The sequence below is a fragment of the Ixodes scapularis genome, unplaced genomic scaffold (genome assembly GCF_016920785.2).
Source record: "Ixodes scapularis isolate PalLabHiFi unplaced genomic scaffold, ASM1692078v2 PGA_scaffold0__279_contigs__length_252992795, whole genome shotgun sequence".
NCBI classification, from domain to species: domain Eukaryota; kingdom Metazoa; phylum Arthropoda; class Arachnida; order Ixodida; family Ixodidae; genus Ixodes; species Ixodes scapularis.
This window is the reverse complement of record NW_024609835.1, coordinates 3,653,421-3,725,509: the sequence shown is the minus strand read 5'-3', so window position 1 is coordinate 3,725,509 and position 72,089 is coordinate 3,653,421. Positions and strand designations below refer to the sequence as shown.

Sequence of the window (72,089 nt, the reverse complement as noted above, 5' to 3'; positions counted from 1 at the left end):
AAATTACCCGCTCAGAGCTAGTATATTTCATTAGTTTCCAGTCTAAAATATAACAAACTTTATGTCCTCCCAAGAAACAATGTACTTGTACCATTTTGTTGCAGCGCACACACACGATAGACTATATCAAACTTGAAACTTGAGCGTACGTCATGTGAAACTGCCCCAGGTGCTTTGCCAATTCATTTTGTGTTTTTACTGTTCCAAGGGCTGCACTCAATGCGCTGCACGTGGACATGCCTGGGCACCTCACCCAACCCCCGCTAACGTAAAATGGATTGTGATGCCTTCAGACATGCTAGATCTTGCATACCAACTGAGGGGTCAACCGAATCAGCTCAAGCCATGTGCCGATCGTTTTATTTTTCTTTCTCGTGGTAATGTCGGGTTGGCGGTCAAAACAAGGCCTCGGAAATTACCCGCTCAGAGCTAGTATATTTCATTAGTTTCCAGTCTAAAATATAACAAACTTTATGTCCTCCCAAGAAACAATGTACTTGTACCATTTTGTTGCAGCGCACACACACGATAGACTATATCAAACTTGAAACTTGAGCGTACGTCATGTGAAACTGCCCCAGGTGCTTTGCCAATTCATTTTGTGTTTTTACTGTTCCAAGGGCTGCACTCAATGCGCTGCACGTGGACACGCCTGGGAACCTCACCCAACCCCCGCTAACGTAAAATGGATTTTGATGCCTTCAGACATGCTAGATCTTGCATACCAACTGAGGGGTCAACCGAATCAGCTCAAGCCATGTGCCGATCGTTTTATTTTTCTTTCTCGTGGTACTGTCGGGTTGGCGGTCAAAACAAGGCCTCGGAAATTACCCGCTCAGAGCTAGTATATTTCATTAGTTTCCAGTCTAAAATATAACAAACTTTATGTCCTCCCAAGAAACAATGTACTTGTACCATTTTGTTGCAGCGCACACACACACGATAGACTATATCAAACTTGAAACTTGAGCGTACGTCATGTGAAACTGCCCCAGGTGCTTTGCCAATTCATTTTGTGTTTTTACTGTTCCAAGGGCTGCACTCAATGCGCTGCACGTGGACACGCCTGGGAACCTCACCCAACCCCCGCTAACGTAAAATGGATTGTGATGCCTTCAGACATGCTAGATCTTGCATACCAACTGAGGGGTCAACCGAATCAGCTCAAGCATGAGTTGATCGTTTTATTTTTCTTTCTCGTGGCAATGTCGGGTTGGCGGTCAAAAGAAGGCCTCGGAAATTACCCGCTCAGAGCTAGTATATTTCATTAGTTTCCAGTCTAAAATATAACAAACTTTATGTCCTCCCAAGAAACAATGTACTTGTACCATTTTGTTGCAGCGCACACACACACGATAGACTATATCAAACTTGAAACTTGAGCGTACGTCATGTGAAACTGCCCCAGGTGCTTTGCCAATTCATTTTGTGTTTTTACTGTTCCAAGGGCTGCACTCAATTCGCTGCACGTGGACATGCCTGGGCACCTCACCCAACCCCCGCTAACGTAAAATGGATTTTGATGCCTTCAGACATGCTAGATCTTGCATACCAACAGAGGGGTAAACCGAATCAGCTCAAGCCATGTGCCGATCGTTTTATTTTTCTTTCTCGTGGTACTGTCGGGTTGGCGGTCAAAACAAGGCCTCGGAAATTACCCGCTCAGAGCTAGTATATTTCATTAGTTTCCAGTCTAAAATATAACAAACTTTATGTCCTCCCAAGAAACAATGTACTTGTACCATTTTGTTGCAGCGCACACACACGATAGACTATATCAAACTTGAAACTTGAGCGTACGTCATGTGAAACTGCCCCAGGTGCTTTGCCAATTCATTTTGTGTTTTTACTGTTCCAAGGGCTGCACTCAATGCGCTGCACGTGGACATGCCTGGGCACCTCACCCAACCCCCGCTAACGTAAAATGGATTTTGATGCCTTCAGACATGCTAGATCTTGCATACCAACTGAGGGGTCAACCGAATCAGCTCAAGCCATGTGCCGATCGTTTTATTTTTCTTTCTCGTGGTAATGTCGGGTTGGCGGTCAAAACAAGGCCTCGGAAATTACCCGCTCAGAGCTAGTATATTTCATTAGTTTCCAGTCTAAAATATAACAAACTTTATGTCCTCCCAAGAAACAATGTACTTGTACCATTTTGTTGCAGCGCAGACACACGATAGACTATATCAAACTTGAAACTTGAGCGTACGTCATGTAAAACTGCCCCAGGTGCTTTGCCAATTCATTTTGTGTTTTTACTGTTCCAAGGGCTGCACTCAATGCGCTGCACGTGGACACGCCTGGGCACCTCACCCAACCCCCGCTAACGTAAAATGGATTTTGATGCCTTCAGACATGCTAGATCTTGCATACCAACTGAGGGGTCAACCGAATCAGCTCAAGCCATGTGCCGATCGTTTTATTTTTCTTTCTCGTGGTAATGTCGGGTTGGCGGTCAAAACAAGGCCTCGGAAATTACCCGCTCAGAGCTAGTATATTTCATTAGTTTCCAGTCTAAAATATAACAAACTTTATGTCCTCCCAAGAAACAATGTACTTGTACCATTTTGTTGCAGCGCACACACACGATAGACTATATCAAACTTGAAACTTGAGCGTACGTCATGTGAAACTGCCCCAGGTGCTTTGCCAATTCATTTTGTGTTTTTACTGTTCCAAGGGCTGCACTCAATGCGCTGCACGTGGACACGCCTGGGCACCTCACCCAACCCCCGCTAACGTAAAATGGATTTTGATGCCTTCAGACATGCTAGATCTTGCATACCAACTGAGGGGTACCGAATCAGCTCAACCATGAGTTGATCGTTTTATTTTTCTTTCTCGTGGCAATGTCGGGTTGGCGGTCAAAACAAGGCCTCGGAAATTACCCGCTCAGAGCTAGTATATTTCATTAGTTTCCAGTCTAAAATATAACAAACTTTATGTCCTCCCAAGAAACAATGTACTTGTACCATTTTGTTGCAGCGCACACTCACACGATAGACTATATCAAACTTGAAACTTGAGCGTACGTCATGTGAAACTGCCCCAGGTGCTTTGCCAATTCATTTTGTGTTTTTACTGTTCCAAGGGCTGCACTCAATGCGCTGCACGTGGACATGCTTGGGCACCTCACCCAACCCCCGCTAACGTAAAATGGATTTTGATGCCTTCAGACATGCTAGATCTTGCATACCAACTGAGGGGTCATCCGAATCAGCTCAAGCCATGTGCCGATCGTTTTATTTTTCTTTCTCGTGGTAATGTCGGGTTGGCGGTCAAAACAAGGCCTCGGAAATTACCCGCTCAGAGCTACTATATTTCATTACTTTCCAGTCTAAAATATAACAAACTTTATGTCCTCCCAAGAAACAATGTACTTGTACCATTTTGTTGCACCGCTCACGCACACGATAGACTATATCAAACTTGAAACTTGAGCGTACGTCATGTGAAACTGCCCCAGGTGCTTTGCCAATTCATTTTGTGTTTTTACTATTCCAAAGGCTGCACTCAATGCGCTGCACGTGGACACGCCTGGGAACCTCGCCCAACCCCCGCTAACGTAAAATGTATTTTGATGCCTTCAGACATGCTAGATCTTGCATACCAACTGAGGGGTCAACCGAATCAGCTCAAGCATGAGTTGATCGTTTTATTTTTCTTTCTCGTGGCAATGTCGGGTTGGCGGTCAAAACAAGGCCTCGGAAATTACCCGCTCAGAGCTAGTATATTTCATTAGTTTCCAGTCTAAAATATAACAAACTTTATGTCCTCCCAAGAAACAATGTACTTGTACCATTTTGTTGCAGCGCTCACACACACGATATACTATATCAAACTTGAAACTTGAGCGTACGTCATATGAAACTGCCCCAGGTGCTTTGCCAATTCATTTTGTGTTTTTACTATTCCAAAGGCTGCACTCAATGCGCTGCACGTGGACACGCCTGGGAACCTCACCCAACCCCCGCTAACGTAAAATGGATTTTGATGCCTTCAGACATGCTAGATCTTGCATACCAACTGAGGGGTCAACCGAATCAGCTCAAGCATGAGTTGATCGTTTTATTTTTCTTTCTCGTGGCAATGTCGGGTTGGCGGTCAAAAGAAGGCCTCGGAAATTACCCGCTCAGAGCTAGTATATTTCATTAGTTTCCAGTCTAAAATATAACAAACTTTATGTCCTCCCAAGAAACAATGTACTTGTACCATTTTGTTGCAGCGCACACACACACGATAGACTATATCAAACTTGAAACTTGAGCGTACGTCATGTGAAACTGCCCCAGGTGCTTTGCCAATTCATTTTGTGTTTTTACTGTTCCAAGGGCTGCACTCAATTCGCTGCACGTGGACACGCCTGGGAACCTCACCCAACCCCCGCTAACGTAAAATGGATTTTGATGCCTTCAGACATGCTAGATCTTGCATACCAACTGAGGGGTCAACCGAATCAGCTCAAGCCATGTGCCGATCGTTTTATTTTTCTTTCTCGTGGTACTGTCGGGTTGGCGGTCAAAACAAGGCCTCGGAAATTACCCGCTCAGAGCTAGTATATTTCATTAGTTTCCAGTCTAAAATATAACAAACTTTATGTCCTCCCAAGAAACAATGTACTTGTACCATTTTGTTGCAGCGCACACACACACGATAGACTATATCAAACTTGAAACTTGAGCGTACGTCATGTGAAACTGCCCCAGGTGCTTTGCCAATTCATTTTGTGTTTTTACTATTCCAAAGGCTGCACTCAATGCGCTGCACGTGGACACGCCTGGGAACCTCACCCAACCCCCGCTAACGTAAAATGGATTTTGATGCCTTCAGACATGCTAGATCTTGCATACCAACTGAGGGGTCAACCGAATCAGCTCAAGCCATGTGCCGATCGTTTTATTTTTCTTTCTCGTGGTACTGTCGGGTTGGCGGTCAAAACAAGGCCTCGGAAATTACCCGCTCAGAGCTAGTATATTTCATTAGTTTCCAGTCTAAAATATAACAAACTTTATGTCCTCCCAAGAAACAATGTACTTGTACCATTTTGTTGCAGCGCACACACACGATAGACTATATCAAACTTGAAACTTGAGCGTACGTCATGTGAAACTGCCCCAGGTGCTTTGCCAATTCATTTTGTGTTTTTACTGTTCCAAGGGCTGCACTCAATGCGCTGCACGTGGACATGCCTGGGCACCTCACCCAACCCCCGCTAACGTAAAATGGATTTTGATGCCTTCAGACATGCTAGATCTTGCATACCAACTGAGGGGTCAACCGAATCAGCTCAAGCCATGTGCCGATCGTTTTATTTTTCTTTCTCGTGGTAATGTCGGGTTGGCGGTCAAAACAAGGCCTCGGAAATTACCCGCTCAGAGCTAGTATATTTCATTAGTTTCCAGTCTAAAATATAACAAACTTTATGTCCTCCCAAGAAACAATGTACTTGTACCATTTTGTTGCAGCGCACACACACGATAGACTATATCAAACTTGAAACTTGAGCGTACGTCATGTGAAACTGCCCCAGGTGCTTTGCCAATTCATTTTGTGTTTTTACTGTTCCAAGGGCTGCACTCAATGCGCTGCACGTGGACACGCCTGGGCACCTCACCCAACCCCCGCTAACGTAAAATGGATTTTGATGCCTTCAGACATGCTAGATCTTGCATACCAACTGAGGGGTCAACAGAATCTGCTCAAGCATGAGTCGATCGTTTTATTTTTCTTTCTCGTGGCAATGTCGGGTTGGCGGTCAAAACAAGGCCTCGGAAATTACCCGCTCAGAGCTAGTATATTTCATTAGTTTCCAGTCTAAAATATAACAAACTTTATGTCCTCCCAAGAAACAATGTACTTGTACCATTTTGTTGCAGCGCACACACACACGATAGACTATATCACACTTGAAACTTGAGCGTACGTCATGTGAAACTGCCCCAGGTGCTTTGCCAATTCATTTTGTGTTTTTACTGTTCCAAAGGCTGCACTCAATGCGCTGCACGTGGACATGCCTGGGCACCTCACCCAACCCCCGCTAACGTAAAATGGATTTTGATGCCTTCAGACATGCTAGATCTTGCATACCAACTGAGGGGTCAACAGAATCTGCTCAAGCATGAGTCGATCGTTTTATTTTTCTTTCTCGTGGCAATGTCGGGTTGGCGGTCAAAACAAGGCCTCGGAAATTACCCGCTCAGAGCTAGTATATTTCATTAGTTTCCAGTCTAAAATATAACAAACTTTATGTCCTCCCAAGAAACAATGTACTTGTACCATTTTGTTGCAGCGCACACACACACGATAGACTATATCAAACTTGAAACTTGAGCGTACGTCATGTGAAACTGCCCCAGGTGCTTTGCCAATTCATTTTGTGTTTTTACTATTCCAAAGGCTGCACTCAATGCGCTGCACGTGGACACGCCTGGGAACCTCGCCCAACCCCCGCTAACGTAAAATGTATTTTGATGCCTTCAGACATGCTAGATCTTGCATACCAACTGAGGGGTCAACCGAATCAGCTCAAGCCATGTGCCGATCGTTTTATTTTTCTTTCTCGTGGTAATGTCGGGTTGGCGGTCAAAACAAGGCCTCGGAAATTACCCACTCAGAGCTAGTATATTTCATTAGTTTCCAGTCTAAAATATAACAAAGTTTATGTCCTCCAAGAAACAATGTACTTGTACCATTTTGTTGCAGCGCACACACACACGATAGACTATATCAAACTTGAAACTTGAGCGTACGTCATGTGAAACTGCCCCAGGTGCTTTGCCAATTCATTTTGTGTTTTTACTGTTCCAAAGGCTGCACTCAATGCGCTGCACGTGGACATGCCTGGGCACCTCACCCAACCCCCGCTAACGTAAAATGGATTTTGATGCCTTCAGACATGCTAGATCTTGCATACCAACTGAGGGGTCAACAGAATCTGCTCAAGCATGAGTTGATCGTTTTATTTTTCTTTCTCGTGGCAATGTCGGGTTGGCGGTCAAAACAAGGCCTCGGAAATTACCCGCTCAGAGCTAGTATATTTCATTAGTTTCCAGTCTAAAATATAACAAACTTTATGTCCTCCCAAGAAACAATGTACTTGTACCATTTTGTTGCAGCGCACACACACACGATGGACTATATCAAACTTGAAACTTGAGCGTACGTCTTGTGAAACTGACCCAGGTGCTTTGCCAATTCATTTTGTGTTTTTACTGTTCCAAGGGCTGCACTCAATGCGCTGCACGTAGACATGCCTGGGCACCTCACCCAACCCCCTCTGACGTAAAATGGATTTTGATGCCTTCAGACATGCTAGATCTTGCATACCAACTGAGGGGTCAACAGAATCTGCTCAAGCATGAGTTGATCGTTTTATTTTTCTTTCTCGTGGCAATGTCGGGTTGGCGGTCAAAACAAGGCCTCGGAAATTACCCGCTCAGAGCTAGTATATTTCATTAGTTTCCAGTCTAAAATATAACAAACTTTATGTCCTCCCAAGAAACAATGTACTTGTACCATTTTGTTGCAGCGCACACACACACGATGGACTATATCAAACTTGAAACTTGAGCGTACGTCTTGTGAAACTGACCCAGGTGCTTTGCCAATTCATTTTGTGTTTTTACTGTTCCAAGGGCTGCACTCAATGCGCTGCACGTAGACATGCCTGGGCACCTCACCCAACCCCCTCTAACGTAAAATGGATTTTGATGCCTTCAGACATGCTAGATCTTGCATACCAACTGAGGGGTCAACAGAATCTGCTCAAGCATGAGTTGATCGTTTTATTTTTCTTTCTCGTGGCAATGTCGGGTTGGCGGTCAAAACAAGGCCTCGGAAATTACCCGCTCAGAGCTAGTATATTTCATTAGTTTCCAGTCTAAAATATAACAAACTTTATGTCCTCCCAAGAAACAATGTACTTGTACCATTTTGTTGCAGCGCACACACACACGATGGACCATATCAAACTTGAAACTTGAGCGTACGTCTTGTGAAACTGACCCAGGTGCTTTGCCAATTCATTTTGTGTTTTTACTGTTCCAAGGGCTGCACTCAATGCGCTGCACGTAGACATGCCTGGGCACCTCACCCAACCCCCTCTAACGTAAAATGGATTTTGATGCCTTCAGACATGCTAGATCTTGCATACCAACTGAGGGGTCAACAGAATCTGCTCAAGCATGAGTTGATCGTTTTATTTTTCTTTCTCGTGGCAATGTCGGGTTGGCGGTCAAAACAAGGCCTCGGAAATTACCCGCTCAGAGCTAGTATATTTCATTAGTTTCCAGTCTAAAATATAACAAACTTTATGTCCTCCCAAGAAACAATGTACTTGTACCATTTTGTTGCAGCGCACACACACACGATGGACTATATCAAACTTGAAACTTGAGCGTACGTCTTGTGAAACTGACCCAGGTGCTTTGCCAATTCATTTTGTGTTTTTACTGTTCCAAGGGCTGCACTCAATGCGCTGCACGTGGACATGCCTGGGCACCTCACCCAACCCCCGCTAACGTAAAATGAATTTTGATGCCTTCAGACATGCTAGATCTTGCATACCAACTGAGGGGTCAACAGAATCTGCTCAAGCATGAGTTGATCGTTTTATTTTTCTTTCTCGTGGCAATGTCGGGTTGGCGGTCAAAACAAGGCCTCGGAAATTACCCGCTCAGAGCTAGTATATTTCATTAGTTTCCAGTCTAAAATATAACAAACTTTATGTCCTCCCAAGAAACAATGTACTTGTACCATTTTGTTGCAGCGCACACACACACGATGGACTATATCAAACTTGAAACTTGAGCGTACGTCTTGTGAAACTGACCCAGGTGCTTTGCCAATTCATTTTGTGTTTTTACTGTTCCAAGGGCTGCACTCAATGCGCTGCACGTAGACATGCCTGGGCACCTCACCCAACCCCCTCTAACGTAAAATGGATTTTGATGCCTTCAGACATGCTAGATCTTGCATACCAACTGAGGGGTCAACAGAATCTGCTCAAGCATGAGTTGATCGTTTTATTTTTCTTTCTCGTGGCAATGTCGGGTTGGCGGTCAAAACAAGGCCTCGGAAATTACCCGCTCAGAGCTAGTATATTTCATTAGTTTCCAGTCTAAAATATAACAAACTTTATGTCCTCCCAAGAAACAATGTACTTGTACCATTTTGTTGCAGCGCACGCACACACGATGGACTATATCAAACTTGAAACTTGAGCGTACGTCTTGTGAAACTGACCCAGGTGCTTTGCCAATTCATTTTGTGTTTTTACTGTTCCAAGGGCTGCACTCAATGCGCTGCACGTGGACATGCCTGGGCACCTCACCCAACCCCCTCTAACGTAAAATGAATTTTGATGCCTTCAGACATGCTAGATCTTGCATACCAACTGAGGGGTCAACAGAATCTGCTCAAGCATGAGTTGATCGTTTTATTTTTCTTTCTCGTGGCAATGTCGGGTTGGCGGTCAAAACAAGGCCTCGGAAATTACCCGCTCAGAGCTAGTGTATTTCATTAGTTTCCAGTCTAAAATATAACAAACTTTATGTCCTCTCAAGAAACAATGTACTTGTACCATTTTGTTGCAGCGCACACACACACGATGGACTATATCAAACTTGAAACTTGAGCGTACGTCTTGTGAAACTGACCCAGGTGCTTTGCCAATTCATTTTGTGTTTTTACTGTTCCAAGGGCTGCACTCAATGCGCTGCACGTAGACATGCCTGGGCACCTCACCCAACCCCCTCTAACGTAAAATGAATTTTGATGCCTTCAGACATGCTAGATCTTGCATACCAACTGAGGGGTCAACAGAATCTGCTCAAGCATGAGTTGATCGTTTTATTTTTCTTTCTCGTGGCAATGTCGGGTTGGCGGTCAAAACAAGGCCTCGGAAATTACCCGCTCAGAGCTAGTATATTTCATTAATTTCCAGTCTAAAATATAACAAACTTTATGTCCTCCCAAGAAACAATGTACTTGTACCATTTTGTTGCAGCGCACACACACACGATGGACTATATCAAACTTGAAACTTGAGCGTACGTCTTGTGAAACTGACCCAGGTGCTTTGCCAATTCATTTTGTGTTTTTACTGTTCCAAGGGCTGCACTCAATGCGCTGCACGTGGACATGCCTGGGCACCTCACCCAACCCCCTCTAACGTAAAATGAATTTTGATGCCTTCAGACATGCTAGATCTTGCATACCAACTGAGGGGTCAACAGAATCTGCTCAAGCATGAGTTGATCGTTTTATTTTTCTTTCTCGTGGCAATGTCGGGTTGGCGGTCAAAACAAGGCCTCGGAAATTACCCGCTCAGAGCTAGTATATTTCATTAATTTCCAGTCTAAAATATAACAAACTTTATGTCCTCCCAAGAAACAATGTACTTGTACCATTTTGTTGCAGCGCACACACACACGATGGACTATATCAAACTTGAAACTTGAGCGTACGTCTTGTGAAACTGACCCAGGTGCTTTGCCAATTCATTTTGTGTTTTTACTGTTCCAAGGGCTGCACTCAATGCGCTGCACGTGGACATGCCTGGGCACCTCACCCAACCCCCTCTAACGTAAAATGAATTTTGATGCCTTCAGACATGCTAGATCTTGCATACCAACTGAGGGGTCAACAGAATCTGCTCAAGCATGAGTTGATCGTTTTATTTTTCTTTCTCGTGGCAATGTCGGGTTGGCGGTCAAAACAAGGCCTCGGAAATTACCCGCTCAGAGCTAGTATATTTCATTAGTTTCCAGTCTAAAATATAACAAACTTTATGTCCTCTCAAGAAACAATGTACTTGTACCATTTTGTTGCAGCGCACACACACACGATGGACTATATCAAACTTGAAACTTGAGCGTACGTCTTGTGAAACTGACCCAGGTGCTTTGCCAATTCATTTTGTGTTTTTACTGTTCCAAGGGCTGCACTCAATGCGCTGCACGTGGACATGCCTGGGCACCTCACCCAACCCCCTCTAACGTAAAATGAATTTTGATGCCTTCAGACATGCTAGATCTTGCATACCAACTGAGGGGTCAACAGAATCTGCTCAAGCATGAGTTGATCGTTTTATTTTTCTTTCTCGTGGCAATGTCGGGTTGGCGGTCAAAACAAGGCCTCGGAAATTACCCGCTCAGAGCTAGTATATTTCATTAGTTTCCAGTCTAAAATATAACAAACTTTATGTCCTCTCAAGAAACAATGTACTTGTACCATTTTGTTGCAGCGCACACACACACGATGGACTATATCAAACTTGAAACTTGAGCGTACGTCTTGTGAAACTGACCCAGGTGCTTTGCCAATTCATTTTGTGTTTTTACTGTTCCAAGGGCTGCACTCAATGCGCTGCACGTGGACATGCGTGGGCACCTCACCCAACCCCCTCTAACGTAAAATGGATTTTGATGCCTTCAGACGTTTTATTTATTTTTTTCTCGTGGTAATGTCGTTTTGCGGGTCAAAGCACTTTCTGGGATTATTACCCGATCATAGGTAGTATATTTCATGGGTTAGCAGTTTAAAACGCAGCAAACTTCATGTCCGCCAATGAGAAAATTTATACTTCACATACTCATTTTGTCGTTTTTTACTGTTTGATGTGCGGCATTGAAAGCGGTGCACGTAGGCTCGCGTGGGCACCCCCCCCCCCCCCACACACACACAGAGCAGCGGAAAATGCATGGTGACGCCTTCAGATATGCTAGATCCAACATGCCAACTGAGGGGCCAGAACAATTTGCACAAACATATGCCGATAGTTTTTTTTTTCTAATTTAATATCTCGTGGCAGATCAAAACACCTCTCGAGTGAATACCGGCACTTCTGCTAAAAGCCGGCCAGAGCCTGTGACGCACTGAACCCCAGCTTTTGGGATACGAACGCATGGGCACATACACTAAAATAAGAATTAAAACTGAACAACAAAAAACATCGCAATGTTTCCCGGAAGTATTCTATGTAACACCTATAAACTATAATAAGCAATAATTAAACGTTTGGACGCGTGTGGTTTTAATTCCACGACTCTACCAATTTGTTTGCATTGAGTCCTATTGGCCACATTAAAAAAAAATCCGTATTGTTTTCCTCTATTGGTAAAATATTGTAATGTTCCCGAGGACTGTAATTACCGGGGTGTCAAGAACGCATCTCTATTAGAATTTTGATATTTCCTTGTAAGCATTTTATTCCATTTAATATCGTAGAAAGTTGGCTATGTGATGCCATCGAGTTTTAGCTTTGCTCCGACAGAGCCTGCCAACACATACTGAGAGCGCCTAGGCCTCAAGTCACTTCCAAATTTGTTTTAGTTGCGCCCCCTGAAGTGTAAATATTAAGGCATTTCTTGTCATTATAGTTTTACCGATTGTCAGCTGCGAAATTGGCCCTCTTAAGTTCCATATCAAAATCTGGAGTAGCCTTTTTTAGAACTTCCAAGTTATCTTCAAGGTTTTTAATTTGAGACATCTTATGTAAAATATTTTCCCTCCTTGAACCTAACATTCATGTTTCATTCGAGTGTAGTTGGCATCTCCCAATTGCTCGTACTTGAAATGTTCAACTTTTCATATTTTGTTTTCCGGATTATAAAAATATAATTCCCTTTAACAATATTTTAGTACGAGACTCTAACAAATAACAGAGGGTCATGGTCAAGTTATTTAGAACTTAATGGCACAAGATTTGCATCTTGTCACCATTATAACTATATTAAGCGGATAAATATCAAATATTTATTATCATTAAGAAATACGATAGAGGCACTAGTATTTCCGCGTCTTTTACTACAATCTAACAAAATTTCATATATTGATACGCAGATTATGGAGTGATATGATTACACTAAAGAGAGATTAAAAATTGGGTTTCTAGGGAAGATCCCGAGAAGCTATCTGCCTCTTATTCTTTTTCGGCGTTTCCTGTCCTGCTCTGACTTTCTTCTATTCTTTCTTCCTTCTATTACTACTCTCCCGCGTGAAGGAATGGCGTCTCGCCGTTTTGAGGAGAGAAGAATTGTTTGAGCCTTAAAACGTGAACGGTCTGCATTTGGTTAGCGTTTTTGGTTTTTAGCAGATTGACAAAGCTTATCGAGATAATGGATGTCGGTGAGTTGTTGAATGATCTGGTATTGGCCTCGGTAGCGTGGAATGGGCTTTCGAGTGAGGCCAACGCGTCATTGTGGTGTCCACAGCAGGGCCAAGTCTCGAAGGATATATGAGACGCCGTGGTGAGTTTGATTATAGCGCACACGCTGGCAATCTTGTAAGTCGAGCGTTCGAAAGTATGCCTGGTGTCGCGCCTCTTCGACATGACGTGTGGCCTCGGACGCGTTGTTCGTGAGCGTTGATTCGTCTTGTAATGGCAGAAGGAAGTCGATGATGAGTGACGATTCGCGCCCGGAGACAAGATAAACGGGAGTATAACCTGTTATGTTTTGTCACGAAGAGTTTTAGGCCGAGGTAACTTATGCAAGGACAACGTCCTGTTGAGTTGTTAAACCACCCCGACCGTCCGTTGGTTGTAGGCCGTTGTGCGCTTGTGGATTATGGCGCGGGGGCGTAAATTCTCAGCAACGATTACTCTTGAAACAAAAGAACGGCTACGGACAAAGACGAGTTCTCTTGGGGCACTCTGCTTCAGAATGACCTCGTGTAATGCGAACTCGGCGGCGTCAACAGCTGTCCCAGTTAGAGGTGACCTTGTAAGTGCGTACACTTAGGCATTATTAGCTGCGACTGTGACCCCGCGATTACCTGTGAAGGAGTGTGAAAACCGTCCAACGAGGTCCACTCCTGCATTCAGAAACGGGTGTTGGAGAGGGGCGAGAGGATGTGGTTGTGCTGCTGGTCGCGTAGATGGTGTTTTCCGACGAAGGCAGGAGTCACGGGAAGAGACATTTCGCTTTATGGAACGATACGTATTTTCTAGAAGAACCGTTGTTTCACGCGGGCGTAGGTGCGAATGACTCCCAAATGGCCAGAGCATGCAGAGTCCCGACGCTTCTGAGCAGTCTGGTCTGAAGATGCTTGTTAATAAATTTAAGGCAAGGAGCGCCGTCTGGACAAAAAGCTTCTCGATGAAGGATGCCGTTAGAAATAGAGTAGAGGTCGGACGATGAGCGATTTGTGCCGGAAGTGATGTCGTCATAAATGGACTGGAGAGAGAAATTGCGGAGTTTCTGTCGTGCGATGTTTAGTACCGCGGATATTGGAAACAAGAAAGGCAAACGGCATTTTGGAGAAGCTTTCAAGATTTGTGGATGGCCGTGTGGTTGTACTCCAGGACACGGGGGCCCAACGTCCGAGGGGACCTACAGTATATTTTAGTAACGAGATCCAGCAAAGCGCGTGATGATCTTTGACGATAGAAACTGGACGGCCGCAAAGGTACGAACGAAATTTCATTATAGAACAGACGACAGCCAGGCAATAGGGCTCGGATATAGCGTAATTTTGCTCAGCTTGTGAAATTGTACGGCTGGCATGGGCAATGACTCGATCTTGACATGATTGGTGCAGCGCAAGTATAGCCCGATGATCCCATAGCCGCTGACGTCGGTTTGTATTTCAGCTGGAGCGATACGTTCAAAATGTCGCAAAATGAGACTAGACGTGAGAGCTGTCTTCAGAATTACGAAAGCAGCCCTTTGGTCGGCTTGCCAGAAGGATGGTTGGTTTTTATTTAAAAGATTCGTAAGAGGACGTGCAATATTGAAGAATTCGCGAATGAAATGTCGAAACTAGAAACAAAGACAGAAAAAAAAACTACGCACGTCCATAGGTTATATTGACATTGGCAATTATTGTGCAGCTTTGCACTTGTCAGGGTCAGGTTGAACTCCGTGTTTTTTTACAGGGAGACCCAGTTTCTCAATTTTCGGGCTTCTTAATTGACATTTAAAATAGTTAAGTTGATGACGTGCCTTCCGGAAGAGAGTGAGGACTTGATCAAGTCGCTTAAGATGGGGGTGAAAGCGTGGTTAAGAAAATAGTGACATCATCCAGGTAGAAGAGGCATGTTTGTATTGGAGGCCTTGTAAGAGACGGTTCATCATCTGTTCGATCTTTTCTGGGGCATTGCATAAGCCAAAAGGCACTACTTTGATTTCATAAAGGCCATCCGGTGTTGTAAAAGCAGTCTTTCGTATACCTGACTCGTAAATGTTAATCTGCTAACAACCACTGCGAAGATCGATAGAGGAAAAGTACTGAGCGTCGTGGAGACAATTGAACGCATCAAGTTTTAAGGATTGTGTTGAGCCGACGATAGTCTACATAAGAAAGCGCCACGTTCCATCTTTATTTTTGACAAGAAAGACTGTGGAGGACCACAGGCTCGGAGTAGGGTTGCATAACATCCTGCACCAGCATCTTATCAACTTATGTTTGCATGATATGGTGCTCTCTGATAGATAGCTGGTAGGGACGATAATGTAGAGGAGGTTGGGTGCCTGCGTCAGTGTGATGTGTATTTGTCGACGTTCGGAATAGAAGGCGATGGCTAGCGTCAAATATGTCGTGGAATGCAGAGAGAGCCGCAAGTTCTTTGTTTCAGTTTAGTGTCAAATGTAGGATCCATCATACTTCTGATTTCAGCGACATGGGGCTTGCGAGTGGGCTTGTAACTAAAAGAGGTAATATGTGCAAGTCAACAGAAGGTAGCTTCTGCTAAACCCGATGATGTCTCGGCGAAGGAAGTGCCACTGGGATGAACTTCAGGTATTTGGCTACAATTAGTCCCCCAAAGGTACGTAGTGGCCGTCGAAGTAAAAACATGGGCATATGAGATGGCCAGCTCTTTTGTGAGGAGCACGTCGGCACTTGGGGACGCTATGTAATCGCCGTCAGATGTAAAATTGCTTGGTGCAACCTCAACGAGGAAGGCAGAAAGTGGTGGGATTCAGTGGTTGTCGATAGAACGCTGTTTGGACATCAGTGGTTTGGGTGTGTCTTTAGGAGCCGCAACGCCAAGCTTGATTTCTCCCTTCGCACTGTCCATCAACGCAGAATAAGCAGAAGTAAGATGCCAGCCGAGGATAAAATGATGTAGATAGCTAGAAATAACCATGAAAAAAAAAAAAAAAGAAACTCCACCTAAGTATCAAGAGTAATACGTGCGCCGCGAAAGCTAATGGAAGGTATAACGCGGCCGTCCGCTCTGAACGAAAGTTTTGAGTTGCGCTAGGTCAAGGCTATCAGTAATTGGCGTCTCAAATCTTTCCTTATAATTGAAATAGCGGCTTTTGTGTCCAAAAGAGCCCATATAAGGACACTGTCAATTCTAATAGGCAGCTGATTATGGACAGTCGCAAATAGGTTATTCAGAAGATTTAGGTTAAATGACGGTGTGCAGCCTCACCTCTTGAAGCCGAAGATGCGGCGGTCAGTGGCTGGCGACGTCACAGGTGATGGTGACCGGAACTGGCTGCGACGGAGGAAGGTTGAACTGTTTGATTAAGGACTGGACGGAAAATTTGTCATACGGAGAAGGACCAGTTGGAGTTGCTGGAGCAAATCGATCAGTAATGGAGTGGCGGTAGTTCATAAAGGAAAAAGTACGTGGTAGATTGTTCCATCGAGTGCGGCGGTATCGGGCGACGTGACCAGCAGCGCTACAGTGGAAGCAGGTTGGTCATTTGTCCGGTGTTCTCGGTGCTGCTGGGTCTTTCTTGGGGGAGCTTTAGCTTCATGACTTCCCGGATTATAAGTTGGGCAATCGGGTAAAGGCCAGGTTCGACGTGATGGTGTTAGAACTTGAGGTCGACCTATTTCTTGGCGTATCACAGCATAGGCCGTTGATATAGAAAGGGGCTTTGGGTTTTTGAATGAGTGAGAAAGCAAGGTGGGCGGGAGCGTGGCTTCTCGCACACGGCAGAATATCGTTGCTATCTTTTTTTGATTTTGGAGTTTCGTCACATGTCAGAGTCGCAGTGGTATTATGAAGTCGGATAAATTTGGATATCATCCGACGCGTTTTGAAACCTTAAAATCTCCGACATTCTCTTACAAAGCCCTCGATGGTCTTACAGTCCTTAAAAAGAAAGAGCTAAAAATCGTCGTCGGCGATGTCCCTCAGAACGTGTGAAATTCGCTCAGAGCCGGCCATGGAGGTGTCGACTTTATGGTACAGCCATAAGATGTCTTCCATGCACGCCATATATGACCCGGCTGACGTCTGGAGGCCTGAAGCTAGTTAGCGTTTGCCGATGAATTGCGGCCTCTGGGATCGCCGAAGAGGTGACGTAATTGGTCATTGCAGATGTCCGATGATGTGATCTCTTCTTCGTTGGTTAAGAACCAGGCCTGCGCACTATCTCTAAGGTAAAATATTTTGCTGGCAAGGATGATAGAGTGGGCCGATTTGTTGCGGATGCTGATGCGTTTTTACACCAGTGCATTTATCTACGTCCTGATCCCAGGTGTTAGGAAAATTACCGGAAACTCGCGGGTAAGAGATGATCACGGGCGTTGGGGTTTGTGGTGGAAAGTCTTTAGGCACAACAACTGGTGGGGGAAGGCGGTAGTTTTAGGTCTTGCAGCGTAGATGTACGAAAGAAGTATACGCACTTCCACCAAATGATAGGTTATCACAAAGTGATTTAATTACGACAAAGAGTGAGATTGAAAATTACGGTTCTAGCAAAGATCCCTAGAAGCTCTGCGCTTCTTCTTCGCTTTGGTTCAGTCCTCCTCTGCCTTCGTTCTTTCCTTTCTCAGTTTATCAATATTATAAACACGGATTACTAATTGCATGTACATTTATAATCTTACGTAAAAAGCAGCGGGAAAAGGGGAAAAGAAAACAAAATAAAAATGAACCCCAGGATAATTTGGGAAAAATAAAGAAATAAAACTGGATAACACAAAAATATATCTTGAACACAGCACTTTCTTTTCTTGTTTCGTTCGCCTTTTTCGTTTCCCTCTTGTGTCGTGTTTTTAAAAGCATGACCGTTCACCAGCTATCCGGCGCTATTACTCTTATTCCATTTGCAAAAGGGAAAGCTAACCCGCAGTTTAAATGTACAATGCCTGTGTCACAACGCAATATTTTCCTCCGAAAGACACAATAATGAAGAGACAATTTTCTCACGAGCAACAACGGGGTAGTTAGGCGTAGCTAGTGACTTTCTCAAAACTTCGTACCGTATTTCCTGCAAATCATGTCGAACGATCACCATGGCATCGTTCGGTAAGTAATCTACAGGCAAAAGTTCCTTGACATGCTGGTTACGTTAACCAAAATGTCAAAATCATTGTACCTCTACATTTAAAAATATCAGTGAGCCCCTTTTTCTCCACCATTTACGTCAACAGCAACTGCTTAAATTATCGCAAGGTTTCCTTGACGACGCTCGTGCTGTCTGCTGAACGTTACGTCTGTAGTCCTCTCGTTGTTGATTCTTCAATCGACAGCTGTGTTTCATTTCAACATTACGTACCCTGCGTTACAACAAACATGAGGCGTATCCCGAATTCCTTAGTGAAGTTGCTTGCGCCGCAAGTTAACTGAACCATAAATTCAATAGACCGATCTCGCGAAGCTTTCGGCGCGTCCGTTAAGCGGTCATGACTTTAGTTCTGAGGAAGCAGGTGGCAGTGCCCGAAATGGATTGTGCCGTTCCGTGCTGCGCACGCGCAGTGCTCCAGTGAAATTGTCGCAAGTGCAGAAAGACTAAAGTTCTCTCTATGTCATGTGGCAGCGGTGGCAGAGCCAAACAAGCTGGCACGTGACATCGATCTATCATCTCGCTGGCAGCCAAAACTTCGGAAAGAGGAGAGAATTGATATTGCCATTACAATATACACGCGCTCCACGCCCAGGAAAAAAGCAACACATTAGCCGATGCCTCGCTAAAACAATCAGCATCATCTCGGCTAGTTAAGCTATGTTGCGTAAACAAATTACCGAGTGATGCTCCGGACTTTGGAATATCTTTATTTTCAAATAAGCACTTCTGTGTCTGCCTGATTGTAGTAATATTATATTAGGAGCGACAGCCATTTTAAAGTATAAATGGATGCACTGAAATTAGAACCGGCAGGAAATAACATTTGGGTGCAGGAATGTGTCAGATTGACCCCACTGGAGCGAACGAATATTTATCTCAACAAAGCCATGCGCTTTGAGGCGTCCTTTCGAATGCCTTGCTTCTAAAGTGCCCTCAGACGTCATGTTTTTTTTTTACATCACTCTTTTCTTACATACACAAGTGGGGTTTCTTTCCAATTCTTTCCCTGTATCTCGCATTAATTTGGGACATCATGAGGCGACTGTGGGACAAAGCGTTGGTCGTCGGGCATGAAACGCGTCTTGTGCGTGTGGTCATAGCAAAACATAAATGTAAAAACTAGTTCACTTTTGTCCTGCAGCTTTCCAAATCACCAGTTATTTTTTTTTTTTATTGATGAGAGTTGTTTGATGTCCGAGAAACGATCAGAAAATATACAGAAAGGAAACTGTAGCATAGTAAAGGTTTCGGCTAGTTGTTGATGCATCTCGAATAAAAACAGCGCGAAAAAACACACCAAAAACCTACAACGAAGGAATGTGTCAAAAACATTGGACAGACCAAGTGGACAACCGTTCGTCTGATTTATTTTACCCATCCTTGGGTCTGTTTTGCACTGTTTTATTTGAAATATAGGAAAGAAATCTGAAATAACCAAGGCGAGCAGAAGAAAAAAATACGAAATCGCCACATGCAGGTAAAAAAAAAAAACTTCTGCCCACGCAGCATGTCATCGAAATAAAATTTGCATATTGTAGTCAATTATTTTAAGTTCAGAAATGCGTTGCTACTAGCTGTAAGAAAAAGACTACACCCTATGGGTATATTGGAGTAATTGTATTCCTCAATCTACTCTTTACAATAATTGCTCTGTAAACAAATTATACTATCCATTTTTCCGTAGATTTAACTACCTATCGGTCGTCGCAAAACAATCCCAATTTTATTAGTCCTTTTCGAATTTTGAGTCAAAACGAGGCAATAAAATTGGTTCAACATAAAAATGAATAAATTTTATTCACACTTGTTTTGGCTTACCGAAAAACCCGATATAACTTTTCGCTATCTGGATTATGGAGCTGGAAATCAAACTGGATTCCAGCTTGGTTTCAGGTTTCCACCAATATGCCTTTTTTCTCCGATCTGGCTTTTAAGTTTCCAAAAACAATTCCAGTTAGATGTCCAGTTCCATCATCCACGTAATAAAAGGTTATACTGCGTTTTTCGGTAGGCTGGTTATCTGTTCAAAGGTCATACTTGATAACAGGGATGGGCAGTATTTCAGATACAAGTATTTGAAATACGTATTTCAAATACTTTGTGTATTTTGCATTTGTATTTAATTACAAATTGGGTAATGTATTTGACGTGTGTATTTAAATACTAAAAGGTGGGCATTTCAAGTACAATTGTAATTAAATACAACTTTGTGGGCGAAAATACATCCCTCAAATATAATGTCACTGTCCAGAGTAGGAAGAAAACTACGTTCTGCACCGAATGCAGTGTCTCTCCATCAAGCACAAGCGTTTAGTGACTTTGTGATTGCGGTGCTAGTCCAGGGCGAGAATAGTGACGAAATCGACGTTCACAGGCAGACTGGCTAAATAAGTGCCTGTGACAACTTGTGATGCTTTCCAGCCTGATTTCCATCCATATTTTTGCCTGGAACATTCTAAATGCGCGGGTCGTCCAGATTTTTGTAACTGGTGCGAGTTGCAACAGTGAAAAATTCTCTAGCTAGTGCTGCGCGTCTTGGTCGTCTCGGTTCTTTGTTGGTCTATAGGAAGTATTCACTGGACGCCATATTTGTGGGTGCTGTTTAAAGCGCATGCTCAGAACGAGCTCGCATCAATAGGCTGCTAAGACCGACACTCTCGATGGTGCGGAATGCACGTTGCAAAAGAACTGTGGAAGCTCGCCATCAGCACGCGCTCAGCATTCGCGCACACACATATGGCCGCCAGTGAATACTCCCTATACCAAAATGTAATCAACAAAAAAAGCTGCTTGAAGCTCTGTATTTTTTTTTTTCATCATCATTGAAGCTCTGTACTTTTTTCACCTATTACATCCAAGCTGATTAACTTTTTTTGTGATTATATTTCTATTACGTTACTAGAGCCTCGCACACTAACTCCCGAGTGTGCGATGCAACATTAAAATGAGATACCCAGAAACCCGTTGCAGGTGCCCTGAAGTCGCTGACGGAAATTTTGAGGAATGTATTTGGAAAAGTATTTGGAGGAGACCAAATACATTTGGTTGTATTTGCATCTTTTATTTAAATACTTTTTTTGGAAATGTAATTAGATTTGTAATTGAATACGTTTTTGATGAAATATTTTGTATTTGTATTTCGATACATATTTGCATGTATTTTGCCCATCCATGCTTGATAATATTATATTAATTATGGTGCGCACAACGTGTGTTCTACTGTGTGTTCAGCGTCTTGTAACTTGCAGTCATTAAGCCCCAGCGTAGAATAAAATAATTTATTTCCCTTGGGCAACTAAATATATTTTCTTCAAACTTCCTTAAAAATGTGTTAGTGCTCTGTAATTCCACCCTTGAGCATACCATCCTACGTTTCACATGATGAAACGTTTTATATAATTTCAAGAGAGGTTGTAAACTCCACAACTTTCACTGTCATACTTTCGGCCACTTTCATTAACAACACTGAAGACGCTATAATGTGCTGAATTTACAGTGTTTTTTTTATATATATATATAATATGATATTTATCCAGATATTTTTTATTTGTAAATTCACACAAACTGCTTCTAGTGATGATGTCCTGGGGCAGTAATAGATTTACTGTATATGAATATGGTAAAATTTAATAGGATAAAGCAACTGACTTTCGCAGTCAAGCAGTGAACCCAACTCAATTAAGGAAATCCAGACGCAACCCCATATGGTCCAGTGAAGACGGGTGAATTCAGAATTATATGTCTACAATGGCGGTTCCTGTAAGTAACGCCACGGAGATAAACTAAGCAGAATATTTTATCTTACTCTTTGGAAAGCACAAGCTGCAGAGGACTGTCACACAAGAAGAAAAAAATTGAGAAAAAGAGTTCTCCGGGTGTGACGTTAATAAAGGGTGGACCACTTACCGAGCGATAGGTCCAAACTTTGGTAGAGACTCTGACCAATGAAGAGAGACAGAGACGTAGGACCGGGATAGAAAGAAAATTTACTTTTGTGGTAGGCAGAAAGCTAATTATGATACATTCACTCTGAACAAATAGCTTCTGTAATAATTGGATAGAACGCTCGCGAAAACAGGGTATACAAATCAAGGTTGACGGAGGCTTATACAGTCAGTAATGAAGATGTTACAATTAACCGAATCAAAAGAGGCTAATTAAAGAAGTAACAGCGAGTGCGGAAACTCTCATCTGACGAGTCGATGGGTGACGGGTCGATGGGGGATGGGTCGATGGGGATGGGCGCGGTCTGTCCAAGGTGGAGGAAGTTCCGGCGGTCGGCTGCTAAAATCGGGATAACCACCTGAGTTCCGGTGGTCGGTTGCTAAAATCAGGATAACTGCCTCTTAGAATTACTGAAACAGAAAAAAAAAGTTTTTTAATATTAGTTTTCTAGTTTAGTGACAATGAATTATCGCAACAGGCAAGCCAACCTCCTTTTTTCCGCAGTCCCGGTCCTCGGGCTTCGTTATTCTTTCGATCATATTCTCAGCACATCTCAGTGACTAGTCTACCGCGTACTCTGCGACAAATTAGACGCACGGCAACTTTTACAGTGCAGCAGGACTACGCATAACATAATTTTTTGATAAACGTATCAAAAGGATTGGCATTGAATATTGTATTTTTGAGTGAAACAAGCATTTAGCAATGGGCAGCTTTCCTTTGGGATCATTTTAAAACACATTGTCTTTAAGACAATGCAGACTCCTGAATTGCGGCAGGCATAATAAAATATTCGAGCCTTTATTGCGTACTTGCTAACATATATTCAAGCATCCAATCACACCAGGAATTATATTTCGCTGATAAGTACTGAACCAGCCTTCCCGACTGTAGTCAAGGTTTCTTCTCTAATCGAGATGGTATGTCATGTGTATGTGTCGGGAATCACTGTACAAAACTTCTCAGCATCAGGTGGTTTAATCCTAACGTCCCTACATGTAGACTATATTCTTCTGTTTCCGCGTTTTTCTTTTTTTTTTGTGAAACCATAAAAATCTTTTGCAAACCGTTTTATTATTATTTTTTTTTTTTTTTGCGATACGTTCTTCGCATTGAGAATATGTGCACAACATGAGCTCCCCGATAGCGTTCTTGGCAGAGTTCATGGTTTCGTCGGCGGTTGCGGACAGCGTTGCGAGACGGCGGAAACGACCTACGAGAGCTCCATAATGTCTCTTTAATTTCCGTGGACCTGTTTACTTCCAGGTAGATGTTTGTCCGACGAGGAGCCCAGTCTTACTCGTCTCGAACATTTTGTGTTGTAGCGGATCGAGGAAATACACCTAAGCACTTCTTATGAGCTGTGAATGCGAAAGCATGAATGTCGACCTGAACGCCGTTGAGTGCTCCTCCTAGCGCCCGTAACTGGTGCGCCACTGGGTGAGACTGGTGAGACAGGCGCGGCGGACAGCGGACAGTTCGCCCCGCTCCTCCCCGGCGCGACATCGCTGGGCGCGTTAAGTCCGCGCTCCTTTACTCCTACTCCGACACTCCGAGTTTCATACTCCGAGCGCAGCAACTAAACGACGCATGGCGTACAGGAGCGCGACACACCGAGGCTGCGTTCCAAACCTACTAGGGAGCCTACATATTCGCCGACTCCGAGTCGGCGATTATGTAGCCTCCCTAAAACCTACTTGAATTGATCCGAGTTACCCTGGCGGATTATGTCCCGTGACAACAAAAATAGAGGAATACTGGACGCGGGTAGGTTTTTGGAGACCACCTTTACCCTAGAGTGAGATCGAGCAAGTTTCGGAATACGGCGACACATCCCGGAACTATCGACGAGTCTCACGAGCTCCTTCCGACCGCACGGCTATGACGAACCCGGCTTCTCCTGGAAAGGGGTTGCAGAAGCCGATATTATTTCGAAGATAAATTCCTTAGGCCCGTGTAGTGCGGCAGAGTCTAAAACAAAAGAGACAATGACGTTATGAAGTTTCTACGAACGTTTTAATACTCCTGAAAGGTTTGAAGACTCGCTTCGTGCACCTATGGGAAAAGTTACCTTGGCCGATCTATTTACTGACCGTGCATGCAGTTCCGATTTCAATTAAAGAGAGAATTCTTGAACCCGCTCGTCGACGTAGGAAACCTTCAAATTTGTCAGAACTTCCGTGGTCCCGTCTGGCAGCAAGAGACGGTAGCTACGCCGATACCGGCACGCCATCGCTCTATAGCACGTCAATTCGTTTTTACGAGGTGCGCGTGGAACAAACTTTTTCCGCAACACTTAGCTGATATATGTCGGCTTTCCAATTGAAGTATCTTGATTTGCTGAGCTAAGCAGCAGCGTTTCGGCTGTCTTCTCATGTCACCTTTTCTGTCGCTCAGCTGTCGGCACGCTTTACCGTTCGATAGACGAATTCGTTTACAGGCGAGATACATGACAAAACCTTTCCCGCAACGCTGACTGATGTTTCGGCATTCCAATCTAAACATCTTTATTTGCTGCGGCTGGGCTAAACATTCGAAGCAGGGCGGCGGTCTGTCTTTTCATCACAACTTTTCTGTTCCGAGCTATCGGCACGCTCGCTCGATAGATCAATTCGTTTTCAGGCACGACGCGTTAAAAAACATTTTCCTCAACGCTCACTGCTGTTTCGGCTTTCAAATCGAAATATGTTTATTCGCTCGGTAAGCATTACAAAAGGGGCAGAGCGGTCCGAATATCTCATTCCGACATTTTTTCTGTCGCTGTGCATCGGCACGCTACCGTTTGATAGGTGAATTTCTTTTTCAGGCGAGATGCACGAACAAACATTTTTCGGAACTCTAATTACCATCTTGGCTTTCAAATCAACTCGTTTTTACCTGCTGGATTAAGCACTAATCAACTAAAAAGGGGCAGCGGTCCGGCTACGCCTTTCGTCACGACGGTCTCAACGGCAGCGCACCCATCTTGTTTGTTTACATGACGTCACGGAGCGAGAAGAAGTCACTCGTGCTCCGAGAAATTCTCGGTGCAAGAAGAGCGCGTTCGAGTGTCAGTCTCCGGTGACGCTCCTGTCCGTTTGGTGAAAGGAGTGCCAAACTAGCGCTCCGGAGCACGGACTTAACGCTCCCGCTGAAAGCAGAGCGTACAACACTCGATACAATCAGTGGTTACAAGTTAAGAAAAGTTTTCGAGGGAAAGGAAGGATGGGGACCAGGAAGCAGACAGAAGTTTGGAGAAAGGAGGGGACTTTCTTCTCTCCTCTCCAGCATTCCGTTTGCTTCCTCTTCACTGGCCCTCTTTTCCCTCGAAAATTGTTCTCATCCTGTAAATGACTATAGTAGTGAGGGGAGGGGGCGGGGGGGGGGGGGGGGGGGGGGAGTTCATGCGCCCGGCCACGCCTGACACATGACCAGAAAGGGGTGAAAGAAAGGCGGCCGATCGCGCGCCACCCTGTTCCTTTTATCGGCGCAGGGGCCGCAGCGCTTTGGGGAGGGCTTCACTGTGGGGTGGCGTTCCTTGAAACTATGACGCGCGCCAGGCAATGGGAATTTGTCCATCAAATCGCTGCTACAAACTACAGGTTTCGCTCCGTACGACAGGGAAATTTAGGTGCCATTTGGCGCTGCTTCAAAAGCTGATAACGCCTGCTCACTCCATGGGACAGTTAATGCTTTCGCTATTTTCCTGCCTCTTCTAGAGCACAACTCTTAGGCGCCCGATTCCGGCTTCAGCGGCATCGCCGTCACCGTCGCCGTCGGCGTAACCGTGAAGTCACGTGACCCCCGTGACGTCACGGGGGTCACGTGACCCCCCTGAGGTCACGTGGCCTACTGAGGTTTCGTGACCTCTCAGGTCACGTGACCCCCGTGACGTCACGTGATCCCCCTGAGGTCACGTGATTGCCTGAGGTCACGTGACCCCCGTGACGTCACGCCGGTCACAGGGGAGGAGGACACGAGGGGAGGGGGTTGAAGGATGAGGGGAGGAGGAGGAGGGGAGGAGGAGTAGCAGGGAGAATGACGAAGTGAGGAGCAGACAGGGGGGATATACCCTCCCCTCAGTACCCATCCATCCTCCTCCTCAAGAGCTGCGCTCTAATTCGGCGTTACAGGGAGTTGTAAACGGCTTTCATTTTTACTTCGTTACGGGGTCAGTGTTAGCGTTATCCCAAAGGGGGACGTGCTTGGCGTTTCTCAAGGGTCATGCTAACGGATTCCTTATGAATCGACTAATGAATCTTCCTCTAATTTTATTTCATCACTCTTCTATACTCTGCCTGTGAGAGTACGTTGACGCCGTTGGATATGGTCATCCATATCACTCGCGGAAAGAAACATATCCATATCGCGTGTGGAAGGAACCACATTCATATCAGTTGTAGAGAGGACCGTATCCATCGTTTGAATTGCACACACACACACATCACAACCCCACGCATGGTTACTGCGAAAACCAAGAGCGAAGAACAACCGGCGACGGTAGAGCGGCAACTGAGCACGCCCGCATTGAACCGCGCCGCGGCGCAACACCTCCTGATAACAAAGTCGTAGTGCGGAATAAGATGGCGTCATCAGAGAAGACCAACGATGGGCATAGATTGAACAGGACCATTGCATCAACATTCGTCTCGAACTTGACTCAAAACCAAGCGCTGACGCTTATTTTTTTGTTTACACAATTGTTAAGGGGGTTGGGAGAAAAGGCGAATACAATCACCTGACTGGGTCACAACCCCTGTAAGAACACTCAACAGCAGGGCACAAATTGAGAGAGAATAATAAAATAAAAAGCCAGCTCACAGCACAAGTCGAAAAATAAATTATTTCGCCCAGCTAAAGACTCTTCAGCTTACAAATAAGATAAAAACAAATCACACTGATTAATATCATAACTCACTAGGTATGTACACTAGCAACATTAAAAATATTCCCATAGGTTTTTTTTTTTTTTAATGAAACATGGAATTAATTTTCTGGGCCATCTCATTCACGCAATAATGTCTGTTTAGGATATCTGTAATATTGTAGGATAATTTTTGAGTGCCATAATTAGTTTTAATTTTTGGTTTTGAAACTGCTGATGCCATTGGTTGCAATTTGTTTGCTTGGGTAGCTACGTCTCGTAAAGTATATAGGGATCAGTGTTAATTTGAGTATGAACTGAAATCGCCACCTTTAGCCAAAAGAGGTGTCCTACCGTAAGTATTTTATGTTTATTAAAACTATGGGAAGTCGGTTGAAACCGGGGAAAAATATCAATTAGCCGAATCGCGCGTTTTTGTAGTGTAAATAATTGCTTAATATTATTTCTTGTGGTTGTCCCACGCACCAATAAACATTGATGAAGCCTCGAGTGAATCATAGATGTAAATATTTGCCCTTTTTAACCAGTTTGGAGGAAAATGTCTGCACCTAAAACGTAAGCCAATAGATCTAGACATCTCTCTTTGGAAATCGTTTACTTGGGTAGTCCATTTCGTGGAAACGAACACCAAGAAATTTATAAGATTCCACGCGTTCAATAATAGAGTTTTGAAATGATATATTAATTGTGCTAGTAATGGGCTTGCTTTTGCTCTAAAATGATATACTTAGTTTTCAACGTATTTAGTTCTAACTGATTTGCAACTAACCACAAGTGAAGTTGGTCCAACCAAGTGTTTGGTTGGACCAACTCGTTTCCAATCTGTGTCCAGCGTTGGCCTTCTCTGTTTACGCCATCTCGTTCAGCACTGCGGATTTTATATCTAAGAGGTGTTTCACGGCGCCTCCTTCTCCCTGGTTCTGCGCCAGCTGTGCGCATGACTGACGAAAACGAAAGAGCTCGTTTTGACAAGAACTCGGCGTTGTCTGTCAGTTTGCCAGCGCCGAGTTCGGAAGGAGAGTTTGACGCGTACTGACGTCAGTGCTTCCCACCAATGACAGCATTCCATGCGTCACCCTCTCCCCCTCCTTCTTCCTTTCTCCCTGGTAAACGAAAGACACCAGCGGGTATTCATCAAAACCAGCGTCCTACTGCTAACGCATTTAAAAAAAAGATGTGGTACTTGTTCTGAACGTTTCCGTAATCGGATCGGGAATGATGAACCGAACCGGAAGGTTGGGAATAAAGTTTATCAAAATCGTGTAATCGTGGTATTTATTTTTTTAATTTTCGATCACATTAATATGTTTCTTACGATAGTCCCTCTGCATATCGGCAAATGTTAGATCAACAAGCTTCGTACCGCTCATGAACTCGCAGGAGTGAACATCTTTTTTTTTGTAAGCGAATTTGTCTACACTTTTCTTCATTTGATAGGCCATCACATGAAACAGATGACGCATGAGGCTCCAGTTGAAACATAATGCAATATCTTTCGATTCCTTGCGCTAAGGGTGAGTTAGAATCACAAAGACGCGTTCAAAGCCTTTGGGAATTTGACCTGTGTACAATCGCTACAGAACAATAACGAACACTGCTCCCAAGCCCAAGAGCCCAACCCTAAAGCCGTCAAAAAAGGCATCATCTTCAAGATCCGCTGGCGGTTTTGCTGTTCATTGTTCACTGAAAAAGACGGATGAAACTTAAACTCACTAAGAATATATTTACGTGACCCTTCTCACTCGCGCGGAACGTCTCAAACGGACTCAGTCGAACGCACGTGTACAACCGGACAAACCTTTGAACAAAACCGTAGTCCTTTCTCTGAAATGCATCTGGGCATTCATGGTCAATTGGGTTGTTGTTTCCAGGGTACTTATCAGCGGAGTCAGAGTAGCATATACACACCCTGAAATACTAATTTACAGAATGAAACGCAGCAACATAAAAACATAGATGTGCGTGTACGAGCCTCCCTGGCGTCCTCCTGTTGAACCTGTGATGAAAAAAATGCTACTTAAAAGTTTCGCTTCGCGGCAGAGTGTTCGTAAATATCTAAAAATATATCAGTTATATATTTTTATATTGACGAAGTGGCACCAGCGAACCGGTTCCATCGTCGCTGGCAAATTGATTCCGCAAGTCAAAACGCTTCCGCACCTCAAGACCTGTAAAAGTATTTCCTGACGCAAGCTAAAGACTTTTTGTGAAGTCTCAACCTTTACCCAAATCCCTTGCCGCATCACAGACGACAACTACGCGCATAGTGTGAGATCGTCGCCATTCATAAAGCGAAAGCGCAACACTCGCTTCTTTTGGCGAGACATTCCCAGCTTTCGGTGCCACCACGTTTCAAATGGCTATGTCGCGCAGTCTGGCGCAGTCTCAGACACCGTGATAGGAAGCAGGAAAGGCGCGCAACGCGCTTTGCGCGCCGTCCACATTTTTTTTTTTCAAATACAGAGTGCAAACAACGCTGAAAGCTGTGCTTCCGCTTTGCGCTTTACTAGCTCGTGTACGCAAAACTCCGACTCTCCCCTATACACGTTCGCAAGTACGACTTCAGGGCGCCTCCATCATGCTGGGTGGATCCTAACCCCTAATCCGACTAGGACGCCTTGCTAAGGCGTCGTAGTCGGGATCATGACGCGCTCAAGCGCACCCCAACTGGGCAAGATGGCTGCCGTACTTGCAAACGTATACACTAAGAACTCTCTATCTAGAGTAATAAGAAAAGCCCAAGAGCGAAACTATATTCTATTTGTTAGTACTTGCCCAACTTTTCAAGTAATTTTAAATCATGAAAGGTTTCCTTACTGCGATCGCCTCAGCCTTCGGTGGCAAAGAAAAAAAAAACGCTAAAGAAAAACGAGTTTAGGAGAAGTTCAGAAGGTTTTATTTTATTAATGTATTTAGTTCATCACTAAACATACTTATTTAATCAAAACTGCATGCCGAAAGGGCCAAGCGAGAGGTGCAAACACATTTAGGTACATACCTTGTTGAATACACATAAAAACACAAACACAAAATCTTCAATAAAAAAAAAAAAAAGCAGAGCTTAATTAGTACAATCGCTGAGCACCGCGTTCCGCAAGCGGCAGCTATCGCAGTTTTTAGTCCGCTGCCAAGTCGAGTTCGCCTCTCGGTTAAGCTGATCCAACTACGCCATGGTATCTTGTGAAGATCACGCTACCTCGCCGCGTGTCAACGCGCCTCTCGATCCAGCTGCGTTGCTTGAGGCGCCGGGATTACTTCTGCGACGCTTTTGAATGAAAGCACCATTCTCTTTTCCTAGCTCGGTGTTCGGAAAAAGGGAGTGACTTCTAGTAAAGCGCAGTTATCATCCCCCCAAATGTGTTATTAAAGACATTCGCCAAGTAAATGGACATCAAACAAATTACTTAACTGCCAAGCCATTCCATGAAAAAGGCCGCTATTCAAGAATGAATGCCCCACATCGGTGGCTCTAGACTACTATGTACCGTGTTCCTTCCTTTATTTTATAACCTCCATTGTAAGAACATATTAAATATAAAAAGAATGTCATTCGATAAATATCCCACCCTCTTTTTTTAAACAGAATCAAACAAAACTATCCTTACACAATGTTTCTGGAAGTGCGCTTGTTTGACAAACGAGAAAAACGAGAAATGTCTTTGCACTACTTGAATTTAGAAATAAGGGCGAACTAAACTTTGTCCATGTTTGAGGTAGAATTCTTGATGCTAGAATGGGCTTATTTGCTTGCTACAATATGTAGCGAAGGCTTGTTTTATCTAATAACTAATAGTTCCAAAGGTTCATTCAAGCTTCGCTCTTTCAGTTTTCAATGTTAAAATCTTTTTTACCGGTGACCCACTGCCGAATTCTGATCTCTAGCATATCCCTTAAAGTGTTTTTGTCTGGTTATCTTATTTAGATATGTATTTTGCAGGTTCGTTTCGAGTGCTATTTGGTTAAAATTATGTCTCCTTCATTTTATATTAAAAAGCCACTTAGCTTAGAATTTAACCTAAACATCGAACAGACCTTTGTCGGTTTGTGTGAAAACTAGAATGGAAGGAAGACTCAATAGACCGATTTGACCAGTTTGGTTACGCCGCCGCCTTTCTTCGCGCGCGGCAACACCACTCCGGGCCTGCGCGTTTAGTGCACTGCTACCTGCCTCCTGTGAACTAAGGTTATGGCGGCATCACAAGAGCGTCGAACTCTTGGTGGGATCGGTCTATTGCATCACATCTGTGTCTTACGTGTGTTTTACGTCTGTTGTGACGCAAGCAAACATATTTATGGCTAATGTTGTAGTGCTTGTGAACGCAACACAAGACAAGTACCGTAAGAGACTGACCGCTTTACGATGAACACGTTTTTAAAATTAGCGATAACTGCTTTATGCGCTTTTATCCCATGTAAAGCCAATAAGATGTGCAGCTGTCCTCGACAAGACTATTTGGAGGGCTTACCCGATCACTTGGAATATCGAAGCGCAAAGGATGTAAGTCGTATTTCTTCAAATTAAACCTTTTTGTAAATTTTATTCTACAATATGATGTCATTCTATACGAAAGTAATTGATTTTTAAGATTACATTAATTAATATTTTATGTATACGATCTTAAACACAACAAAATTACGGTCTGCAAGCTGTCTAATGCGGTGGATTATAGCGGAACACGGTAATCGCGGTGTACCAAGTGATAACTCTATTAAAAATGTATATGCTCACATATTTAAACTAGATTTAAATTACACTGCATGCGGATTCTTTTATAAGGGACAACCGTTCCTAGTAGTGGCAAACTCGTTATAAATTAACATAAGTAGAACGAAAGCCATATTTTTTTAACACAAAACATAAATCGGTCAGGATAACAAAGTATATTACTCTTAATAGACTTATTGCTGAATTACCCAAGCATCACGGATTTTGCCCAGTATAGGGTATACGCGGCGCACTCGCTCGCCTTCCCCGTATAAAATATTCAAGGTAAATATTCAAGATAAGGCGCTGACGAACGCGCGTGCAGCATAACATTTCTTTTAGCCAGAAAGTCGAACTGGTCATTATTCCATTTCAGCCGGATTTAGGGTTCAGCCGTTTTACATTTCGTTCCGGTTCGGTTTCGTTTCAGTGATTCATTCAAAATAACGCTTTGGTTACCGCTTCCACCAAACGCGACCCGGTTTAAACCGGTTCTTAAAAAGAAAGTCTCCAATACAGACGCCTTGTTAAAACAGGGCGTCATGTGGATAAAACAAAAATGCTTATCAGCAGCTTTACTACGGAAACGAGGAAAGCAAAAGTTACAAAAGTTGAAAGTATAAAACAGAGAGGACGAGGACGGGAACAGGACATCTTGGAAGTAGAGGAAGATGTCGTGTTCCCGTCCTCGTTCTCTCTGTTTTATACTTTCAAGTTTTGTATCTATTAACCAACACGCTCGTTTTCAATTGAAACAAAAAGAAATTCATTTTTAATTTTGTTTCTTGATTTCTACTTTTTATCCCAAACACAATTTCATGTAAATGACTCGGTCAAGCGAGTGCTCGGAAACAGTACCGAAGTACAATACTCCCATTTGAGGCAAACCAACCAGCACGCACAGCTGACACTGTAACGGTTGGACGCACACAGTGGCGGATTCAGAGGAAAAGTCCGGAATCCGGATGTACGGTCGCCTGCGGACCAAGTTTGCTAGACAAAATATGACTCGCCGCCGACGGTCGTCTGCGAACTAAGTATGCTCGACTAAGTATAACTCGCCGCCGACGGTCGCCTGCAGACTAAGTATTAATGGCTACCAAGGGGTGCTGCAGACTATGTATGTTGAATTAAACATGACTTGCTGCCAACGGTCGCAAATGAACTAAGTATGACTCGCCGCCGACGGTCTTCTGCGAACTAAGTACCCTGCACTAAGCATGAATCGTCGGCAAGTTATTTTGCGGGAAAACTGGCAATGGTGTTCGCGAGGTCATTTTCCGGCCAGCGCGCACCGTTCGGGTGGTGGTACTTCGGCAAGCACGAGCAACTTTCTGGCGCTTTTTCCACCCGAGCTCCGAACGGCCAGGCGAGCGTGCGCCACACTGTATCCTGTTTCGTTCCCTCCGAAATGGGAGAAGAGGTCAGTGGGAAAAAAGTAACGAAAGATCGAAACTGATTTGAAGTCACTTCAGCAGCCAATAATCGAGTCAATCTAAGCTGTTGGGACAATACCACAAGGAAAATGATCAAAATGGAGGACAAGGGTGACGGAGGTGATGACGGCGGGAGCCCCTTGGGTGGTTTCTTGCGGGCAAGCGGCGAAATAAACTGCCACCCTCTGGCGTTTAATGGCCGGGTGCTCAGCGTCACGTGGTGCGGCGCCTACGCGTTTCTGGTTGCCGGTGCCGCCGGTTCGGTCTCACCAACGATTGACCCCTTGAATTCGCCATAAGTATGACTTGCTGTCGCCTGTGTACTGTGTAGTCTGGATTAACTATGACTCGCCACCGACGGTCCCCAGCGGACTAAGTACGCTATGCTAAGTATAGCTCGCCAGCAACTGTGCCCTGGAGACCAACAATTTTGGACTACGTATGACTCGGCGCCGACGGTCGACTGCGGACTAAGTATGCGGGACAACCTGTCACTTGTCGCAGACAGTCGCGTGCTACCGCAGGTGACCTTCAGTGGCAAGTCATACTTATATCTTAGTTACACGAGTGATCTTAACTGTCATTAAGCCAACGACAGTTCACTCAATCGTGATCGGCTCGAGTTACATGGCGGCACCAACTGTCATTGAGCCACTAGCGATCATTGAGTTAACTGCGCTGGCGTACCTCAGTTAAGGGTCGGAGGTTTGTCTCTTTAGAGCTAAAGATGGCGGCGTCCGCCGTGTTGCCGCCATTGGCGAACTCCAGCGAAGCTCTTACTATGGCGGAAAACTAAGGGTGGTATGTAGAAGGTAACGTAGCAGAAAATATTGTCGGAAGAGGTATGATTCGGGGACAGAGTGGCCGCTAAAACGATCACGGCAAATGGCGGACGCCATCTCTCGGCAAGCTCGGTCCTTGTGATGTCGATGCCGGTAAGACTTCCGTTATGTCCCTCTTGCTTGAATTTGTGTGAAACGATCTCATCATCGTTCCTTTGCTCTAAAAATAAAAAAAAAGTTCATTTAATTTTTGTTTTAAACGTTTATAAAGAACGAAAATGGTGCACAGAATTCATTGGCATCACTTAAAAAAAACACGTAATGTGACGTCAGTTTTGGTTTTGTTTCGGTTTCAACTGTGTCCCGTGACGCGCATCTCAAATGGGGTTGTGGTGCGCCACTGGAGAACTTAGTTTAGCTAAACGATATTTGGGAGATGCCAACGATCGTTGATTTAATGACAGTTGAGAGCCCTAGTGTAACTAGGGTATTAGTACAGTTGCTTGCACTCTCTTGCATTTCTAACGATGGCGCCAAGCAAAGCATTCAACATCTGGCGTTCGTACCGCTCGGACGTAGAATGGCTGGCTCCCACGGAGCAGTTTTAACGGCCAGCTCTGGCCGGGGTTTATCTGTTATTCCTTTGACGGACGAATACCGTGTGGTTATTCCACTCCTGCCATCAGGAATTTTTTCCTGTGGACACCGTCTCTGTATGCAGCGATGCGACCTGTCGCACTTGCCGGGTATACCCCTTCAAGGACCAAACTGGAACGCTTTGGCGTGATAAAAGAGATAGTGGCGATTGACACCTACCACATGAACGTTCTGTGGATGCTGACACTTCACACCACGGCAGCAAAGCAGAGGTCTGTGCAAGCACGAGAACTCTTTGTGAAAAAGAACGGGCTCCTAGTGCTCGACCCGGACAACTCCGAAGTTCGGTTCAAAGTGCACTGGATGTCGTTCAACACTCCAGATGACGCCTTTTTCAGAGCTTGTGTGTGGTACGGTAAGGTTCAGCAGATCAACCACATAACATCAAGGACGGAAGGGTTTCAAGGCGTACAGTCGTCCACCAGAATGGTGCGTCTCCGTCTGATGCAGGGTATCACCGTTGACAGCCTGCCCCACCAGCTCAAAGTCTGCGGCGGGGGTGACCTGGTTGTGGTTCCCGGAAGCGCACCCCTGTTTGCGGTGCATCACGAGAGGAGACACCCGGAAAGATTGCAGGGCACCCTGGCGTCAGCAGTGCCGCAGGGTGGGGCATGCATCTGAAGACTGCGTCCGTACGTACGCCACCGTCACGGGCGTCCCTTCCACGAATGATGCACAAAAACAAAGAGATGGACGAATAGGAAGAAGAGGATACGGCACAGAGCGAATCTCAGCCACAACCGCCACTTCAACAAATATCGAGCAGGAGAATACAGAAACACCAATCCCTACAACCGGTCCGCCCGAGTCCAACGCTGAGCTGGAGTTCAACACTGAAGGGACGGGCACCCCTAATGAATCAGTCGGAGCAGTCGTCGAATTGCCGGAATAAGTCGCAGAGCTCCCCGACGCTCCGCTGAGCAATGAGCTGCAAGAAGAGATACCAACGCGGACGACACATCACTGACCGACGACTTTCCAGCTTTGCAACTCCTCGGCCGTTCTCTTCCGCATCCTCCCTGGAGAGGCCACGCAAGACAGAACAGAACTGGAAGGGTGGCTCGACAAAGAAAGGGCATTTTAATCGAATGCCCCGCATACCACCACAAGATCGCCGTCGACCGGGCCCGGCGTATACAACGAGACGCCGACGGCCTGAGACGCCAAGAAACATTCGCATAAAAGTTACTCTATTTTTATTTCTTGTTCCGAATTTTACTTATTAACATTACGCTTCTCGACATAAAATAGCTTAAAATAGCCACGTTTATCACGGTCAGTTTAATGTCTAGAATAAGAAAACAGTGGCTTCGAAATTCGCTCTTGAAAGTAAACGCCGATAACGTATTTGCCGATATTCCCCGAAGGAGCCTATTACCACTCTTTATGCGACAGGCAATCACTGTGCTCATTCCAAAGAAGAAAAAAAGAAGGGCTCCAGCTTCTTAACATCAGACAGATTAAGGCCCATGAGTCTTCTAACAACAGACTATAAGCTGCTAGCCAGGATAGTGGCAAAACGAATGGAGATTGGTCTCAAGTTTGTAGTGGGCGATCATCAGACTTCAAGCTTGAAGGATTCAAGGAAATATTTATTGCTTCAAATGTTCACACTCTCCGGATTCTTTTCGAAACAAAGGAAGCAGCCGCACCTTTCGCGCGGCCGTGCTGCAGATTGACCTGTGCAAAGCTTTCGACCGGATACCGGTTTCCTTTCTGTTCACTTTGCTTGAGGCTTGTGGCGTCGGCAAAAGAATCGCGAAATGCAATGAACTGTGCTACAGAGAAATATCGACACGACTGTTGGTCAACGGGAGCGTAACAGGAAAAAAAAAATCAGTGCCGTGCTTGGTTAAACAAGGCTGCCCGCTCTCGCCTATACTGTTCTCGCAAATATTTAGAACCTGTTTGCAGAAGTAAGCTAGGCGACAACAAGATTCAGGACGTCGCCCTTGCCAGGTATGCCACAAAAATATTGCCTATGCCGATAACGTTACTGTAGTTGCCGCGTCGAGATTAAAAATTGTTCTTGCGGTGCAACACCGCTGATTTTTGCGAAGTATTCGGGGCCCAAATGAAACACGTTAAGTCAACAGGTGCATGTTTCGGAAACTGAGACGTGAAGCCAGAGCGCTTCCTTAACATTACCTGGAGCTCTACTATTTCGAATTACCTTGGTGTCAGCATGGACCCCCACTCGCTTAGTAGTGACAAAGGGGGCATTAATCGTAACAGCCTGAGTGCAAAAGTTCAATACTGGCGCGGTCGGAACCTCTCTATCCTGAATCGGGCCTTCATGTGTAATTCCATCTTTTTCTCGACTGTATTGTACGTAGCTCATCTTGTGCCTTATCACTCAAGCGAAAGCCATAAAATGCGTCGCTTTTGTGCAACCTTTGTTTGTTTGTTTGTTTCAGCACGTTTTTTTTCTCGACAGTACCTTAGCAGGGTGAAAAGAAAAGCTGTTTTCCCACCGCCGCTCTATCGACCCTTCTTGAGAAGTAGTTTGTAACCCACGGTTTAAAAGCGCCTCCGCAGCTACCCCGTCCGGAATGCCGCAATTGACCTGTTCATTTATTTTCACATTGAGCTATTGACAATGAATGCATGAAAAAAAGAGAAAGTATTTTTTTGTTCCGTGGAATTGAACTATGCACTATGTCCATTTCTTGTTTCGCATCCCATCGTCGAACCAATTTTTAATGTTTTAGCGTTAGGACGCTCGTTATGACGAAAACCGTGCGGTGTCTTTCGTTTGTCGGCACCGTGGTGAGAAGGAGGAGGGGGAAAGGGTGACGCGTGCCACGCTCCGATTGGTTCGAAGCGCTGGCGTCAGCATCCGTCGACCTCACCCTCTTTCCCCGGCGCTGACAAACTGAAAGACACCGCCGGGTATTTGTCAAAACGTGCCCTTTCGTTTCCGTCCAAGTCACATGCACAGCTGGCGCGGAGCCAGAGAGGAGGAGACGCTGCGCAACACATCCTAGATAAAAAAAGCCGTATTGCTGAATGCGGCGGCGTCATCAAAGAAGACTAACGCTGGACACAGATTGGAAACGAGTGCTGCGTCAGTGCTCGCCTTCGAGTAAAGTTTGAGCCGAACGTTGACACGATCGTCGTGTCCGATCTGTGCCCAGCGTTGGCCTTCTCTGATGACGTCATCTCCTTCAACATTACGGCTTTGTTATCTAGGAGTCGCGGCGGTGCAATGCGGGCGTGCTCAGTTGCCGCTCTGCCGTCTCCGGTTGTTCTTCGCTCTGGGTTTCCGTAGTAGCGGTGTGTAGGCTGTGATGTGTGTGTGCAGTTAAAACGATGGATGCGTTTCCATCCACGAGTGATATGAATGCGGTTCCTTCCACGAGTGGTCTGAATGTGGTTCCTTCTCCGAGTGATATGGATGACCGTATGCAAGGGCGTCGACGTGCTCTGACAGGCAGAGTACAGAAACGAGGTGAAAAAAAATTACAGGAAGGTCCATTGGTGGATTATTAGGGAATCCCTTCACATGATATTTGAGAAACGCCACACACGACCCTCCTTGGGAAACGCTAACACTGGGGAATTGTAGTAGACCGTTTCCGCAGCCCGCTGAGCACCCGGATAGCGCTCCGTAATCCACCACACGACCTTGAACTGTGCAGATAAGGCTAGCGGCGCGCATGCGCAGCTACGGCGTTTTCTTCGGGGATACCGTAGCGGAGGAGAAAAACGGCCTACTACAATTCCCTATTGACGCCGTAATGCGGCCAAAAAGAGGCAGCGAAAATAGAGGAAGCAAAAAAGAAAAAAAAAACGTGAAGGTTTCAGCGTTAGTGTTTCCCAGAGTGAAACGTGTGTATCGTTTCCAAGGGTCATCCTATCGCATTCCCGAAATATCCACCAACGGGTCTTCCTGTATTTTAAGACACTTATATATATATATATATTAACTCTTAGCAGCAAGAAATAAAAGAAACACACACACAAAGAATAGCTATTTTTTGTTTTAGTATAGACACACTCTAAAAAATGTCTGTGCGTCTACTTTCACGCACAACACCCGGAGAATCAATCAGCGCAACTCACGGAGGCAGCTCAGCGAATGACGATGCGGAAACATATGTTTAGACCAATAAATGTCGTCTGAGTTGTGGCATTAAGCAATGCAAAACGTCACGCTTGCATTGCTTAATGTCACAACTCAGACTGCGTTTTTTGGTCTAAACATATGTGTCATTCTCTGAGCTGCCTCCGTAAGTTGCGCTGATTGGCTCTCCAAGTGTTGTGCGTGGAAGTAGACGCACATACTTTTTTAGAGTGCAGATATACCCTGTTACGCCTTAACATGTACCGCGGTGCACACTACGAGCTACCCGAGCCAATCCATAGCTCGTAGCTTGTCACGTTACATCACGCTCCCGAATTGTACCGCCCAACCGGAAAGGCGCATGGCACCCTCCGAGCTATGGATTGGCTCCGGTGGCTCGTATTCTTAGCGGCCCGTCATAAGTTGAAACAGAGCATAGATGTGTACGACTCTGTGCCGACTTGCCGACGCCAGGTCGTGCTGCACATTGACGTGAAATATATGTATCTACTTTATTATTATGGAGCTGTCTCCATGTCGCTTCCGTTTGTTTAGTAAAAACTGCGCCTCTGATGCCACCGTCACGTATAATTAATTGGCTTCGCGCCTCCACCGGTGCGAAGTTGCAGCTCAGATTTTATTACGCCGAGCTATTTGTCAATGAGCCGGTAACCGCCACATGAGAGTACGGTTCGGTTCCTATTTTCGTTCAATATAAAATGCTTGATTTCGGTTTTTTACATAATTTTTAAGTATTCTTCCCACCACTGAATTTTGCATGATGCTTAACATCCTTCTTTACAGCATAGCCAAATGGGACTTCATACTTAATAACTTCAAATTCTTGTTTTTCAACAGTTCCTCACGAGTAGGGAGACGTTATACCTGAAGTATCTTTCCGTGACAGTATCTATTTCCGGAATTCAGTGCGTAACAAGCACACTAAGAGGCGCAGTTAAGCTTCCAGAGATTCCACGCTGGATTTATTATACTGATGCAACTTCACCCAAAAAGAGGTAAATGTATGTTAGATTAGGTATAAGATATTTAAACGGGGCACTGTCAATTCATGCGAGGCCAATATATTCATTTTAATTTATCAAACTGCCCCTCGGTTACTGCGGCTTGAGAGAGTTTACAAATATAAAGAAATCATGTGGCAAAAAGAAGGTGGTACAAGACACAAAAAGAACGCTTTTTTTGTTGAAATTTATTGTTTGTCTTGGTTCCTGAGAACCCTTTTTATTGCAAATCGCAAATGCTCAAAGATTCGTAATTTTAGTCCTCCGTTATCAGAGAAGGAGAGCAGAGCCAAGGGTATCAGTGGCGCACAAAGCAGTAGACTGAACTAAAGTTCTTAGATAAGAGCTTGCTACAAGTAGTGACATTTTCTGAAGCGCCGACTGCGTCGCGGTGCAGATTTCAGGAAGCGAATGGCGGCGTAAAGCATAAGACTGAACTGAATGACGCCATTTTGTTCCAGCAGATTGTGCTTTGTCAGTTGTATCGGTTGTTACTTGTAGAAAGAAGTATCAAGAGACTTTAGATGGAGCTGCTCTGCTCACGACAGCGTCACCGCTATTGCACTGCTGTTCACCTTAACATCGCCCAGCGATGCTTCCCCAGCCCCGCGATAAGCATTAAAGTCGTCCCTCGCGAGGAAGGCCCACACAGTTTAGATCCACTGGAATTTGTCATCAAACAAGCAGCAGCAGCGCAGTATCGGAGTATTCCTGTGAGCTTTCACTTTTTCTATTATGCATAGTTCACTAGCATTATTTAGTTGACTTTTATATTCTTGTCTGTATGCGCCGGTTGTGAAAAAACCTTTTATGATTAGGTTATCTCTGAAGAGATATTGCCTTTCGCGGTCGCTCTTCACTGCGGAAGACCAACTAAATACTGCACCAGAAGTCTACAATGGCACTAAATACCCCCCTTCCCTCTCCCCCCCCCCACCAAAACAAAAAATAAAAATAATTGCAATGTATTTTTTTTGTTTTTTTTTGTTTTTTTTTTTTTGCTTGGAAAATAAGTTTTTCATCGCCGAATTCTTCTCTTCTGCATAAATATAGCGCTAGCGGTCCGATCGAGATGGCAATATTTCAGAAATAACCGTCATCTCAATCAAATGTTATAAAAGGTTTTTCTGAAAATTCCAATTGCAAATGGATCCCCAATTTGCAGGGATTCGATAAGTGTTCCGACAGAGCTTCCTGTATTCGAGAGCTCTGTTAGTGTCATCCGCCATATTACCATTCACAACTTCAGAAACTGACTTACCACTTTGGAATAAAATGACGGTTAGTTCTGAAAATACTGAGTGCGCAGGGGTAATAATTGGGAAGCTTTGCCCGAGTTGGGGTACAATGCGCAGTTGTTGCCGTGTTCCTGAGGTCAAAGAATGAAGGTCCCGGAACCCTCTCCCGTCGTCCTTGATGATAAGAGGATTGTGCTGTGGGTTTTACCGCGTGGTCTCTTGTAGGTGTGTATGTTATCTGTTTTAGAAAATGCTTTCAACAAAGGAGATGTATGCGTAGAGGGTGGTTAAGAGTGGCTTTTTGAGTATAAATAAAATGCTTGAGGAATAACCCAGTAGCTGAGTTTGAGACGTTCCCCTCTGTGTCTGTTCCTTCAACTAAACGTATTTTTCCTTTTCTGCACCAAAGTCTCAGATGTTAAACGACATGATTAGTTTTGAAACTTTGGCATCTGGTTCAGACAGCTAGCCCTTCATTTGGGCAGTCACTAAGCATGAGGCGATGCTAAGTTCATGTTTGCGGTGAAAAGACCCTGTAAATGTTTTTGCAGGACTACCTCTTGTACTGTAGCACTCTTGTTCTCTCAACTCTAACCGGATGCTATGAATACAGGAGTTAATCGACGCACTGTTCCACAGGAATCATTGCAAAGAATGCCTCGATGTACAAAGAGCAGTACATATTATGCATCTTGATAAGAATTCCGGCTGCATGGCGAAATGGTGGCACCAATCCATAACACTATGCTGAAGTTAAAACAGCTCGTCACTAGACAACACCAAAGGCGTCGGGAGAGTTCGGGAAATGGTGGGGCTGAGGTCCCATCCGGGTAGAAGAGATGGGGGAGGGGGGGGGGGGGGCGATGGCAGTGGGAGAGATGTATCCGCCGCTAGTTATTCGTAAGATATATCTCCATATTTTGTGATTATCTACAGCTATTATCCCGCTTGTTTACTATTTTTAATGCGTTAGCATTAGAGCATTTGTTTTGTCGAAAAACCGGCGGTGTCTTTCGTTTCTCAGCGCCGGGGAAAGAGGGACAAGGAGGGAAGAGGGCGACGCTCGCGACGTTCCCATTGGCTCAAAGCTCTGACGTCAGCACGCGTCAACCGCTCCCTCCCTCACCGGCGCTGATACACCGACAGACACGGCCGGGTTTTCGTGAAAACGAACCTTTTAGTTTTCGTCAAAGTCACATGCACAACACGTGATTTTGACTTTGATGCACGACAAAAAGGGGACACATACATCTCACTTGAGACAGTTGTGTGTATACACTTTTTCGTCTGTCGTCTGCACTTTAAATTAGGTGTCACCTTATCCAGCTCACTTGTTAAATGTATCTCTGATCATTAAAATATACCTCTCATGAAAAAACATTTTGCTTAAGAAATGTATGCGCCGATCTTTCCGGCTTACTTTACAGGGTACCCAAAAAATGGTACCACGATATTCTATGTAATAAAAAATGTCTTTTCTTATGTTTTCTAGAGAAAAAAAAGCAATAACGTTATATATGAGCAATGAAACGTATTTTACTACAGAAGGTAAGTTCTTGGGCTAATTTCATTTAAGTCTACCAACGACCTGGCGGCCGCGTTCCACACGCACACCACGGCGGCGGCTCCAATGCCGTGAGGAGAGGCTCCGGTCCCGCCGCGTCATATTATGTTACCACCAAGCAACAGGCTGAGATAAGCATGTATCAAGAGGAGCCACTCCGGTCGCTTCTTTTACGTGGTGTACACAGAGACCCTACTCTCCGGCTATTGAAAATCTGCCCTGCGAAGCATGCGCGACATAAGAGAGCCTCTCGGTCACTCAGGAACGCGTGCAATTTCTTCGACTCTTAAACAAAACGCAGAAATATTTCTCAATTTAAAGCCACCGTCCGCCTTTGTGCCGTTTTTTTTTTTGTTTCTTCCTGATTACTTTCGAGGATTTTTACATTTTGTACAAATAATGAATCAGCCATTTGTGCATGGGTATCTACACGCTCCAATCACGGTGCTGTGGTAGCCTCAACTCGGTCATATTTCTAGCTTCATAACTTGAGATACACAAAAATAATACATCTTTATCCAGATTCCTTTAGTACCTATCATTGTCCTTGATGTGGGTAGCTAGTATTGTCCAAAATAACTCGTAATTATTAAAATGGCCCCATTTAAGCGTCTCTCATAAATTTATTTTGCTGCCCAGAACAAACATATTAGGCGACAAAATGAACAAGATCGAGGACAACACGCTGGCTATGTTTGAACGTTCTGGTATGTATAGATGCATAGAAAACAAATGTGGGTATTTTTGCGGGATGTGCCATGTTTGCGATTGTTTCTAGAAATTAACAGCGTCAATGCTTAATGAAAAATATTTTGAGTCAATACTCCTTATACGTACTTTGTCATTAAATATCTACAGACCGGTAGCCACATGAGTGTTCTTGGGAAAGGTGACCCAAATGCCAACCTCGCGCAATTCGCTGAAAGCACATCGCACTATCAGTGCGCTTCTCTTTTTTTTTTCCGCAAGGACAAAACTTTTGTTCGCAAAACAGATATCGGTTTTGCTCTGTTGGGCATTAAGTCTACAAAATATTTTTTTTTTTTACAAATTAAAAATGGTCACCGAATATGGTCGGCCGAACTTATCTGAAAACACCCTATGGAATGTTTGTCCGGTGTGTTACTCGATTTAACGCGAAACGCCCATGCGGACTCTGTGGCGCGCTCGCATCTTTACCGTCCATTCAGCCCATCTCCTGAATGACACCTTAGCGGCTCCGACCTCCCACCTCAGCTGATGCTTTGTTATACATTACGAAACCGCGAAAGTGTTTTCCGCAGCCTCCTCTGCTGCTGCCCTGAGCCCATGGTATTTAAAAGTATGCAAACCAAACCAAGAAACCAAGGGGCTTGATGAACTCGTAATGTTTCTGCATCGTTAAGGCTGAACGAATCTCAGCATTCGTGTTCCCAAGATATTTAATGTTATAAATATAACTACAAATAACTTTATTAAGGTTCCTAGTTCATACGGAAAAAAGAAATGACCTATGTATCTGGTGAAAGAGTTCAACCTCTTATATTCATATATATGAGCATGCAGGACCGTCATTTATTCGGATTCCCCTGTGTTCATGCAGGACTTGCATTCGTACAAGATACGTGTGCATACATGTTTCCCTGTATGCACACAGGAGCCTACGTGAACGGATTCGTCTGTTCAAAAGACGGCATTGAAGTTAGCTAGGTGAAACCTCACAAAAATCAAATCTACGATTGAGAGAAAAAGAGGAGCCAATCAACTAATTATATGTGCATCGCGAATAAAATTTAAAAGAAGTAAAAAAAATTGTAGTTTATTATTTTTCGGTGCAACCTATCAAACAGACAGACCCCGCCCGTTTTATCTAAGTCTCGTCTCCTCGGTGCTAAACCAAACCTTCCTTACAACGCACTTTCAATAATCTTGAAGCGTCTAAGCCTATGATGTGTAGCGTCTTCTGTTGTTCCATACCTAAAGTTAAAAATGGTCTGGAGAAGTTGGCACAAACACTAACTTTTTATTTAGTTAAGATAGGGCCGAACATGAGGAGCAATATTTGTAGTCTGGTGCCATTCTGTTGTGAAGTCTCCCTGTGCCGTCTCCCTGGTGATCTTGAGCGCTATTCTCTTATACCCTCGTGCGAAGGGTTACCGCGCGGTGGCGTGAACTCGTGAAATCGCGAGGCAACAGGGCAACCAGTCGAGAGAACAGGATCCGCGTTTTGATAGTGAGTGGTGTGGTTATTATCCAATGTTATGCAATCTCGATATTGCGCAGAACTGATGCACGCGTGGGGCAATTTCCGCTGACGACGCGGCGCCTGAATCGGGTATCGTAATCTGATGTTCTCAGGAGCCGATCGAGTCTAGAGGAGAAATGTTCTCTCAGGAGCTGCTGCATGTCGGCGCGCGCGTCACAACATATGTTTCGCTAAATTAGTTCTAAAGTTTCAAAGAGTTGTTGTATTTTTACACTTAGGCAGATCGCCCAGTTAGACCTCTGTACCTCCTCAAGAAGTCACGGCCATAGCGAAGCGGCACAGAGGCATTCGCATGTATTTCAACGCATCTGTTGCTGCTGTTTTTTAACCCCAGTCCTGTCGATGAGAGCCGAACGGTTGATAACTAACAGCATATATCAAATTCAAACACGAAGAGTTTTATGCGTTTATCCTAAGTACTCATAAAAAAACATTTTAAAACTTTAGAGGCATGTCTACTTTAAAAATGTATAAATATGATAATAAGACGAGCTTACCTTCCGACAGTAACATGTGTATTCTTTTCCTAGCCCCGTAGTAGTGGAACTCTTTTGGTCGTGCCGAGCAAGTTTAAAAACGCAGAACTAGCAGATGGAAAATTTAAATGATTTAGCGGTCGAAAATATATTTATCCGATCAGTATACCCAGAACCAAGGACTTCATGAAACTAGATTTACAGAAATACTAATATCTGTGCAACTAAATGAAACACACTTTATTTGCTTCACCTGGAAAAACTGGAAATCCAAAACTCCCACCAACACTGCGCCGTTTTCTAGAGGTCTTGAGATATTTGTTGGAGATTACATATCTATAGTTTTTTTTTTTTTTTTTGATTCATAGGATATTACATGTTGCTGAAAGACTACCTGGGGCCATAACCGATTTGTCTAATTTGGGCACACTTTAGTAAACTATTACGATGACAAGCAATGAAAATACATAAAAACTAACAGTATGTGTGAACTGTCAGATATAAGATTAGAGTAGTCGTATTTTTTTTACGCGTTGTTATCTGCAGTACGAATAGCGTATGTTTTTTTTTTTTTTGTGCCAAATGGTAGGTGTTTTGTTTTTGTTTCGCAGCTTTTGTTGCCACAGGTTCTTTTCTTTAAGTGTGCGTAGAATTTGATCGGTTATCCACGGACAGATAAGATCTGAGTAATGATATGGTTTCTAACTTCACTAATGAATTCTGAAGTGTTGTTTTCAGTGCTGCTACAAAATATGGAAATTCGATGCTAATATCATAGCTATATAACGGTTCTAAGTTGAAGATCGATAATGTTTTGTGAATGAGCTCGTAATTAATAGGTTGTGTTAAAGGAGATGTTGAGGCCCGAGATGTTTTTTTTGAACGTTCAGCGGAAGTAAATTAATATAGAAAGTGATAGACAATATTTGTTTTGTACACGCCTGAGCTAACATGTGAGTCGCGATTGATGATATACCGCAAAATACGGGGGCAGCACCCACCCCACTTTCACTGAAACTGGATTAATCTGGGCATGGGTGCTTGTCTGGAGAATTCGAGCGCTTAAAGAAACATTTGCAGAATTTCCAGGTATGGGAAATGTCAATAGTGGTCGCTTGAACGAAGTAGGAGGGAGCTTCCGCAGTATTTTACTGTAATCAATAAGCGTGCATGAGTTTGGTGTTACTCTCGTTCGTCCTCTTATTACGTTTCTGAATTGAATGATCAGATTAGATGGAAGTAATCTGTGGATACCCTTTTACATAAATAAACAATAAAGTCACCACTAATAACACAGTTTAAAAAAACACAGCTCTTAGGCGCCCGTTTCCGCGTTTTGCTGCGTCGCCGTCGGCGTCGTCGTCGGCGTAGCCGTCCTGCTAAGTTTATAAGAAAATTGAATTGGTTTTAAACTCACGCAACGTCAGTTTTCCCGCTAAATCTAGCGGACAAACAGAATTTGTTCAAGGGCGACGTGACACGAAGTTATGTTATGCCATTTTCCAAGCTAAATTTAGCGGGGAAACTGGATCGGTCTTGACGTCACGTGACGTCAATTCCTCCGCTAAATGCTAGCGGGGAAACTTGACCCGCTAGACTTAGCTGAGAAATTTTCCCGCTAAATTTAGTGGGGTATTTCCGCGCTAAATTTACCGCGAAAATTCCCTGCATAAATTTACCGGGGAAAGTTTTCTCGCTGTGTTCAGTGGGTTAAGGTCAAGGAGGCGAGGGTACGGAGAGGCATACCCTCCCCTCCGTACCCTCCCTTCCTCGTCCTCCTAAAAAGCTGCGCTCTAATTTCGCATCCCAAGGATCTATAAAGTACGAAACTTATGTACGACGAAACCGTCCGATCCGACGTGCGGACTGCCGGAATGACCTTCAGGGGCGAGGGTTTTCGTAGCACCGGAGAGCGTTGAAAACCCTCGCCTCCGACCGTCGTATTGCCTGATCGGACGTCGGATCGGACGGTTTCGTCGTACATGTTGTTTCGCGCTTAAACGTCTTCAATATTTTTAATGCGTTAGCATGCGCGCCGCGCATACACAGGTGCCGCGCGTATGCGGATGTCGTCCTCGACATATTCCTAGAGGTCGTATTTGAGGTCGTCCGAGAGGTCGTCCTAAACGTCGTTTTTGACGTCGTCCTGGCGTCATTCTTGCGGTCGTCCTAGAGGTCGTTCTTGAGATCAACCTTGAGGTCGTCCTAGCGGGCGTTCTAGACGTCTTCTTTGAAGTCGTCTTTGATGTCGTCCCAGAAGTCGTCCTAGAGGTTGTCCTTGAGATCGCCATAAAGGTCATCCTAGAAGTCGTCCTAGGCGTCGTCTTTGACGTCGTCCTAGCAAACAGATAAACCCGCGCCCCGTATAGACGGAACGGCAGCACGCACACATTCCTATTTACGCCCAAGTTACGAAGCAATTATCAGTTTGAGTTGAGCTAGTTGGTACATGGTCAATGATGGTAGTAAAACAGCTTGAACATCAAACGGTTACACATAAATAAGGCAAGACACACACAGGAAGCTACAATGAATGCGGGGAAACAGCATGAACACTAAATGATTACACAGTCAGAATCTTAAACGAATACACAGATACAGGAGATTAAACGATTACATAGAGACGAAGCAATCAATCAATTTCTAAGTGGTGAGATGCAGTCTCAGCGAGGTTAATGATTCAGTAGTAAACCATTCATAAAATAGAGTGTTCACTCAAAATTTGCGTCGGCGTATTCAAACTGAGCTGCGTCGTGACTCTCATGGCGAATGGTATCGCAGTTCATAGACAAGCTACAATAGTGGTTTCTGCAGGGAATTTTATTACTAGGCGCAAGTTAAGTAAAAATATCTTAAATTTTATCTAGCAAAGCAGGCGTAGAGGAATCTGGTGATCTATATACATTAGCCACTGCAATGCCAATACAAAGTTATAAAACAAAAGCTTCAAAATCCATATCTGAACATGTCAATTCAGAAAGCACGTTAAGCCTTAGTCATAATTTTACATAGAGGGCAACACCACTACCCTATAGATTGCGACTCTTGGTAGTGATACCGTAACATATCGAAGAATGTTAATAGAAACATAAACATTTAGTTATGTTTCGGTTATGCATCTTATATCATAACTTGTAAATGAATGTTGGATTCATCTAGTATCTTTTCATTTTCGTTAAACATACTGTCGCTACAGTGCAGTTCGGAAAGGTAGGCCTCCTTTCAGCAATGATGATGGTGACAAAGAACGCTTTGCTTTGAAGTCCCGATCTACTGTGTTGGAAAGAAGGTAGGGTGATTACACCATTTGAACAAAGTCATTATCACAGGTAATCTGGATCACCTGCGCGTTATCTCGTAACTATACTTACGAGTAAAGCGGATAACGCGCAGGTGATCCAGATTACCTGTGATAATGACTTTGTTCAAATGGTGTAATCACTACTTACGAGTAAAGCGGATAACGCGCAGGTTTCAGATTTTTTTATAGTTCATTTGAACAGTTTTTCAAAGAGAGATTTTGTTTCACATGCACAAGTGCTCGTTGGCATAGATATGTTCGTTTGAAGCAAATACGAGAACCGCCGTGTTTAGGCGCTGTTTCTTTGTCGCAAGAAGTATACCGTTACGTATGGAGCACGCGAGGAAACGCGCAAGGATGCTTTGTGTCATTACATCCTTTGATGGTACTCAGCGGGTGGCGTCTACTTCGTGACTTGTAATTATAGTGTTAAACTCCTGGCTGACGTTCACGATTAGCTCGTCATGGGACTCGGCTGGTGCAAGGCGGACTACGTTTATTTCGATTCTGCTTCGTTTGCTTCACTGCTTTAATTCTACAAACGTTTTCTTTGCTTGCGAGAGCTCTTTTTTTTAGCTCGATAGACTTTTAGCGTCTTAGGTTTTTCCAGCCCAACTCAGAAGTGTAACTGGTCTGGAACGGCTGGTAAGAACACTAACGTTTTATTAGCTAAGATATGGCCGAATCGAGAATAATAATGAAGTCGCGGTATCGGCGTCCGTCCAGGCTGCTGTTCCCAAGTCGTCTCGTCTCCGTCTCGTCTCCCTGTGTCATCCTGCGCCGCAATCGTTTGTACCCTCGTGGCGAGGGTTACCTCGCGGTGGCGTGAAGTGATGCAACCGCGAGGCAGCACGGCAGCCGGACGAGAGAGTAGTGTCCGCTGTAGATGGTGAGATTGCTAGGATATTATCCAACGTTATGGAATGGATATTGCGCGGAGCCGATGTAAGCGTGTGGCAAGATCTGTCGACTACGCTGCACCTGAGCCGGGTAACGTAACCCGAAGCTTCCGTAGGCGATCGAGTCGAGCGGAGAAATGTTCTCCCGGGTGCGTGCGTGACCACACGGTCATGCCGGCTTTGCCGCTGTTCACGTTTCGTAGTAGCGATTTCAGTTTTGCGTTATTCAACCACTGCTTTAAGTTCTTCGAAGCTTGCATTTAAAAATGAAAGCCGTTTACAAATCCCTGTAACGCCGAATTGGAGCGCAGCTCTTGAGGAGGAGTAGGGAAGGGTACTGAGGGGGGTGACGCCACCTGCGGGTAGTCACGTGACCCCGGGGGGTCACGTGATCTCGGGGGAGGGGGGTCACGTGACCTTGGGGGGTCACGTGACCCCCCCCCCCCCCCCGGTTACGCCGACCGTGACGCCGACGCCGACGCCGACGCCGACGGCGCTCAGGCTGGAAACGGGCCCCTAAGAGCTGCGCTCTAAAAATACATCTATACATGACATCGCATTTATAAAGGACACGCCGGAAAGGTCTTTCTGTATTGCTGCGTTAGATGGCATCACACAGTATTTCGCTCTTGAGTTTCGATGTGCTTGTGTCTAGCTTAGTGCATAGATCTCCAGGAAATTTAGCAATTTTGTATTAGTAGACGATTGTTTAGAGGTCATCTCAACTCCGTCTTCACTCGCACGTGAAACAAGACAAGGCGGTAGTATCCCCTCAGCAATGCATGTGCAATTTAGAGTGAGGCTATCGTATTAATTCCAAAGTGCCTGTAATAGTAGATACTTTTGGATGACAATCAACCAGTGGCTGCCTGGATTGCTCAGAAGTGAGCTGCGTCTTGCCCTTTCGCAATTTGTAGGGGCTTGCAAGAAGTTGGGGGCGTCCAAGATACCGTGAAATGTTGTGATCATGGTAGGCGTGTTGCTCCGATCAACGATGAAGGCCCATTCTCAGAGGTTCATTTTAGAACAATGAAATCGCCCGATTCAGCCTGACACACAGTTTGAAGGTCCGGTCCTGTAGTTTAATGTGACGAATCACGGAATGCCCCTAATAGCAGATGGTGTTGGGCAACAATCAACCACTGGCTGCTTGGATCGCTTAGAGACCTAAGTAGTGCACGCTTACCCGCCTGTTCCATTTAGATATCATAGTTGGGTTCACCCTATGTATTTCAGGATTCCTAAGAGCCCATTCAAATGTACAATGTATTTAAGATATCCGCTGCGCGAATGCCCAAGAAATTTGAAAACGACATACCGGAATACCCATATGACACACCGATCTGCCGGGGCCCACCGGTACGTGGCTATAGCCCACCGCCACTGAATACTGATAACCTGTATGAAGATACCGATATATCGGAACGAGGATACTATCCGCCTGGCTGTATCCATTAAAACTTTGAATAGAGCTAGTTGATCCATTACTCAATGAAAGGAATAAAAGAAACACAGAATACAGAAAGCGCCTGCCGTTTTTCTTCACTGTCCCCGTTTTTTCGCTCTTTAGCATTTTATTATGGCTGTATGATTTGTCTACAGTTGTACCCTACCGGCGTTCTCTGTAGCACTTTACCGGCATCAGTAAATCCGTGTCATTGACCGGTATCCGACACCAGGTGAACCGTATTTGTTTGCCGGAAATCGGCATAAGTGTGGAGTGGCTGGTACAGGCACGGTAGCCAGGATTTTGTTTCGGGGGGGGGGGGGTGGGGGGGGGGGGGGGCCCGCCCATGAAAAAATGCTGTATGAGGGGGGGGGGGGGGGAGAGGACGTCCCAGCAAAATCGAAGATTTCGGGGGAATCATAGCAGTCGGGGGGGAGGGGGCCGCCCCCCCCCCCCCCCCCCGACTGCTATGATTCTGTATAGACCGGTATAAAGTAGAACTTTTTTTTTCAGTAACACTAGAACGATTACAGCTCAAATACTCGATCAAAGGTAAGCGGTTAATTGGCTGAAAATTCTTGATCAGTGCAAAATTCAACTGAAAATCAAAGAGTCAAATAACATTTCGGCTCCATAATGTCGCCTTAACATTTCATTCAGGAGTATTCAGTGGTTGTTTTCTGTTTCTCGTGTAATTGCAAGACGAAATTACTTTCTATTACAAGTTGCGAACAAAATTGCTTGTTTGAGCGCTTGGTGCTGACGCAGACGTGGTGGTAGTCGCGAGATCTCGTGATGGTGGTAATTAATGAGAGTGCAAATAATCTTTGTGTAATTAAAGTAACCTCTTCGAGCAAACGTACATATGTTTAACGCAGCTAGTGAAAGAAAGTCAAACGCGGTTGGACCTACTTGTCACTGACAATTCCCTTATTCATATCCTCAATTCGCGTCTCTAGTCCTTAGTGACCTACACGTCACCTCTTAATATAAACACAAAACCTTATTATCGGCCCGACTGCTGCGTCTACAACAACGTCTGGCGTTCAAATACTTATAATGTTATCTTGCTAGCAGTAACCACCTATTGTTACAGCTTATTGTAGGTGTTGCCTTTGGGTTTATGCCATCAACTTTTAATCATTCATTCATTGGGGTTTGCAGACAAAGGCCAGCAGAGCGGCAGAAGAAAATGGTATTTGGGTCTGACAAGTCTTCTCTGCCAATTACTGTCTAGCATTGCGATTAAAAAAATATTATCCGCAAGGTCGTCAAAAAGCGTAAACAAAAATGCAACGCTTACAAAAGTCCCTCAAGCAAAAGTTATAAAAATACAAATTTCTATATTTCTTAAGGATAAATTGAAAGTAACTGTGTGTATAAAGAGCGCAGCAAGGTATTCTGCTGCGCTCTTCAGGACGCAGTTGATCTGCACTTAAGAACTTTTAAGGAAAATATCTTATATCTATTTTACGCAGAATATTTTGATTTGTTAGTTGCATTTTCATAATACCTTGAGTGTCAGCGTGTGCTTTATGGTACAAGATTTTTTTCTCGTTTATTTTCCTGTTTATTCTAGATTAAGTCAATCTTTTTTTTTATTTTCCTCATATAGACCATTTCATTTTAGATTTCTTACGAAAAATTAAATTATACATCCTGCTTATTTCCTCTTCTAGATTTCCCGCAAATTGGCCATACCTTCCCTATTGTGTTCGCCGATTCTAAGTGTATGATATATTATATTCTGAAAGATTCAGTCTGTGAGTATCTCAACCCTACTGATCTGTAGCCAAACACACATGCTGTCCCCGTAATGTGAATACTGCGTTGTTACGTTAACTATTGTGAAAATAAATATTTTAATTGCAACTCACACTGGACAAAATGTTCAATAAAGATTAATTTTTAAATAGGGAAAGGTTCCCAAGGGAAGCAGGTGTACGTCGTCTATATGTCGTGCCAGACTACGATAAAAGAACTGAAACTAATTGATGATTGAGGCTGGAAATTACACATGAACATTCCATTTAACCGTCTTTGGATAGACCTTAGGGCTCATAACACAAATAATAAATTTGAGAAACTTTGTGAAGGCAACCTTTCACAGCTTGGCGACGGGGTACCCTTTGTATTTTGCACCAAGGTTGCACCGGTGTATTATTCATGAGCATTTCTTTTGTTTTTAATTAATCAATATATTTTATTCAGTCCCAAATATTTTATACATGCAAATACAAATCACTGGACGAGTCTGTAGGGTTTGTACATAGAGTCACGACAGAGGTTCATCAGATATTGGGAGTTTCAAAATACTTTCATATATCCTACCTTGCAATTTTTTCAAGCTAAAAGAAAAGAGATAACACTGAACATGTCATTCCCCTCCTTTTCATTTAGGCGGTTTGTATATGTTTTGTTATATGTATATTGTAAAACCGGGTAAAGATTTTAGATGTGAGCATTAAAATAGATATTTACACTAGGCAGATAATTTCTCACCATACCCTGGTTTGAATCCTCAGTTCTAATTATACACTTGTTTATTATATCAAACGGTTTCCATTTCAAGTGTTTATACGAAAACCACAGACAATTAATTTTATTGTTTAACTTTCCGCCACTTTTATTTGCTTATCATCCTTTTTAAATAGTCAAAGATTAGTGTGATTTTTGTGTACTTAATATAGAGGTTCTTATTAGTACTAATAGATGTTCATTCCAGAATCTAGGAACTTAGTATGATATGATAGCTTTGCCTTACCTGGATAATAAAAACGGTTCGTGGAACACGCTTTGTCGTCTTAACTATGACATGTTTACATAGCGTGGCACTGATAAAGCCAACAAGCGATCGCCCATTTTATGTATTTTATGTTTTTCTCTGAGTATAAACAGGTTCACATAAATCTATAAGTATGGTGGGAATTGCTCATCTGGAGCACTAACCAAACCGGCAAACCTTTGGTGCATGTCGATACCCTTTCGAAGTAAAATTCAAAAGAAGCGCCTACATACCGTACGCGTTAACAGTACCACGCAGTGCATATATTTATTGTGTATTTGTCGTTAAAATGTTGCTTTTAAAATAACATTGAGTTCGAGCAGGTCCCGAAATGGTGGAGCATATAATTGTTGAAAATGTAAACTAACTAAACACAACAACTTTCACCAGAGTAGATATTGTATCCACATAATTTAGTATAGTTCATTTTATTGTGTAATTATTTCCCGCATTGATAGTACACTTTTATTGAGTATTTTATCACAGACCTTTCCAGCGCACAACGTAAGTCTTAAGACTGATTGAGGCAGACAGTGTTTTTTTATCAGCTGTTAGTGCTCTTAGGAGTTTTTAAACATGATCAGTATCTTGGTTGCATTTGAGGTCTTCGTCGATACACTATAGGCGTATACAGAGTATTTCAGGTAACCCGTGCCAAGACTTAAAAAAACACTGGCACGTGCGACGCATGTGGAACCAACGTAGTATTGTTCCCACACTTACTGATAGAGTCAAGATACCTTTGCGATGTGCCAAATCGGCTAAATGATCCAAATTAAATAGCTAACTTAAAAAAAAGAAAAAAAACTTATATTAATCAGACTCAAACCTTGCCGGGACGCACGAAATGTCTTGGACGCACTACGCTTGCTTTATCATTTTTATGCCTGGTTAGGGTAGCTTTTGGGGGTTTCGGGTTGTAGCGGCCCGCGTCGACGCGTTGCTGGTCTTGAATCAGGAGTCGGGCGAGCTGGCGGACTTCTTCGGCCCGTTGAGCAACCACCTGGGTGTCGTCGCTCTCATTGTCAGCTGGCTCATGGGGCAGCATCGCGTCCAGCATGGTCGTTGCATTCCGTCCATGTACCAGCTGGAAAGTTGTGAGCCCAGTGGTCTCTAGAGCCACATTGTATTGTAGGCCGTATTCCAGGCGAGCGTGACGTAGGGCAACACCTCGTCCCACGGCTTGTGCTCTGCGTCGACGTACGGTGCGCCCCATACTTAACGCCGCCACGAGATCGTCCGGTTTCTTCACTTTTTGAGCTATTCCTGAACCTAGCGGTCGAAATAGTTGGTGAAGATTTGTGTCGCCGATGAAAACCCATCCAGGGGAAGGTATTGCAGTAGCTGCAGCGATCCTTTTATCTTTGGGCAGCATGCAATAGATCAATATTTGTGAAACCGAGTGGTGGCGTTAAGTTTGAGGGGCACTGTACATAGAGATCATGTCGGCGATTGTCTTGTTGAGTCGCTCCGTCAGCCCGTTGGTTTGCGGGTGGTACGCAGTGGTACGACGATAGCTGGTGTGACTGAGCCGGAGGATTTCTTGGGTCAGCTGTGCCATGAACGATAATCTGCGATCTGTAATCAGAACTTCGGGAGCGTCGTGCCGGAGTACGGTGGACTCGATGAACAACTTGGCGACTTCAACAGCTGTCCCCGAAGAAAGGGCTCTCGTTTTTGCGTACCTCGTGAGATGATCGGTGGCAACGATTATCCAACGGTTCCCCATGGTCGACGGCGGAAAAGGACCAAGTAGATCAATTCCGAACTGCTCGAATGGTGCAGTTGACGGGGCGATTGGCTGCAGGAGACCTGCCGGCTTTGTCGGTGGTTTCTTGCGTCGCTGGCACTCGTGGCATAATCGGGTGTAGAGGTGGACAGTTTTGGGGAGCTTGGGCCAGTAATACTTTTCACGAATACGGGCCAGCGTCCGGCTGTAACCAAGGTGTCCGGACGTCGGGTTGTCATGATATGCTTGGAAGATCTCCTGCCGAATGTCGGTCAGAATTACCAGCAACCACGGCGAGTTGTTGTCCCCGAAGTTCTCTTTGTAAAGTACCCCTCGTCGAATGACAAAGGTCGGCAGCGCTCGTGAGAAAATACGTGCTACAGTACCCCTGCACCCTTCCAGGTGCTCGATTAAGGCGCGCAGCTCCGGATCGTCTCGTTGACGTCGTGCCATGTCGTCGGTGTTCACTGCTCCCAGGAAGCACTCGTCGTCATCGTCGTAACTGCTGCCGGAAGGTGTTTCGACAGGGGCCGTGGACAGGCAGTCAGCGTCGCTGTGCTTGTGACCTGACTTGTAAACCGCAGTCATGTTGAACTCTTGTAGTTGGAGGCTCCATCGAGCGAGGCGTCCTGACGGGTCCTTGAGTCTCGCAAGCCAGCAGAGCGAGTGGTGGTCCGGGACTACGCGAAACGGGCTCCCGTACAGGAACGGGCAGAACTTCGTGATTGCCCATACGACCGCAAGACATTCTTTTTCAGTCCCGTTGAGTAATTTCTCTCCAATTTGGACAGCGTCCGACTTGCGTAGGCGATGACTCGCTCGGTGCCCTCTTGCACTTGAACTAGTACCGCTCCAAGTCGTGCATTACTCGCGTCCGTGTGAATCTCGGTTTCAGCATCCTGATCAAAGTGTCCAAGGACAGGAGGAGTCTGGAGTCTTCGCTTCAGCTCGTCGAATGCCTGCTGTTGCTCCTGGGTCCATTCGAACTTCTCGGCGTCCTTCATGAGTTTTGAGAGCGGCGTGGAAGTCCTTGCGAAATCCAGAACGAAGCGTCGATAGTAGGCACAAAGTCCAAGGAATCTTCGCACGGCCTCCTTGTCTGTCAGCGCTGGAAATGCCGCGACGGCGCGAGTCTTCTCGGGCTTCAGGGTGAGTCCGGCGGTTCGGATGGCTTGGAGAACAGCTCGGAGTCGTTGCGAGTGCTCGTCAAAGTCGCTGGAAAACACTACGACGTCGTCTAGGTAGACGAGACAGCTCTGCCACTTAAGACCTGCCAGTACTGTGTCCATGACTCGCTGAAAAGTTGCTGGCGTCGTGCATAGTCCGAAGGGCATCATCTTGAACTCGTACAGTCCATCCGGCGTGACGAAGGTTGTCTTCTCTCGGTCCCGTTCGTCGACTTCGATCTGCCAGTAGCCACTCTTCAGTTCCATGGATGAGAAATATCGAGAGTGGCGCAGCCGGTCTAGAGTGTCGTCGATGCGGGGGAGTGGGTAGACGTCTTTCTTCGTCACCGCGTTCAGCTGCGGGTAACCCACGCAGAACCTAAGCGTTCCGTCCTTCTTCTTAACCAGCACGACTGGAGACGACCACGGACTGCTTGAAGGTTGGATTATGTCGTCGTTCAGCATCTCTTGAACTTGCTCCTGATTCACCTCCCTTTCTTTAGCGGAGACTCTGTACGGCGATCGATGCACAGGGTGCGCGTCGTGCTCGGTAACGATGCGGTGCCTCGCTACGGCGGTTTGGCGCACCTTCGACGACGTCGCAAAGCAGTCGCGGTATTCGGCGAGCAGGTTAATCAGCTCCACACGTTTCGGGCCCGGAAATTTAGGGTCAATGTCGAGCTGAGCTGGCGACGTACTGTCTTGCTGAGGTGGCGAGAATTCGTCAGTAATCGCGGCGATTTCGGTGGAGTTTCGGAGTTCATCGACGTGGCTCACGGCTGCACCTTTCGTGATGTGTTGCGTTTCATTTCGAAACTTCGCCACGACGACCATAGTCCGCCCATCCTGAAGTTCAGCTACTCCTCTTGCGATGGCTATTCCTTTTCTCCAGAGCAATTCGAGGCTTCCCCTGAGAATAACTTCGCCGCCGGAAGCTTCATCGGTCCCGACGAGTACGTAGACACCCGACCGCGGTGGTAAGTTTACGTGGTTTGCGAGGACTCGGACCGCGGATGACGTCGCCTTGTGTTCCTCCGGTGGTGGAGCAGGTTTTCGTAGCGTCAGCGGGTTTGTTCTCAGGTCGATGACGGCGCCATACTCACAGAGGAAGTCTATTCCGAGGATAACGTCCCTCGAACAGTCTTGCAGAACGAGGAACTTGACAGCGCACGTCTCACCGTGGATTTCAACTCGAGCAGTGCACCTTCCGACAGGCGTAATGAGATGTCCCCCAACGGTTCGTATCTGCGGCCCCTCCCACGGCGTCGTCACTTTTCGAAGGCGGTGAGGGAGCCTCCCACTGAAGACTGAATTGTTGGACACTAATGCAGGGGCGTCGGTGCGATCCGGGCCTTGGGAGAGTGGGAGTGCTACGGCGCTGTTGGGGGCTCTTTGCTTCGGTCGTTTCCGGTAACGTCACATCCGGGCGTTGCCGCACTTAGTTTTCCCGGCGACGAAGGGGAGACAGGCTTCCTTGGCGGGGTCGTGGTGCTGGAACGCTGAACGTCGTGGCGATGGGGAGCGGGCTTCACGGCGGAGAGGCGCAACTGGTGAGGGTGAGCGTTGGAGGTACTCCTCGATATCGCGAGGGCGTTCGCCGTACCTCGGGCGTGGGTCGTTCGGGTGGAAACCACGCAGCCCAAGACGACGGTAGGGGCAGCCGCGGTAGATGTGGTCGGCTTCCGCGCAATGGTAGCAGGCGGGCGTCGGTCGGCCGTATGCCACGCGTCGGTCTTCCTCGGCGAGGGTCGCTCCGGGCGGCCGTCCTGGACTTGTTCTTGGCGTCGAGGGTTTTGCGGCGTTGGATTGTCCCGTCGAGATGATGCCTGGTATTGATGGGCAACAGGCGGCGGTCGGCGGACTACGGCGGCGTAGCTCAGTGTCGGCTCCTCTTGCGCTACCATGGTGCCGGGAACCTTCGGCCGAAGTGTCCGGTGAATTTCTTCACGAACAGCCTCAGCGATGGAGATGGATGCCGGAGGACTGGCGGCAGGTAGCAACCTCTGGAGCTCCTCCCGGACGACATCGTGGATAACCTCACGGATGTCCCGGGTACGGGCGCCGATCTCGTCGTTAAGCAGCGTGGAGGCAACGACGCCGGGATGTCGTTGGTAGTAGGAGGCGCGTGCTTGGAGGGCGCGCTCCATGTTCGTTGCCTCCGTGACAAACGCTTCGACAGTGGTCGGAGGGTTGCGGGCGAGGCCCCCAAAGATGTCGTCCCTCACTCCGCGCATGAGGACACGCAGCTTCTTCTCGTTGGCGGCTTGTGGGTCGGCACGCGCGCTCAGACGCTGGACGTCTTGAACAAAGCTGGTGACGCTTTCCTTGGGGCCTTGCGTCCCCGTTCGAAAGAGGTATTCGGCTGTCTCCCTTCGGTGCTGACTGGCGAACGTCCCTCGCATCTCTCCTTTCAGCGGGTCTCATGATTTAATCGAAGTTTCACGATTCTCGAACCAGTGTCGCGCCGTGCCCTCGAGGGAAAAATATACGTTTTGCAGACGCTGTTCCGGAGTCCATTGATTGTGCAGCACCACCCGTTCGTATTGCTGCAGCCAATCTTCGACGTCTTCTTAGATCTCCCCGTGGAAAAACGTCGGCATACGAGGGGCGACGGGCAGGTAAATGACGGGGGGTGTGGAGGCAACAATTCTTTTAAAATTGTAACGAAATACATCGGCCCTATAATATTGCAATACAAGGAATACACCCGATAATGTACTTTCATACAGAAATACAAAGCACCGTTGAAAAGTTGTATCGCGATACAGAAATATAAATACATAATGTGTTTCTGAAACACTGTCGCGATACATTTGTATTGCGATACTGCACAGCCTAGGTCCGCAGATAATGCTTTCATCATGTCGCAGCGAACAGCCTGTCCCATTTATTAGCATTGTTTCTACGGCTTTAGACTTATCGCGCCCGCTACGCTATCAATTGGTTACTGTGCGAAGTCAGGACGTCACACGCCCTCTGAGTTGTCAGAGCGTTATGAATTATGATCGGTCCCACACGCTCCACGCTCAACGCGCGAGTGCCCTCGACGTCGGAAATTGGCTTGGGGAGCTACGCTTCCTCATTCATAAGTCACTCGCAGGCGCCTACGATGATGTGCAAACGCAGGCTCTCGTCAGTCGTACTAACCTGTTCCTGCTGCTTGGACTCCCTTTCATATCCTCCTTGAGACGTCGAGCAAAGGCATCTGGATACGGATCACACGGTCCGGGGTTCAATTTCCACTGAGCCGCGTAGTAAATCTTGCTTGTTACGATTAATTACGTCTAATTATGATTACGTACAGCAAACTATGACTGCATATGACTTCTGTTTGAATGCCTATGCATTGCCTGCTATGGGTTGGGTATTCTTTTATGTGTGCTTGGTCTTCGTGTAACCTTTTTTGTCACACTACAGCGTGACACTTATTGCATGAAATCCAGCCTAATGACACATTCTGTGTTAAAATACCTGAACGTCCTCCATAGGACCGTGAACAATACTACGCTGGTTCGACGCGCGTTGTGCGCGCAAGCGTGTTATTTAAACTCGGCACACGTTAGCTGGAACAGAACGCGTAGCAGAAGGAACAAACTCGATGCTCTCGTAAAAACAGTTAATACATGATTGTGAATGTATTTCAATATCCATTTTCATAAGGTTTATTTTTGTTGTTTTCTTTGTGCACTTTTCAATCAAAAATGAGTAAATTATTTGTATTATTTCAACGAGGCAACCAGATCTTTAATATTGTATTCAATTTTAAGTGATACCATGTTGCAGTTTTTATTTGCCTATAAACTAACAGTGTCGCGGGCAACTTAACAATGTGTACTATTTTGGGTACGTACAGATACCGCTTAACGGTCTTTACATTTTCTTTTTTTGCAGTTGGCAATTTAGGATGCGCTCTCTGGGTGAAAGCAAGAAGCAAAGACAGCCCGCTCCTCCACTGTCAACTCATTTACCTGTTCTTCTGTGATACAAGCTTTAAAGAGGTTTACAACAAAGAAGCATGTGATGACCTTGTAACAGAATCAGAAAAGCCTTCAACATAGATGCGTTTTTCGGGTGTGTGGGTATTCAAGAAACGAAAGCGTCATTACGGCCCAACATGAGGCGCAATTTTGTAGATATATCACTTAAAATTTAGAAATCTAGTTCTTCAAAACTCTCGCGTTGCTCTCAGCATGGTTATAAAAACTATATAGAAAATAAAATAAAATAAAGTTCACAGGTGTCATTTTGCGTGTAACGCAAATGTTTTGCGTAAAAAAAAAAACCTTCGCAATTTTTTGGCCATTCATTTTCTGTTTTTTTTTTATGTTCTTGGAATTCCTGTAAATGTTGTTTCCTGTTATTTCTTTAACAATAGATACTTTAAGAGGAAAAGAAAAGGGGGGGGGGGGGGGGACAGAGCAGTCGTGTACACATTACTCGAAAAAGTAATCAGTTACAATTACAATTACTTTTGATTTAAAAAAAAAGTATTCAATTAGATTTTTTGATTACGTGAGAAGCAAAATATTTCGCCGTTACTTGATAAAGTAAACGTTATCTCTCCGAATACTTCCATTTTCAAAACGACAGAGATTTTTGTCGGTTTGAAAATCGGTCTATATAACTATCCTTTATTGGATTTGAATTAATATATTATGAACCACATTCCGTATTATGTACTGCATTCAAGAACTAATTATGACAATCAAATGATTAGACCTACACTACCGCGCTTTCTAAATTGGTGCATTGAATCGAACATGAACATTTTGGGTGGGAACCGGAAAAAGATGCCTTCAATTCTCTTTGCGGACGTTTTTTTAACTGTGTCTGCATGATAAGAACATAAGGTGATTGTAAGATTTCGCTTTTTTTTTTCTTTTTTGGCTATCTTTGATACTAATATTTTGTTTCTTAGTAATTATGTTAGTAATGCTAGAGATATTGTGCCTGTTTGTTGTATGCCCTCTGCTCTGGTATGGCGGCAGAGGCTTCTCAAGCAACACTCCGATACTTTTTTGTCTGCCTCCCTTAGTTTAAGCGAAAATAAAATAAAAATTTGAATTTGAATTTGATTTTGAACTAAGAATGGCAGGGTGCTTGTTTGGAACGTGCGGCCTTCAGCAGGCTTACGTTGTCTAATTGCGTGGTCAGGCGTCGCGTGAACTCTTCAAAAGACACTGCAATAAAAAAAATGTTTTCTTAAAGCTGATTTGGGACCCGCACATTGTAAAATTATTTTAGGTCCCTATTGAAAATTCCATCAAGGTACGTAATTTGGGACACTGACTGCCAGTCAGCAGCCTTGGTGGAACGTGATGGACCATCAGACGTCATCTGATGGTGCATCAGATGACGTCTGACTGCCACTGCCAAGGGAATTTCATCAACAAGGGCAGCATTTATATAAGAGTAAAGCTATAAGCACTCATAAATATCGCCAAATGCCTCGACAAAACAAAATGTTCGAGAAAAAAAAAAAAAAAAAAGCGGGATTACCGCGGATCGAACCCGCGACTACTTGCGTACAAATCGGACACCGTAACCGCTATGCTACGCCGTTTCTTAGAGAACTCGATTTCACCATCCGTTTTAAACGAGATGCTTCAGTTGCAAATGCAGTTAAGACTTCACCATGTTATGCAAAGCACTCGTACATCACTCGCCGTACTTCAGTTCTACTCACCTGCCATGTAGAGTACTTTCGCGCCGTAGAACGATCCCTTTGTTCGCGCGTCTCCGGCCCAGTAGACCTGGTACACCTTGTCGTCTTCAACTACACCGCTAAAGTCCCTTACATCGTCGGAACTCACAACAGGCTGGGTCTTGTCGAGTAGAAATTCTACTAAAACATAAAACACTGTAGAGCCCGGGCAGGATCGACAGGTTGGAGTAAGCGGGCAAACAAAACGAGTCGAGAGCGATCGTTCATGAAAGCTCGGCGAAGTGGGCGAACCGAAGACAGCGAAGTGGCGTTTTCGGCGTTTCGGCGGGCTTCTGATCAAGGTTGTCGGTCGGCTGCGTGTCATATCTCTAACATCAGCGGTTTTATGGGCTAACGTCCCGAAATCGTTTTCTTGTGCATAGACTATTTTTTGTATTCATAGATTTGACGAAATAGTGGTATCCGAACGAACTTTACGTCATTTGACCGTACGTACGTCTGTCTGCACGTCAAAGCTTTTTGACGTACAGTCAGAGCCAATCGATGTACAATCAGAATCGCCACCAAGACATCTTGATGGCATTTCGCGGCGGCCGACTGCCACCAGGAAACCATCAGAGAGCCGACAAGTGGAGTCTGACTGGAGTTTGACTGTCGGTCAGAGTAACTTGTTGGCCAATCAGACATGTTTGACGTACAGTTAGGCACAGTCAGCGGTCCACTAGAAAACATTGACTGCCAAGCAGGGTTACATTGATGGATTTTTCCTTCGGGGTAGAGGTCATGGTCCTCTCTAAGCCCTGCCCACAAATCAGTGGACCCGCCCATAACTACTGGACTGGCTTGGCTGCTCGACCGAACATGCTCATAAGCCTAGTGTAGCCCCTTTCGTGACATTCGGTGCGTCTAGTCAGGCGCCTGACACTGTCTGCTAGACTTGCGAGCAGAGGCGCGGCAGCCTTCGGCATCGTCTGCCATTCCACCACCGTCTATCGTCGTCTGCAATGCCCGAGAGACGCGGACACGAAAGCTGAGTGCCGGTGTCCTTATTCGCCTCCATCCGTCTGCTATTCATCCTCCGTGTAAAAACGTCTGCAACGCTCAGAAGACGCGACCATGAAAGCGGCGTTCTAGCTTTCCATCATGCACGGGCCACGGACCAATACAAGCGTCTGTCAGCGCCTGTCGATGTGCCGTAATAAGCGACTGAGAGTAGTAAACAAATCAACAAAATAAATATGCTGTCCATCCAGCTTTACTGTTATTTTCTTTTTTTTTTTTTTTCACATGGCGTCCGCGAGCAAGGTGAGTGAGCGGTATGCATACGCAGAATTAAAACACGACGTAAAAATATTCGCTTTGTTAGGCCAGGTCCACTGCAAAACTTGAGAGCTACTTGACTTTCGAGGCAAAATGACGGGAACATACTTAGACAAACTTGATACAAGCCTAACACTGAATTGCCTCCAGCCAAATAGCTCGCAAATTCTTGCCTGTGTAGGTACCTTCTCGGTATTGAAACCAAGGTCGCAACCACGACGGTTGCACATTTCACAGAGGAGCGGGGCCGCGTTTAAGGAAATGTACATCTATATTCAGCATCAACACATGCAAAAGAAAAAATCAAGCCAAAGCGATCAAAGTAGTTAATGCGGGACGCTAAGCTTAGGCCAGTTCTACTACGAAAAGGAGCATCTTCAAAGCACTTCCGAAGGCGCGTACTTGCGACAGTTGTTTGCTGAAAACCTTGTCGGCGGATGAGATCTTACTCTAAAGACGTTTGTGAACTTAAAACGACCATTACTCATAAATATTGACGAGCTCAACGAGCTAGGCTCGGTCAGCACTCCGCTGACGTCGGCAGCCATGTTTGCTAACGATTCACACCAAAGCGGGTGAAGCAATTTCAGAAATCATTTGAAAACAATGATGACTCTATCTTAATTATTTGCTTCTCAAACATAACAAACAATTAATCCATTCAAATTTCATAACGCCACGGAGATCCAAATTTACAACCAACCTTTCACACGCCAATCATCTCTCCAGCCAATGAGAGATGTTAGCACTTTTTAACACAGGACGGGGCTTAGCGGGATGCGCCCGCCACCTTTGGCACCGAAACTAAAACTAGCGTCGTGAATATTGCAAAAAAAAAAAAAAAAAAACTATTTTGCGTGGTAATTTTGTTTATATATACGTATCTCATTTAAGCTTTTTAGAAAATCCTTTTTTCATCGCGGTATCCTTTGAAGGTTTACGAGACGCCACCACGTTAGGCGCCGAGAAACTGAGGGAGAGGAAGAGATGGGAGAGCGCGGGAACATCAGAACGCCGAGCTGTGGTTGAAGTAATTAGTGGGTAGCCCTAAAGCTAGCTCCCTTTTTCTCCACTACACCGGTCAAACGTTTTACAACTCTGGACGCCGGATGCTGGACGCTGTACACCGCATCTTTGGCTCTCGCATTGGAACGCATTTACCGAGTGTAGTGGAGACAAGGGCACCATTTGGCTCCTCTACACTCGATCGTTGAACGCTTTAGAAGGCGGGACGCCGGTGTCTGGCGTTTGGCTGTAGCATTTAAACGCGTTTGATGAGTGCAATGGACACAAAGACAGCTAAGTTTACCATCAAAATGGTGAAGATGACCAGTTAATTCATTGCACCAAAAAAAAAATGCGTCAAGAGCTGGGACAAAGTAAAGAAGACGACAACACAAGACGCACTTGCAACTGAATTGAAACACCCCGCGTCATTTCCCAGATGCCCACTCTTTATCTACAAATAAGCGCTTTTTTATGTCAAGATCAAGGAAGTCCACTGAACCACTTATCTGCACCCTTGGCTTTTATAACATACGCTTCGTGGATTACCCTGGTAGTCTTTTTACTGTGACGGCCCAGAATAGCAATGTCATTGAACACTGGTGTACACACACATCGGCTGCAATGCACAGCCGAATTCCTAGGCGGTGATTGCCTTAAATAGGTATTAAAGGTTTTAAGAAATGAACAGGAAAACTTTGTCCTTCCACTTCATCGGGACAGGAGAAAATCCTGTCCCAATGAAATGGAAGAAAGCTTACTTCCAACAGGTCGATCGGCTCGTCAGTGCATGCAGGCTTTCCGCTGAAATCGATTGCTGAAGCTGCAGATGGCTTTGAAAAAAATTAGACGTGATAAAATAAACGTTAGTTAACGTCGAAAAATCTGACCTGCCGTAATCACTTACATTCACGCGGTCTCTCATAACTTAAAAAAGTAGCGGAACGTTACAACGTTCCGGTGTACTTTTCAGCCCATAATAAGCTCTCTGCGTTATGCCGAAAAATCAATGATCCTGAGGGGGAGAGCGACGAATGTAAGGGAAAACATCAGAACAAGTTTGTGGAGTGTCGAACCCGTGTTGTTTATGACACACCGCTTTCCTGCGGTGGCTCCTCCGTAGGCCAAACAGGCAGTTGTGTGAATAATAGCGCGAGAGAGCACGCTGCCACTTTAAAACAGTTACCGTCTGGGCATTTGGCTATGCATCGCAGTTGATGTGTGTGTACACCAGTGTTCAATGAGATTGCTATCCTGGGGCGTCACAGCAAAACGACTACCAGGGAAATTCATGAAGCGTATGTTATAAAAACAAAGGGTGTAAATAAGTGTGTAAGTAAACCTTTCTTGACCCTAACAGATAAAGGGCGCTTATTTTTAGATAAGGAGTGAGTACGTGGAAAATGACGTGGGGTGTTTCAAAATGTATTTACAACAGTAATTTCCTAAATAAAAACTGAGTTGCGAGTGCGCCATGTGCTGCGGTCTTCTTTACTTCGTCCCAGTTTTTGGCACGTTTCTTTCCGTAGTTAGCTTTAGATCGACCCACCAATTATTCGAGTTCAAGGAGGCTATAATGTGCAAGATTCTCCATACATTGAGCAAGAGTTTTCATACATTGAGCGAAGTGTAACGGAAGTAAGCGTCGCCACGAAATGTCTTCTTATTCTCTCAGATATTGAGACGATTCATTTCCTGTCTTTTTTTCTAAATTCCCCAGATTTTACCACAGTCTAGGATAAATTTCATCATGATTAGAAAACCCAGTTAACGGACGCCACCATGAAAATATAGGGCAAACATCCGCATAGCGACGACATTGCCGTGGCAACGCGGTTGTTTTCCCCATAATTCCATGGATGTTTCCAATAAATCGGTGTGGAAAAGGTGATATTTAAAGCCCAACACTTGCGTGACCATTAGGAAGTCGGCGTGTAGCGGACGCTCTCGACACCGCGCCGGGAGCGTCGCCTAGAGCGACTAGTCATAGCGCGGCTTTGGAAATGGAGCGTGTCAGGCGTCGTACGCACGAACGCTGAGGATAGGATTGTAGATCTCAAGCTTTGAGCGGCGGCCCTGGCGACCGAAATGAAATATTTCTGCGTCGCGTTTCGCTTGCGCCTCATTACACTCCTCTACGTGGCTCACGGTCGCCACGAAAGAAAGTAATGCGGAGCGCAAGCTCGTCTATTTCTTTTGCAGGGGTTGCGGTAACGTCAGAAAGACGCCTGGCTATGATTGTCTCTGAATGAAGGATAGTGCGTAGACCTCAAAGCAAGCTGCCTCGAGGGCTACCCAATATCCTTCAATTAGAGCCAATCATAGCTCGGCGTCTTTCTGACGCCACCGCAACCCCTGCAAAAGAAGCAGACGAACTGGCACTCTGCACAGGAATAAGCAACTGAAAGACGCGCTTGGATGTGAGCGGGTCAGTGCGCAAGGCAGCCTGGGATTGAGTTCTTTTTCTGGCGTCCCTGGCATGATGTTATGTCGGGTCGTGCCGTATTTAAACGTCCTTGTTCGAACCAGAGCTTGGCGTTGTGATGTCCCCGTGTGCTCTGGTCTCCTCCTCTCCATCATTTTCTCGATGCACTGAAGGTAGAATTAAATATAATGGCTATCGCCCTCAATTCGGTCGAACCTGGGCTGCGAGTAACTCAGTTGGTAGAGTGATTGACTCGAGAGTATATGTTTCCATTCATCCATAGGTCGCAGGTTCGCATTCGGTTCGACGTACAGAAACGTTTCCTTTTTTATAAACTCAGAGGCGACAGCGGCGGATGGAAGCGATCATGTGATTCACGACGTCACCAGGAGTTTTCGCGAAGGACGACCATGCGATTCTCTGGGGGAGGGGAGGGGGGCGGGTTTCTATTAACAGCTATTGCTGTAACTTTAATTCCACCACCATAACCCATTCCTCGAATAATAAATGTACTATAATTTCATGAAAAAAAAAGTTATCTTTTGTAGAAGGTAGGTTAATATCTGTTAGGAAAAACACATCTCTGAAGACACATTATCACTGGAAATAAACTGGAATTATGTTCAATGCTTACCTATTTTGTTGATATTTACGTGTACTACAAAAAAAAAAAAGAAACAATGTTCATAGCCGTCTCCGCAGAAATTACGAAGGTATTAAAAATATGAAACCACAGCAAAAACTGTCATAGGTTTCAACAATCATCTCGAGGTCTAGCGGGCTGTTGATTCGCAACTTGAATGCAAACCTCGGCCCTCTTCGCGTAAATGTTCACTCTCGTCGCCCAGATAAACTTATAACTGTATTCCTTGCCGCGCAGACTCTACCGTAAAAACAGCTCCCTGTTCCCGTGGGTCAGGTTGACATTCTAGTATAATTTCATGCAATTTGGGAAAATAAATATCCTGACTCAGCGAATGAAGCGTTCCACGCCCCGCCACCCAGGGTTCCTTCATGCTGACAGACGAAACCCTGCTGAGAATCGGGAGGATATTGTCGCGTTTTGCAAACAAGAGGTGAATCGCGAGGACATTGCCTTCGTAAAAGTGGGGGATCTTAAGCTTATTGGCTAGCCGTGTTGGTGTTACCGCGTTACAACTAATGACGTTACCAATAAGACCCTAAGGCCAGATCACAGATTTGCGCCGACCTCGTTGCGCTGCGTTGTACCGTGCAGTACAGCGCCTCCCCATCGGCCTGTCGTAAGTGTCGCCATAGGAACAGCTCGATGTACGAAGTCTTAACGAGGCGCAAGTGGTTGCAGCCGCACTCGAACGCAGCGAGGTAAACGAGCCTTAATACTTGTTTTTCGGTAGCGTAGTAACGTACTCGTTACTTTTTTCAAAACAGTAACAGGTAACGTACTCACGTTCTTTTTTTTAAGTAACGCGCAACTTAGTCATTAATTGTTACTCGTGATTTTTGGCGCCACGTTAGGTAAATTTTATAGTCTTTTTGTGTCTTTCTTTGCGTTTTTTATCTCCCTGAATCCGTAAGAAGGATAAAGAAATTGTGTTCAGTTCCTGCATGACAATTATGTTTCTTAAAATATGGCGCTCATGCATACTTGTACCTTTAAAACAGTACAACGTCTTTACTCACAATTAAATAAGTAAAGCAAAAACAAAATGTTTTACCTTTTATCGGTAGCAGTAACGCTTTTTTTTAGATAACCTAGGATGGTAAAGCGTTTTTTTTTTTATTTGCAAGTAACGAGTAACGTGTTTCGTTACTTTTTCTGGGTAACGCCGACATCCCCGTCGGCCAGCATGGCTGCAACGGACATCGGATCCGTTGCAGCCATGCTGGATCCGCTGCAGCCATGCTTCTTGTCTCATGCCATGAGACAAGAAGTCCATGCACTTCAAGGTTGGAAAGACAACTGTGACGCTCGTTTTCGTTTAGAGCTGCTCAGATTTTCTGAATTTCGGAGGCCTTCAGCTGTATGGTTGACTTGAGCTGGGATAGTTCTTAGAGAACTTTTCCACCTTGCTCACTGGCCGTTGCCGTCTTCAGAGGAAGGTCGTCGTTAGCGAAGTCCATGGAGTGCTGCAATCGCCGACTGTTTTCATCAGGTTCTCTACCACTGGCCTTAAGGCTAGGTACTCATTCAGCTTTGCCGAAGAGACGAAAGAGAATCGAACTTTTTTGAAAAAACAGTCTGTCTGACATCTCATTTATGGCGACCAGCTGGGCCAACAGCAGCGCCAAGCCAAGAGATCCGTCTATCCTTCCGTCAGCCGATCCCGATTTATGTCTTTCCTACGGCATACTCAGCGTGTAAAATTTTCGCACTTGGCCTGGCCCATGGTTGTTAAAATTTTCCCGGCGATTCTAGAGCAAGACTGCCCCAGATGGTAATCACCTTGGCAATCGCAACATGACATTCAGACTTGTACACGTTACTGAAAAATTGTAAAGAATTACATTTACAATTACTCAAGGCTAAATTGTAATTTTTTACAATTACAATTACTCTCTCATAAAAGTAAGTAACCGTTACTCCCAAACGTAATCCGTTACTTTCGTGGCGTTACTTTCAACAATATTTTCCTCAACTAAGAAACAAAAGGAAGAAGGTTATTCAAGTTCTTACTGTTGCCACCTGTCCCATTTATTGACCTTCAGTATTTTGAGCAACAGCTGGCTCTCAAAAGTCTCGTCAGACATATATTGCGTCATTTCTTACTGAAGACGTCGAATGCTACTCAGAGCACCATTTGAACTTAGGCACTGGATGGGATTGCCGTATTGTGCCTGACGAATATTTAATTCTCTGCATTGAGCTTTTTCAGCGAAGCAATGGAAGTACTATTTAGCTCGAAGATAGGGCAAAGCTTCATCGTTGCAGCCGTTGCCTGGTATTTGAGCCTTAGTAGAGTTGGTAACAGTAAGGTGATAATTAAATAACAAATAAGGTTTGTGGCTCGATATTCTTTCTTTGGTTCTGAACAGGTCGATCTTCGGTTGAGGCGCATTGGTGAATAAGAAAACGTTTTTAAGATATAATATAAGTAATAGAAAAAAATAATCAGAACGTCGGTTAAAACAAAGAAATGTAAACGCACGTTTGTCGTGTGTACCTTTCTTGATCCCGTTCAAAAACGCACGGAGCACGGACCGATTGCAGTTTACTCCGGTGTTCTCCAGATAAACTTCCGCGGATGCCACGGGCAGCGAAGGGCACAGAACTGAGCCACACCCACACTCATCAATTTCACTCTTTCCTCAAGCCCAGAATCTCAAGTCTACGTCAGCCACCATTATGTTTTATTTTTAAAGATCTCTGCTTGAGATAAGAAGCGTCGTACTGGGATACAAACAGCGAAAAAAAAAAGGAAGACAATTATTATTTCGGAGTGATCGCAAAAAGCTGACTTACAAAAAGGTGACTGAGATGCGAATAACCTGGCTGAAATTCACAAATAAAGTTGGCCAACCCTAGAAATGGAACCACAAAAAGGTAAGTAGCTTTCAAAACAGGTTCAAATAATGTGAAAGAAGCTGAAAAAAATACATCCTGTTTTCTAAAAGAAGATGATAAGTGTGCAGCAACGAACGAGGATGCTTGTGGCAATAACGCCTTCACATATTATCACATCCCTTTTAGTGGATTTTAGGGTAGACGAAGCGTTATTCCGTGCTGTGACATTATGAAAATGGTCGTAGTCACTGTAACCGAGAAGGACATTGTTAATTCTTGTCTGTGCACTTACCGCCTCAAGCTTCTCGGAGAGGCGTACAATCACTTGGTGTCCTCCTCTCTCCGCTTTCGGTCGCAAAGACTAAAAAAAGCGGATATAACTTGCCCCCCCCCCCCCTTCTTTTTTTCGTAGAAATGTTTATTTGGATTTTTTGACATTGTTGTTAGGGTGTAAAAAGAAAATAGATTCAGGGGCTTGATGTTGCAGAAAAAGGATTTACAGAACTGAAGAGTGCCAAGCCTCCCTTTGCGCTGGCCAATGCGCGTGACAGTGTCACTGCGCTCAACTTGACCTAGATAAAAACGGCCTTTCCTTTAGAAGGGGGAGGGGGGAGGGGGGCTGGTCCTGAAAAAAATGTAACGGATTACAAGGAATCCGTTACGTCAAAACTGTAAGGGAATTACTTTAAAATTACTCTAGAAAAGATGTAATTAATCCTTTACTAAATTACTGATAAATGTAAGGGATTACAAGTAATTTCGTTACTTGTAACGGATTACGTACAAGTCTGATGACTACTTCCCGCCATCAGTGTCAATCGCCTTGTTGCACACCTAAGACTCGATCGCTGGAGGTCATGTCTAATTCAGTGAGGATGGAATATGAAAATGTGAGTCTATCATTGACAGATAAATGTGACCAGACGTAGAAGTAATTTGTTACAAATAACGAAATTATTTATAACTCATTACTTTTTAGGACATGTAAATTGTAATGTATTTACATTACTTTTTGGATAACGAATTACTCGTAACTATTATGAAAAAAACCAGCTGAACTAAGGAAAAGGTAGAGATAGAAAGAAAGACACCCGATCGCTGGACTACCAACTGTTTTTATATATAAACCTCCTCTTCATCCTCTTCCTCTCCTTCTGCATAATTCACTTCGTTCCCCCCTTTTCCCCTTTATTTTACGTTTTATTTTACAAGATGTTGACCCCCTCGGAGAAATAGTTTTTCGGTGCGCAACAAGATGATTGAAGGTGCACTAACACACCCATCTCCTTTTTCTTCTATGGCAGCAGCTTCTAACATCTCCCGCGCGAGCTGGCTTTTGTGGCGTGCTACGATGTTAACTTGCGCGAGCTTCGCCGTGCACTTGCATGCTCGGCAATGCGCAGATAGGTGCCCCGGCGCTGTCAGGTTCTTTAGGTTGGCTGCGTGCTCACGTGTACGCTCGTTGATGCAGCGTCCCGTTTGCCCAATGTAGCAGCGCCCACATGTCAGTGGTATGCTGTAAACAACCTCTTTTTCGCACGAGGCGAATTGTGTCTTGTGCCTGGTGTTACATTGACTGATCTGGTTGGTCGATGACTGGTTGATC

At 44.9% G+C, this 72,089-nt stretch overlaps 1 protein-coding gene across 1 annotated transcript; it reads left to right on the top strand.

Moving 5' to 3' along the window:
• Positions 1-31,410: 31,410 nt before the first annotated feature.
• LOC115313776 lies at positions 31,411-60,642 on the top strand. Its single transcript, XM_040209673.1, has 5 exons — positions 31,411-31,564; positions 39,571-39,728; positions 42,465-42,520; positions 52,584-52,667; positions 60,476-60,642. Exons 1-5 carry the CDS (start codon positions 31,427-31,429, stop codon positions 60,640-60,642), a joined length of 603 nt encoding a protein of 200 aa, XP_040065607.1. The 5' UTR covers positions 31,411-31,426.
• Positions 60,643-72,089: the final 11,447 nt, after the last annotated feature.

Coding starts and splice junctions, on each gene's coding strand:
- LOC115313776 (XM_040209673.1), top strand. CDS start 31,427: ATGAACACGTTTTTAAAATTAGCGATAACTGCTTTATGCGCTTTTATC. Junction 31,565..39,570: donor AATATCGAAGCGCAAAGGAT/GTAAGTCGTATT, acceptor GTTTTTCAACAG/TTCCTCACGAGTAGGGAGAC. Junction 52,668..60,475: donor TATTCTGAAAGATTCAGTCT/GTGAGTATCTCA, acceptor CTTTTTTTGCAG/TTGGCAATTTAGGATGCGCT.